The 60,948-nt window shown below is 47.8% G+C and overlaps 2 protein-coding genes and 1 long non-coding RNA gene across 5 annotated transcripts; 2 read left to right on the top strand and 1 right to left on the bottom strand.

The window, feature by feature from the left end:
• The first annotated feature begins 8,541 nt into the window (after positions 1 to 8,541).
• Positions 8,542 to 28,640, top strand: Ctsb (cathepsin B). Of its 2 annotated transcripts, none has more exons than XM_078030773.1 (10): positions 8,542 to 8,686; positions 19,412 to 19,562; positions 20,137 to 20,222; positions 21,700 to 21,814; positions 22,515 to 22,633; positions 24,096 to 24,181; positions 24,436 to 24,579; positions 24,938 to 25,054; positions 27,194 to 27,322; positions 27,682 to 28,640. In XM_078030773.1, exons 2-10 carry the CDS (start codon positions 19,437 to 19,439, stop codon positions 27,777 to 27,779), a joined length of 1,020 nt encoding a protein of 339 aa, XP_077886899.1. In that variant the 5' UTR covers positions 8,542 to 8,686; positions 19,412 to 19,436; the 3' UTR covers positions 27,780 to 28,640. The 2 variants fall into 2 exon arrangements, with proteins under 2 accessions (XP_077886899.1, XP_077886900.1); XM_078030774.1 differs by lacking the exon at positions 8,542 to 8,686 and adding an exon at positions 12,488 to 12,560.
• A 3,043-nt stretch (positions 28,641 to 31,683) lies between these two features.
• On the bottom strand, positions 31,684 to 60,324 carry Fdft1 (farnesyl-diphosphate farnesyltransferase 1). Of its 2 annotated transcripts, XM_078030772.1 has the most exons (8): positions 60,107 to 60,324; positions 50,070 to 50,167; positions 48,929 to 49,112; positions 44,315 to 44,443; positions 42,756 to 42,947; positions 39,182 to 39,358; positions 37,369 to 37,521; positions 31,684 to 32,228 (listed from the first exon to the last, which is right to left on the bottom strand). In XM_078030772.1, the coding sequence occupies exons 1-8, from the start codon at positions 60,203 to 60,205 to the stop codon at positions 32,007 to 32,009; spliced, it is 1,254 nt and encodes a 417-aa protein (XP_077886898.1). In that variant the 5' UTR covers positions 60,206 to 60,324; the 3' UTR covers positions 31,684 to 32,006. The 2 variants fall into 2 exon arrangements, with proteins under 2 accessions (XP_077886898.1, XP_077886897.1); XM_078030771.1 differs by lacking the exon at positions 60,107 to 60,324 and having other exon boundaries at positions 50,070 to 50,545.
• On the top strand, positions 50,512 to 55,210 carry LOC120892046 (uncharacterized). The gene is made up of 2 exons (XR_013430149.1): positions 50,512 to 50,711; positions 54,948 to 55,210. It is a non-coding gene; the product is annotated as an uncharacterized LOC120892046 (long non-coding RNA).
• Positions 60,325 to 60,948: the final 624 nt, after the last annotated feature.

Genomic DNA, 60,948 nt, shown 5'->3' on the forward strand with positions numbered 1-60,948 from the left:
CCTCACAGAACTCGGTCCATCTTGGACACTCAGACCTGTGTGCCCTTCCTGTCCCTGGTCCGGAGCGGAGACTGTTGCGCCATGGAGGCTGGCTCCATGTCTGGGCAGAGCTTGGCTTCCTGCCTGGATTCCAGCCCCACATCTGGCCCAGTGCCATGGGTAGTGTGCTGGAACCCTGCCTCCCAGGGTACCTGGCCTCTGCCCGCAGGAGACGGGCAGCCTTGATGGGTTCACTTGCCTGCAGCCTCAGCCAGCCTTCCAAGAAGTCCAGTCTGGCCCTGAAGGACACTTCCACTGATTGAAAGGCAGTAAATCCAAATGGAGATGAAAGATGCACCCGGTGCTTACCAACGTCCAAGCCCTCCCTAGCTCTTGTGGCAAGATTCACCAAATTGCCACGTGTTTCTGATGACTGATCTATGACTTACCGACACACACAAAGACGAGATGGTTAACAACATAAAAATGCTTTGTCTCTGCAGTCACAGACACAAGGCAATTAGCGGAAGTCATCTTGCCTACACGGAGCTCTAGATAAACAAACAAGGTTGGGAAGCTCAGGCAGGCAAACATCTGGGGAAACAAATGATTTCATGTCTCAACATGTACGCCTAAAAATCCAAAGACACCCTCATGCCGAAGCAGAATTCATGAATTAAAAAAAACACTTCTCCAAAGATCCATAGTTTGTTTTGTTTTAAGTGCTAGAGATCGAAGGAACCCAGGGAATTCCTGAAAATCATTTGCTGGTCAACTACAGCCGAACTACCAACGTTTCTGAAGTCAAGATGAACTCGGGTGGTTTTCCACGGCCATCTCACTGGTGCCCAGGTGAGCTGGATCAGTGCTGAAATGGACACCCTTTTCCTACCCCTGGGGACGGTTTGCTCTTTTCTTACCCTTAGTGAGAAGAAACTCAAGTCAACTCTTTCTGCCGTCCTTGGCTATAAAACTTGGACTGTCAGCTGGACCAAAAGTGCCTGAGAAACCCTCAACTGGGTACTCCCCACGTCACGGTCCCTGTCCCTGGAGGCTGCTGACGGCACAGAGCCATTTTTCACAGAGAGCAAGTCAAGACGTCCATCCCTAGGGGAAATTGAGTACCCAGGGCGAACCACTCTGGAACATTCCATGAGACCCCAAGTATAGGACCAAAGCAGCCAGCTCAGTCCTCCGTAACTCAGACCTTTCTTGCCAGCTTCTCAGCAGCCTGGGAGTGAGTCCAGGGCTTCTCAGGGCCATGACCATGACCTCAGCGAGACGGGAAAGGAGCTGGCCTGAGTCAGGAGGGCTGGCTGCCCGAGTGCCATGTGACCCTGGGAGTTCCCAGCCTCTCTCCATCTTCCCGCCTGTAAAGGCCTACCTCCCAGGGCTGCTTCAGTGGGAGCAGGCGGGGAGGTGAGAAGGCATGGTAGACTGCAAGGGGCCTATGAATGAAAGCCTCTCGGGGATTTTTGTATGCCTGGCCCTCCGCATCCACAGGGATCGAATGTGCAGATTCAACCGCCCATGGATCAAAAATATTTGAAAAATAAATTGCGTCTGTACTGACATACACATTCCTGTCATCACTCCCTGGACCATACAGAGTGATAACTATTTAATATTATTTACAATGTGTTATTCAGGAGACTGAGGAGGGAGGACCACAAGTTCAAGGCCAGCCTTAGCAAGTTAGTGAGACCCTTTCTTAAAATAAAACTTTAAAAAGGGCTGAGGATGTAGTTAGTGGTAGAGCACCCCTGGGTTCAATCCCCAGTACTGCAAACATAAATAAATAATAATATTTACATTGGATTAGGCATTGTAAGTAATCTAGAGAAGATTTAGATATCTGGCAGGCTATATGCAAACACTGCCTTCTTGTTGCCAGGCATAGTGGTGCACACCTGTAATCCAGTAGATTCGGGACGCTGAGGCAGGAGGATTGCAAGTTCAGGCCAGCCTGGGCAACTTAGTGAGACACTGTCTCAAAATAAAAGTAAAAAAAAAGAAAAGAAAAGAAAAAGGATTGGGGATTATAGCTCAGCGATAAAATGCCCCTGGGTTCAATCCCCGAGTACTACCAAAAAAAACAAAAACAAAATACAAAAAACAACAAGCACTGCCATTCTATGTAAGGGACTTGAAGGGACTTGAGCATTTGTGGGTTTGGGAATCCACAAGCTATCCTGGAATTAACCCCTTGGACATGGCAGGATGACTACACTGGGATTCAGAGTAGGCTGATGTCTCCTGAGCCTGCTCTGGGCGGACCCTGAGCGCACTGTGTGTATTAATTCCCCTGATCTGGGCTGGGGTGTAGCTAAGTGGCAGAGTTTCACACATGCAAGGCCCTGGGTTCAAGTTCCAGCACCACACACACACAAAATTCCCTTAATCTGACAACATTCCTATGAAAGGAGCCTAATCTTCACTCCATTGTGTAGGTAAGGAAAATGGACCTAGAGAACTTACTGAGCCCAAGGCACCAACTGGAAGGTTGGAAAACCAGGAAGGTGAGCCTGGGGCGCAGACCCGCTAGAGTTCACCGAAGCCATGTCTCTTTCCTGGACACACAGCTAAGCCACATTTCCCCGCCCTGTGGCAGCGAGACGGTTTTCCTCAGTGGAACATGCACTGAAGCATGTGTACCCCCGCGGGGTACGGCGGAGGACAGGGGAGATTTCCCCAGGCCCTCTCTTCCACTGAAGAGACCCTGGAGCGCACATGTAGGAGATGGCAGTGCCACCGATACTCAGGAAGCAGCCTCAAGTCTTCAGTGACATAACAAAGCAGGGGACCCTACCAGCCCTCACCATGTCCAACCTGAGTAAGAAATTAACCATTGTAGTTCTGGGGCTGTAGCTCAGTGGAAAATGCTTGCCTAGCTTTCAGGAGGTCCTGGGTTTTATCCACAACCCTGCAACAGGAGAAGGGGAAGGAGGAGGGGGAGGAGGAGGGGAAGGAGGAGGGGGAGGAGGAGGGGGGAGGAGGAGGGGGAGGAGGAGGGGGGAGGAGGAGGGGGAGGAGAGGGGGGAGGAGGAGGGGGAGGAGGAGGGGGAGGAGGAGGAGGAGGAGGAGGGGAAGGAGGAGGAGGAGGAGGAGTTCAGTTTTGTTGGGTTAGGTGTGTTTGTTGCAGAAGCTCTCATTACTTACCCTGAGCAATAGGTTTTTGACCAGTCTCCAAAAGTCTTTTTTTTTTTTTTTTTTGTTTTGGTACCAGGGACACATAACCACTGAGCCACATCCCCAGCCCTTTATTTTATTTATTTATTTATTTATTTTTTTTTTGAGACAGTCTTGCTAAGTTACTTAGGGCCTCACTAAATCGCTGAGGCTGGTATGGAATTTGTGATCCTCCTGCCTCAACCTCTGGAATCACTAGGATAACAGTGATTACCACTATGCTCCACAAGAGTCCTTCTTAACAGGAACTATTGAAGCCTCTCTTGACTAGCCATAGGAAAGAAACAGGTACTACCATCTACAATGGCTTAACAGTATAAAGTTAGTACTAAACAGGAAGTGTCAGGCAGCTAGATAGTATTCCATTTCAAAATGATGAAAATATTTGTTTGCGGTATAAAAACTCATGTGAATACTGCCTCAAATTATACCTTGGACCTAACACAAGGATGTTTTTAAATGACATAAGAAAGATCATTAGCTATTGCGCTTACCTTCAAAGAAGTTTCCTCTGATTACTAACCTGTATGCCTCATAATCACACAGGGCTTGCAGCAAAGTTCTTTTAACTACCAGTAACCAAGATGGTGCCTGTCCCATGAGAACTTTTCAGCTGGCATTTGTGGAGAAAACGACTGGCCTTTGCCCACATTCCTTTTGCCCACCACCCTATTGAGATATGTATGGCCAGGAATGTCCCGAGTTTTCCATCTGGGGTCTCCAAAGTCTGAAGCAGCACTCTTTCGTCCCACAGTGCTATGGTCTGAATTGTGAGTCCTCCCAAATCCAAATGGCCCAGTACTTCAGAATGTGGCTGTATGTGGAGACAGGGCCTTTCAAGAGGGATTAAGTTAAAATGACATCACACAATACGAAGAGGATATCTGGACGCATGGTGAGACAGCGGGGCTACACAATCGCCAAGGAAAGACCATGTGGAGGTGCCAGGAGCAGGCGCCACCTAGGAGCCAAGGAGAGAGGCCTTGGGAGAGGCCGACCCTGCCAGCCCCATGACCTGAGTTCCAGTCCCCAGAACTGCGAGAAAGTGCGTTTCTGGGGTGAGAGCCTGTGGTCTGCGCCACCTTGTCTTGGCAGCCCCAGGCGAACACAGCCAGACCCTTGCACCTGGCTCTCTTGCCAGGCCTGCTGGGCCCTATGTGCTCTTCAGTGGTGAGCTACGCACACAGCATTTCCCTGAGAAGCTCATTCTCAGAGTCCTGAACACGGTGTCCCCGAGCTGCTGCGCACATGTATGGAAGGGCACCTACCTAGTCCTGAGAGACCTGGATCCACAGTTCCCTTTGCCTCCAACTAGCTCCTTGGACTAGAACGTGCCACTGAACTTCTGAGCCTCAGTGGTGTGATTTACAAAGATAAATTTAAGATGGTGAGATATAAAAATGCTTACCACAGTTGCTTTCGCTCCCCATGGAGACATGCCTCACCCCACAAAAGTGAGTTACCCTCCTTCATTCCCTGGGCGGCATCTTTCTTTCCTGTGGTTTCGACGGGAATGGGTTTGAAAAGTCTGATCCCAGTGTTGGAGTTGCTCACATTTCCACCCAGATGAAGCAACGGGCTCTGTTGGGCATTTGGGGTCTCTAAGTTCCTCTGTCACTCTGCTGGAACCAACTGTCTAAAAGGGCTGGGAATGTAGCTCGGGGCTTGCCTATCATATGTGAGACCCTGGGTTCTTTGGGGCCCATGGAGGCTGTGGGAACTGCTTTTCTACAGTGACGAATGTGGTGATGTAGTTAGTTTAGGTTTCTACTTAGAGAGGAGCCCACCCGAGGCCCCTGGATGGGGGTGCTTGTCATGTTCTGTCCCAAATGCATACACCTGAATAGCCCAAACCCTTGTCAAGATATAAAGATCACTGCAGAAAGTTCCTTGGCCCTTCCTGGTCAACTCCCACCTTCACCATACCCAGGGGTAAGCGGTGTTATGATACTATTCCAGCAAAGATGAGTTTTTGCTGTTCCAGGAGGGAATCATGTGGGGGCTGGGGATGTGGCTTGGTGATAGAGTGCTGGCCTGGCAAGCTGGAGGCCCCGGGTTCAATCACCAGCACAGAAAGGAAGGAAGGAAGGAAAATGGGAAGAAAGGAAGGAAGAAAATTGGAAGAACAGAGGGGTTACGTTGCACAGTTCTATGTGGTGGATTCCAAGCTTCATCCTCCTTATGGGAAAGACTGACACGGGCTGAAGGATCGGACTTGGAGCTGGGGTATTCAGAGACTACTCCACCTAGCCCACACCAGACGTGAGAATCCAGGTCAAGGCTGCATTTCAGTCTGGCAACCCTGGTAGACTGTGCCTGCCCTGCGTCAAGATCACATCTTAGACGATGCCAAATCACATGGATCTGGAGGGCACAGGAGAGCCTTCCAAGCAGTCCTAGGACTGAGCCTGAAACAGGCAGGAAAAGACACTCCCCACCAGAGGACTCCTGGCTAATGCAGAGCCCCAGAAGAGGGACAGAGGAATTCCTAGATGTGACAGTGGGACTCTGGCTCTTCCAAGCTATGTATTTGCATTTTAACAGTTGTTTCCTGAGGGCAAAATATTAAGGCCAGAAAAAAAAATGACAGTCCTTTCCTAAAATCCCATGACACCAAGTCCCGAAGGTTCGTGCATGGTGGCCATCTCTCCTATTACCTGAAGAGCAGGACAGCTGCAGGGCTCCAGTGGCACATACCTATAATCCCAAGACTTGAGCGGCCGAGGCAGGAGAGAACGTTCCAGGCCCTCCTGGGCAAGGTAGGAGATCCTGTCTCTAAGTGAACGATAAAAAGGGCTGTGGAGGTAGCTAAGTGGTGGAGCAGCCCAGGGTTTAATCCTTAGTACCATAAACAAACAAAACAACAATGTCGTCAAGAGACCCTCCATAGAAACCATCCCCAGAGGCCGACTCTCTGTGATACAGAAACCGTGCAGAAAAGGCCAGGACACCAGATTTACAAAAGTTTGTGAAACAGAGGAGAACAAATCAGGCATTTTCTTTTTTTTTTTTTTTCCAGAAAAGGCACCCCTTAAGTGATGGAGTGAGGGTATTTCTAGCTCTATCCTTTCCCAAGACTTCCTTATTCAACTTTCTTTTTTTGAAACAGCTTCACTGAGATATAACCGACATAACCACAACCTTCGCCATTTAACATGTACCATTCAGTGATTTTCCGTAGTCACAGGGTTGTGCAATCGGCCGCACAATCAATTTCACAGCATTCTGACTACTTCATAACCCTTACTGTGGGCTCCCAAATCCCTCACCCCCTCTTCCCCGAGAACGCGGCAAGTACTCATCTACTTTCTATCTACAGAAGCCTTGTCTAGACACTTCCCTAAAATAGAATCATGTGATATGTGGTCCTTTTTCTTTCACTTAACATAGTATTTTCAAGGTTTATCCATGTGGTGGCATAGAGCAGTACTGCATTCCTTTCCGTGGCTACATATTCCATTTTGTGATTACGTGACATTTTGTTTATCCACGCGCCAGCTGATGAGCATGGGTTGCTTCCACCTTTAGGCCATGGTGAATAACGCTGCCTTGAACATGTGGTACAAGTTTATATGAGGACATCTGTTTTCATTTCTTTAGGGCATATACCCAGGCCTGTTCCATGAGTTCAGCAGGCACACAGCTTTTACATGTCCAGGTCAAGGCCCCTCTGTAAATTGTGAGAGCTGTCCCCTGAGTCCCTGAGCCCCATCTGGCAGAAAGTCAAGTTGTACTCCACTTCAAGGCCCACTTTACTCATGTGTGAACCCACTCTGCATACTTATTCATTCAGTAAAATACAGATATTACCTTCTCCTTAAAGCTTCCCAGGATACCCTGTCCCTCTACTCTGGTAACAGTTATTTGGTTTTCTTTCTTTTTTTGTTTTATTTTGTTTTCTTTTATTTCATAAGTGTTTTTTACCTCTATAGTGACGCATTGAGACAATGAAGATAAAACACATCTCCTAAGGAACTATAAAAATGAGGGTAGGGAGAGGGATTGATTTACCAGTTATATGTGTCCTCCCCCTTTGCACCACCTTTTGAGCTCCCTGCAGAGGTCTAAAATGATTTGACACAGGGAAGGTGATCAGAGCATTGATTTTGCAGCCTGGAGTCGAGACCCTCTGGACACGACAGTGCGGGCAGGCGGCTGGACCACCTTGGCTTGGAGCTGCGCTTCTCCACTGCTGTCTGAGCTCCTTGGCATTGCACTCAACTGCTGTTCAGCAGCCATGCCTAGACTCTAGAGATTTTTTTTTTTCTTTCCCCTCTTGCCTTAATTTGGTACTAACGAGTGGTACTGCCTGTGTCTAAGACAGCTCTCTGTGGTCCCTGGCAGGCTCAGGGACCATGGGACAGCTAATGGCCATCCATGTGCAGGCTTCAGTGGAGAGCCTGAGGGTCAGGACCCTGGGAGTTGGCCAGACCCACACCTTTCTTTTTTTTCCTTCCCCCTTCTCCTCTCTGCTTTTAAGAAGTGAGGTTTCACTGTGCTCCCAGGATGGCCCCAGAACACCTGCCCAGTCTACACTTTTCCTATGGTCTTTACAACCTGGATAGACTACAGACTTTCCTGAGCCTCCTGAATAAAACTGAGGTTATACCTACCTTGCAAGATTAGCCTGAGAAGGAGGTAAGTTCTGAGTCCCCTCACCATCCCCCATCAACCTCTCTGGGCACTCCCCCAAATGAATTGTGCTTGCTGGCTGTATGCCTCCCTGGCCTTTCCAGGTGGGTAGCATTCCTTCTTACCCTGAATGGGATAAGACCCCCGCGGAAGGAGAGTCGTATTTGGTAGGTCGGGGATTCACAGGAGGGGAGATTAGAGCATTATTTCTAGGTATGAGGGAAGCCTTGCAGGAGGCGAGTTCCAGTTTCTACCACCGCTTTGCGGAACAATCTAATTTCTATGTCTGCCTTGCGGGAAGAGGATCAGGAGAAAGGTCAGAAGGATTCTGCTTCTAAGCCGGATTCCTTCAGTTCAAAGTATCCGGCGCGTTCTGAGCCCCAACCATATCTTCTCAGAATATTCGGCTACAAGATGCAAGGGGTGCTCTAGGAAGCCGGCGTCTCCATCCCCAACCCCAGCAAGGAAGTAAGCACAGCCGCCGCGCCCCACCCAGCGCTCCGGCGGCTTTGAAAGCGCGGTGTGGGGCGCAGGGTCCCTGGAGAATTTCTCCAGGTGGGTGGAGACCTTGGGGACCACCTTCAGCCACTCAGCCGCAGACGGCTCCCGTGCGCAGGGGTTGGCATCCCGGGGGACCGCCAGGCGCAAAGTCCTCGTGGCCCGCAGGGTCTTAGGGAGCAGCGAACGGTGGGCGGCGCAGGCCAGGGCGCCGGGGCGGGGCGCGCCGGGGCGTCACGTGGCGAGCCAGCCGGGCGGGCGGGGCCGCGCAGGCTAAATAGGGGCGAGCGGCCGGGGCGGCCACCGCGGCTCGGGCTCCGGCTCCGCCTTCGTCCCCGCGGGCTCGCTGCTCCCCTACGGCAGGCCCCGGCTCTCGGCGTTGCGCTCGGTGAGTGCCCGGGCGTGGGGCGCCACAGACGTGACCTTGGCGGAGGATGGGGAGCCAGCTGCGCGCGGGCGCCGAGGCTGGGCCTCTCTGCGGTCCCAGCCGGGCCCAGGCGCCTTCCCGCGGGTCCTGGGGGACCGGCAGGGGTGGCGGTCGCGGCCGGCGGGAAGCGGGGCTGGACCTCCTGCGAGCCGGAGGCGCAGTGCACCCGGGCCGCGCTCCCCAGGGCTGGTCTCCCGGGGCGGTCTCCCTGGGCGGGCCGGAGGCGGCCCCGGGGCGCTGGGGAGTTTGCGGGGAGCCCCGGGGAGGAGCCTGCGGGGAAGCTGGGCCCGGATCCCGGCGACGGTGGCCGGCCTCTCTCTCCCTCGGCCTCAGCCCTGGCCTCGGGTCCTCGGCACAGATTGCTGAGATAATGGTATCGACCTGCATCTGTTTTCCTTTAGTGTCTGGATTTGTTTTCTTTCTAAAGAGTTTGCCCGGCGACTTTCAGCACCTAACCCCACACAATTCATGGGATCCCAGAAGACATAACCTGGGATCCCGTGATCCCGGGTGGCTGGGGCGAGCGGGCCAGAAGAGTTAGCCAACAAACAGGAAGAGTGGAGGTCAGGCTGGGTGGACTGTGTCGGGCTTGCTCTCGGGATCTGGGAAGAGGACGTGGTCAGTGCTTCACTGGGACTCCTGGAAGGGGGACCGACTCAGGCCAGGAGGGTTGGGGGCCAGGAGTACTTCGCGGCCTGGGGCACAGCCCCTCCTTCAGTCAGTGGCCTGGAGGGCGGGTAAGGGGGTAGTACCTGTGCAGCACTGTGGGGTGGCCCCCGCAGGGCAGGCCGGCGGGCAGGCCAGGATGAGGTGAATTCGACCTGGCCCTTAGGCGCCTGTATGAGTCCCCTGCCAGGCACCGAGGAAGCCCCAGCCCCACGACTCCCACACCAGTGAGTGGGCCAGGGAGAGAGGGGTCATTCCCTCTGCGAATGAATTACGCTCATCTTGGTGAATCTGCAGGAAGGTGAAGAGGCCTGGGGCGTTGTTCTGCTCTTTTCTTCCCCATCAGCCTTTTCTCAGTGGAGACTCGCTTCCCATTGGTCCTAGTGATGGTGACCTACGACCTTTGAACTTCCTAGAGAAAGAGCTTCCCAAAGAGAGTTGAAGGCACCCTGGAGAAGAGTGGCTTCTGCTCCTTTCAGGGTGCTGCCTGGTGCAAAAGTGCAGGTCCCTCGTCTGCCTGCCTTGAGGCCCACGCGGGACAGCCGCAGACCTGGCTCAAATGGACTTTCCTTGATGTCAACTCTGGACAACCCTGTTTCAGACTGGGCAGGCAGTGGGCCGCAAGCCCTTTGGCCCCAGGTTGAAAGCCCTGTGGTGCTGATTCAGCAGTTAGGGTTGAGGCCCTTCTGCAGTAGGGGTGGAAATACTTGGGAGGAGTCACAGGTCTGTCTACTTTTCATCATCTGGTGTGAGGAAATTGTTAGACGTGTGAGGCTGAACTATATGAAATGGAATATTTGAAGGTCAAGGGGGAAGAAACCAAACACTTGCATGATTCACCTGAAGGGCAATGGTGGGGCTGATGGGGTCTGTGGCAGCACTTGCTGCAGTTGGTAGTCCCTACACCTGCTCCCTTGAGGGCTTTTTGGTAGTGGTGTTTTGCTTGTTTGTTTGGGTACTGGGGATTAAATCCGGGAAGCTCAACCACAAAGCCCCTGCCCATCCATTTTTATTTTTTATTTTGAGATGGAGTCTCACTAAGTTGCTGAGGATGACTTTGAATCCTCCTTCCTCAACCTCCAGAGTTGCTGGGACTGCTGGTGTGCACTGCTGCTCCCAGCCCAGTTCTCTGCTTTTTAACTTAAAGCCTTAACTCCTCCTCTGCAGACCTGAGGCCTTCCAGGGTAAACCTAACCCTAACCCTCTGAGCGGCGGTTTCTGGGGGTCAGTTATTCTCCTGCACCTGCTTTCCTTCAGAGGAACATCGTTTCTGCTTCTGCAGGCCTCTTCTTACCCTTCTCCTGGGCTTCCTTGGAATTTCGTCTACTCTGTATCAATCCATAGCAATGTTGTTATAAAGTGTGTGTTGTTAACACATCTAATGTAGGTCATTCATCTTTTTTTTTTTTTTCCTTTTTGTGGTGGTAGGGATTGACCTAGGGCCTTACCGTGCTAGGCAAGTGCTCTACCACTGAGCCACATCCTCAGCCTCTAGTTCATTCACATTAAATACACATGGTATGTTACCCTATATGAGGGACAGTTAGATTCTTTTTTTTTTTTTTTTCTGTACCAGGGGAGATTGATGATGATGATGATGATGATTTTTTTTGTACCAGGGATTGAACCCAGGGGCACTTAACCCTGAGTCACATCCCCAGCCCTTTTTTATATTTTACTTTGAGATAGGGTCTTGCTGAGTTGCTTAGGGCCTCCCTAAATTGCTGAGGCTGGCTTTGAACCTGCTATCCTCCCAATCCACTGGGATAACAGGTGTATGCCACCACACCGGGCCCTTTTTATTTTTATTTAGAGACAGGGTCTTTCTAAGTTGCCTAGGCTGGTAGTCCTGCCTCACCTCCCAAATCGCTAGGATTATAGGCCTGCCTGAGCCTGGTTTTCCTACTTTTTCACTATTGCTCAAGTGCTACAGTAAATATCTTTTTGAATCTCCCAGTTACTTTCAAGAGTTTCTCTTGTGTAGAAGCAAAAGTGAAGCAGAATTAAAGGCTGGGTCACAAGGCAGGTGACTCATCACATATTCTATTGTGCTGGATATTGACATAGTGCCCTCTTGGGTGACTGTCTCAGTTTGGTGTTTGTTGTTGTTCTTGTTTTGTGGGTTTGTGGGGGTTTTTTGTTGTTGTTGTTGTTTGTTTGTTTATTTGTTTTTGGTACTGGGGATTGAACCCAGGGGCACTCAACCACAGAGCCCCATCCCCAGCCCTTTTTTGAATTTTATTTAGAGACAGGGTCTCACTGAGTTGCTCAATGTCTTGTGGTTGCTGAGGCTGGCTTTGAACTCCTGATTCTTGTGCCTCCGCCTCCCGAGCTGCTGGGATTACAGGCGTGCACCTGCACCTGGCTTGTCTAAGTTTCACTCCCAGCAGTGTGGAGGTTCCTGTTCCTCCTATTCACCAATACTAGCTCTTACCAGATTTCCATTTTTACCAATCTAGTAGGTTTGAAATGGTACCTGTTTTAATTTTCCTGACTAGAAATTCAAGTTTTATTTTTTTGCCCTAGAAAAGCATCAATAATAGTGAGGCTTTTCCTGTTTTGTTGTTGATCATTGGTAGCATTTGTGCATTTTTGTTTCCAAGACAGATTCTCACTAGGTTGCCTAGGCTGTCCTCAAACTCGAGCCCCTGCAGGCTCAGCCTCCCGGGTAGCTGGGATTACAGGTGTGTGCCACTGTGCCTGGCTCCCTTTGTGTATTTATTTACTTGTGGTTTGGGGATTAAACCCAGGGATGCTTTACTGCTGAGCCACATCCTCAGTCCTTATTTATTTATTTATTTATTTATTTAAAGTCAGAATCTTGCCTGAGTTGCTAGGGCATTACTAAGTTGCTGAGGCTGGCCTCAAATTTGTAATCCTCCTACCTCAGTCTCCTGAGTTGCTGGGATTACAGCCACCATGCCTGGCTCCTTTGTGTGTTTTGATGGGTTTGTGAACAGCTAACCCTCACAGAGTTCTTTAGGTCCTGACCTAGGTGTCTGAACTGTGTAGTTAGGTCACGTTTTCTCATTTATGTGTGAGGTTTAGGGTTGCAGTCTTACTCTTTACAGACAAGAAAGCTGGGCCACCCGCAGTCTGCAGCATGAGTGGCATCACTTAGAAGACTGTGGTGGAATTTCATCCCTGACAGTTAATCCGCCCTGCTCAGGTAGGTGCGCTCCTTCACAGTTTGCTCATGGTCTTCTCTCAAGCCTTAGTTTTTCCCACCTGCAAAGTAGAAGCCTTATACAAGACTGGGGTCCTTTTCTAGCACTGATGTTTTTATGAATGCTGGTGCTGAGAAGGACACGTGGATTTCAATTCTCACCCTTATCTCTCTTTACCAGGCCAGTAACTTCTTTGGTCTGGTCGAGATAATCTATCGTTGTCAGTAAGCAGGGCTGGCTGAGCATTGGTCTGGTACCACCTAGGTGGTGGAGCCCTAGAGAAGAGGCAGATATTCTGCCTCCAGCCTGGGTAGGGTCAGGCTGCTCCATGACCCTCTGACCTGCTGACCTGAACGTGGGCGGGGCCTGTCACAGAGGAGTCACGTGGCTTCCTGCTTACACAAGTCCTGGGGTGGGGGTAGAGGCTGCCAGCCAAGGCCTCCTTCAGTCAAGGGTGTGTCAGACCAAGTCAGAGTTCCAGAGCCCTCTGCCCCTCATTCTTGGTTTACTTGACTCCACTGGGGTTTGGGCAGTAAGGTGGTCAAGCACGTCAACACGTAGGGCCTCGTCACCAACAGTGGAAGAGTCATAATTTTTCACTCAAACTGGGATACTTTTGAAGATAATTGTTCCGGGGCAGCAGGTGTTCCCTGCCCTGCAAGCAGGAGATGCATATTCAGTGACCAGTGGAGAGCGGGTGAGGTTTCCCGTGCAGGGAGGCCCCTCCTTCCCTCTCAGGTCTGCCTCGCAAGAACCATCTGTTCCTACCCCTGTACTACTCCCCCCCCCCAGGGGACAGCAGGACCCAGCTGCGGGGCACACCTTTCTTTTGCTGGCTTTCATGTCCAGCAGTCCCAGCCCCCAGCCAGCCAGCAAGCTCAGTGTCGCCTGCCCCATCCTCAGGGAGCTGCCCTGTCCGGCCAGCTGAGAGGCATAGACACTAATCTCATTTAGGTCTCAGAGGCTCTCTAAAAGCTCTGCAAGATGCCCACTTTAGAAACAGGCCTGGGTAATGTATCGCCCCTGTCAGCATCTCAGAGCTGGGAGCAGAATCTTCCACAACTTAACCAGAACATTGTTCAGTAAGATTGTCTGGTTTCCCACCAACAATAAACATTTCTTTCAACTGCTGAGGGCCTTTGTGGTGTCCACTGTTCTGGTCCCAGGGTTGTGATTTTCTTCCTTGTGCAGGGTGTGGGTTTGCTATGGCTGATCTTCGGCGTCCCCCTTGTGGGCATCGTAGCCAGACGTTTCCAGGCGTGTGGGAGAGTGGCTTGAGCAGGCTGGCCCTGCTGCACCTGGTGAGAATGATTGACTTATTTTGGAAGTTGACTGGCAAGTGGGTGGCCTGTGAAGTGTCTTAATGGCCTGAAGGGTTCAGGTGACATATGGAACCTTCTTCCTGGTTCCCATGGAGTCTCCAGGACTAGATAGTGGCACTGCTGGTTCCTGGCTTGGATGCCTTTTCTGGGCCAGGCAGAAGTTAGCCACATCAAGCCTGGCTCCAAGGGACTGATAGGCCACTGCCTGCTCATAGGGAGAGAGATGAGGCCAAGGGCTGGGATCCATGTGTGCATGTAGGCGCGGCAAGGGCTGTACCACTGAGCTGCACCCCCAGCCTGTTTTTATATGATTTTAAACGTGATCAACCAAGAATTCCTTTAGGAGCAAAGACATAAAACACCAAAGACCACATCAAGGCTGTGATTCAGAGCGAAGAAGGAAGGCTGCTGGGCCTCCAGTGCGTCCTTGAGATTACCCTCTCCCCTGCCCCAGGCTGCTCCAGCTTTGAGGTATAAATAACTGGGTGAGTGAAGTGGAGGGGCAGTGAGGATCCGCGTGGTCTTGTTTTGTGGGTGTACTGAAGAGGTTGGAACTTGAACAGCTGCCTTTAATGATGGTGAGAACCAAGCCAAGTTTTTATGGAAGAGAAAGAAACGCATAATATTCTTTGTCCCGGTCCCACCAAGTCTTCACCCTCCTCCTCATTTCCCACCTTCCCCCGATGCAGTCGCTCCGCCATCTCCAGGCACAGTCCTGGGTTTGTGGTTACTTCAGAATGTAGGCACTGTCGGTGCATCTGTGTTTTCCCACCGTCCTGGGGAGCGAACCCAGGGCCCTCCACCACTGAGCTACATCCCAGCCCCTTTATTTTGAGACAGGGTCTTGCTAGGTTTCTGAGGCTGTCCTTGAACTTGTGATTATCCTACCTCAGCCTCTCGAGTTGCTGGAATGTAGACCTGAGCCACCACCACCCCTGGCTGAAGCCTGCGGACTCTTTAGAGACCCCTGGAAGAGGTCTACGGGATTCACAGCACCGCTGGGCAGAAGAGCAGGATATTAGGGAAAATCTGCTCTGGGTGTCCGTTCACTTTTTCTGATCTGGAAATTTCAGGGGGCTATGGCCTGTCCCCCTACGTCCTTCAACAGAGGGCTCTGTAACCGTGGAGGGGAGCTTTCTTCCTCAAGCTCGCGGGCAGCCCAACTCCACTCTTTTAGGATGGCAGGACATACATAAGGCTCCCTACGACTTGGCGTTAGCTCCTCTCCTGACGTCCATTCCATCTCCTTCCAGAGGCCCAAACTTCACATTTGTCCTGGGAAGTCATCAGGGTGTCTGGGGAACAGTTTTGCTGTGCGAGTGGATCACTTGACCACAAAGCCTTTCTTTACACACGACAGCATTCTTCAGGACACCAGTGGGATGTATGAACCATTGAGTGCCACATGGGCTTGGCCAGGGGAGGAAGGAGGGCCTGATCTTGTCACCAGAGACTGACTTGAAAAGGGTGGGGGGGTGCGGTGGATTCCAGATCTTGCTGGGAAGCCCATTGACCAGGACTAGAAATAACAGTAGCCCACAGCTTGCAAGTGTGTTCCTCCTGTTGGGGCCCCTCCCCTCCTGAAATAAGGACTTTGTATTCTTTTTGTGTCATTTTTTAAAAAATCACTGAATTGAGAAATAAGAGGAAAGCATTTGCCTGAACTAGGGGAAGTGAAAGTGGATTGCTGTTTTGGCAAAGACCTTGGAACCCATGACAGGGTGTCAGCAGCTGAGCTTGTCTTTCACACCCTTGCGCATTCCCAGAGGGATTGCCATTTGAGCAGCGTTGGGATAATGGAAGTTGGCTACTCACTAGAGAGAAACTGCGCCTGCTCTCAGGGTATCTGTCTCTTCCTCTAGGAGGGGACATTTGGCTTCAGAGATGGGCTCTCAGCAGTCTCAGAACCCTTAAAATGGAAGCCTCTTTGGACATTAGATGTGGAGGTTCGCTGAGGTTGGAACCGAGGGGCTTCTGTTCGTGTGTGATGGTTTTGGTGGGTTTTGTTGTTGTTGAGGTGGTTTTTTCTGTTTTGTTTTTTCGGTAGCACCAGGGATTGAACCCAGAGGTGCTCTGCCACTAAGCTACAGCCCCAGCTCTTTTTAAATTTTGAGACAGAGACTTGCTAATTGTGATCCTCCTTACACAGCCTACCAAGCAGCTGGGATCAGTGTGCGCCACTATGCCCGGTTTAGAAGCTTGTTTTAATGCAGATTCTTCTGGCAATGTGGAGGTATTTGGGGTAGGTTTGGGGTAAACTGGAGTCACCTGGCCCATGCTAGAGGTGGGGGAAAGGGGAGGAGTGAAGGGAAATGGAGCCTGTTGGAGTGAGCAGCACTGTACTCCTTTGTGTGTACACCCGGCACCACACAGGGGCTTCTGCCCTGCCTCGGTTCACATACAGCTGCCACCAGAGACATGGTACCTACTAATCCACTTCATAGGTGGAGAAAACGCGGCTCTGTAGAGGTTGGTGCCCCCAGTGCCAGTTAGTGGTGGAGCTGAGGCACAAATGCAGGTCTCCTGCCTCCACACCAGGGCTTGTCCTCACCACCAGGCGACAGCAGCTGGAAGTCCCCCGAAGTCTGTGCCACAGGTACAGGGTGGAAAGGAGTCTTCTTCCAAGTGCTTATCCTGCTGTGAGTGGGCAGGGCGCTGGGTGGTCCCTGCTGAGCTGTGGCTCCAGCTCTCAGGAGCATGGGGAGGAGCAGTGGGACCACAGGAAGAGGAGTGAGCACAGGGTCTCCCTGCTGGCGCAGTGCCAGGGGGCTGCAGGAACTGGGGGCCACCCGGGAAATGGGAGTGCTGTGTTCTCTGCCACCATGGAAACCAAAGAAATCCCATTTTAAAATTTAGGTTGTCATGGAAATGCTCCCAGCCTTCTCTTGGCTTATGGTTTCCCATCTCGGCAGATGCCGAGCCTCCCGGGGGCACCTGGGGACACTCGTTCTCCATATAGAAGAGATGAGAGAACAAGCCTGGCGACCTGTCCTCTGTTCATCCAGACTCCCACTTTCAAGGAGTGGACCCTCTGGTGTTTCTGCACCAGTGCCCACTGTCTTGAGAAAAGATTAAAATGCCAGTGCAAGTCAGAGGGGCCCGACTTTTGCTGGACACATTTACCTCAATTTGCAGGCCATGTGGCCGGCTGGCACATGATCACATGAGAAGGGAGCCTCCCCATGAGTCACTGGACATGGGGACATTAAGGGCATTGAGCAGGCAGTCTTTAGGGAGGAAGCCTCATTGGTGGCAGAGGATGATTGAGAATGCATTTGGAGATTATTACAGAATTGATCGTTTACCGATTTGGTGACTCAGGGTCTTTGGCAGCATTACTAGGATTCTTCCTAAAAGAAAAAGAGTTTGAAATACAAGAACATGTTCATTTGAAAAAAAAAAAAAAAAAAAAGGGGGGGGTGGTTATTTAGCTCACAGTTTTGGAGGCTGAAAGTTCAAGACCAGGCAGCCCCATGGAGTTGGCCTCTGGCGAGGACCCTGTTGGCCTGGGCTACCCCACAGCAGATGGCATCATGGTGGCATCGTGTATCATAGGGAGAGGTTACATGGCTAGAGGAGAAACCAGAGACTGGAGCAGAGCCCACTAAGGCCTCCCACGTGCCCCACCTCTTGTGTGTCACACTACCTCCTCACATGGCCACACTGAGGCCAAGCTCCTGCAACATGGCCCTTCGGAGGACACACTCAGACCGTAGCAGTATGGTCTCCTGGTGCAGTTACTGATTTTGTATATTTTCTTTGACTTTTTCCCCCCCATACTGGGGCTTGAACCCAGGGCTCCAAGCACCCACCACTGGGCTGCACCCCCAGCTGTCACTGCCATCAGCATCATCTTCATCATCGATGTTTTATTTTGAAACAGGATCGTGCTCATTGCCAGGCTGGCAGCTTTTGTGCTACTCCTGCCTGGGCTTCCCGAGTAGCTGAGAGGGAGCTGGCATTGTATGCTGTGCCACCAGGCCTGGCTGCGCCCCTCACATCTTGCCCGAAGCTGCAGGACGGCACCTACCCATGCTCCTTGCTTAACAGGCTCACCTTACTAATGGTCTGCAACTCACTTTTCCACATAACAGTAGGACCTGGGCGCTTTTGCTCTATCGGTACGATATGATTCAGCTAGTTCACTTTTCAGCGACTGCTTTGTCATCGTAATCTACCTGGCCATTCACCACGATTTAACAATTACCTGTTATTAGACATTGACTGTGTTTCTCGTCTTACCAAGAGAGTTATTTAGTGAGCAGCTGTGTGTGTGCCTGTGTCTTTTCACTTGGACGCCAGTGTATCTGTATAGTAACTTTCTAAATGTCAACCTGTGTGAGTCACAGCACACAGGTTTAAAAGTTGGCAGGCAGCCATCGTGGTGGCACATGCCTGTGATCCCAGCTACTTGAGAGGCTGAGCAGGAGGCTTACGAGTTCCAGGCCAGTCGGGGCAACTTAGCAAGACCCTGTCTCAAAATAAAAGATAAAAGGTCTAGGGTGTGCTCAGTGGAAGAGCACTCCTGGATTCAGTGCTCAGTGCCACACACGCGTGTGATCCATGTGAGGGCCTCCACAGAGCTCTTTCCAGAGCATCTCTCTCTCCTCACATGTGTATTCTTCCAGAAGAATCCTTCTTGAACTTGTTGGACTGTTAGTTATTCACATGTTCACAGTCAGAACCCTGAGCGTGGCCCGCCCTTTCTGCCAGCTGACACAGTGGGCTTGAGTTGAGCCATGGTCAAGTTTGACTCTTCCCTCATACGGGCCTCCTTGTGAGGCGCGTGTTGCACTGACACTAAGTCACAGGCCCTTCGGGCCTGATCTTGAGGAGGTAGAGCCTGCTCTCAGGAGCCCACGCTCCCCGCCCTGGCCCTCGCCAGGCCGCAGGTGTCGGCCAGGAAACACTTGCTTCTGTTGGCTCCTTGCCTGAGAGGGTGATTCATGTTGAGCTGGAAGTCGCCGGCCTCCTGACTCAGGCGGGCGTCCTCGGATGAAGGGCTGAGGTGGAGGTGTGGTTTCTCAGAAGGCCCGTCTCCGAGGCTGGAAGCGGAACCCTTGGCTGACCGGGCAAACCAGCTGGGCTCGCGGGAGCCAGGTGGCTGGCGGAAGCTGCTTTTCTGTCATCTCCACTGTGACTGGCAAGGGCCAAGCTTGTGTCTGCCTGCCCCGTTGGCCCTTCCCTCAGGACATGGTCACACATGCATCTTTCGGATCACTCGCTTTGGGAAGGCCTCTTGAACAGATCCCTGCAGTTCAGACGTAGCAGAGAGGGCCCTGGGCCCAGTTCAGTCACGGCACAGCCCCCGGACTGTCTGTGTCCTCATGTCAGCCATCAGGCATGGCGGGAGCATGGGCACAGTGGAGGATGCTGTGGACACCGTAGACCCCTGAGGTCCATCTGCCGTCACCCCAGGCTTCACGAAGGGGCCCCTGGCAGACCAGGATGAGAGCCTCGCTGTCTGCCCGAGCAGCGCCCTGGTGTGTGGCGTGGGACCCATCATAACTCCCCCGTCCTGTCCTTTCCAGGTGGGTTCAGGATCCAGTTTCCAGAATGTGGTGGCCTTTGGCCTTTCTCTGCTACCTACTGGTGCTGACCAGAGCCCAGGGCAGGACTTCTTTCCACCCGCTGTCAGACGAACTGATCACCTACATCAACAAGCAGAACACCACATGGCAGGTGGGCTGCGGGGCTGCTTCCTGTGTCTGTCCTTATGTCACCTTGGGGGTTGGCCTGGGCACTCGGATGGCTCCTAGTGGGGCCACAGCACCTTCTGTGTGAGAAAGTTAAAGCTTAGGATCATGGTCGCTTCCTCCCTCCCTGTGCACCGTGGGCCTGGGAACAGGCATGAGCGAGTGTCCCCAGGTAGGCCGAGGCATGGAGGAGAGGTTGATGTCCCAGCCCTCCACAGCCAGGGAGCCCAAGAAGCCCGCAGTGGAGGCCCCTGTGCTCCATCAGCGCCCTCTCCCACCACTGCTGGTTTCTGCTGATCCCTGAAGACGGTGGGAACCAAGAAATGAGGAGTGAGCCGTGTGCAGGGCGGAGGGTGGGGCAGGGGGTCTCTTGTCAGCAGATGGAGAAGGCACCTGGTCTGGAGCTGCACTCTGCCCATGGGCTGCTCTGGTCCTTCTCCAGTTCTTTTGCTCCCTGGCCTTCCCTGAGGAGGACCCTGTGTGTGGCAGCGTGCCCGCCTACCCCATGCCAGCAACCTCTGGGTTGGCAGGTGACAGTCACAGGCATGGCTCTCTTCCAGGCGGGACGCAATTTCCACAATGTGGACGTGAGCTACCTGAAGAGGCTGTGTGGCACTTTCCTGGGTGGGCCCCGGCTGCCCGAGAGGTGAGTGCTGTGCCCGGAGAAGCCCTGACTCTCAGTCCGTGGGCCACAGGCAGCCATGAGGGACCGTCGAGGGGGAAAGGGAGCCGCCCTCGGTGCCCCTCAGAGCTGCCGGCCAGGATGGGCATCTCCAAGGTGTCCTGGAGCCTAGACCAGGCTCCAGGATGGCAGATGGGTCTCAATGAGCTCCGCTTTGAAAAATCTAAGGGAAATCTTAAGAGGAGCCATGGGATCTGCCCTTGGGTTTGCTTTTCCAGAACACGGCCTAGGGCATCTTCATGGAGCTTTTCGTTAGAGGCGGCTGCCTGAGGGTGGGGCGGCTGAGTGCCCTGACTCTACTCTTTACAGGAAGGTGATGAAATTCATCATTTCTCTTCCAGCCCAGCTCTTAGGGCTGTAAGAAGAGCACAGTTTTCATTTTTAGCCATTCCAAGTCGGAAAGTGGGAAGTGGGCTGCATCGATTTGGAGGATCGCAGCGAGATAGAGGAAAAGTGAAGTTGTAGGACCCCTCGGGGCTGAGGATGTTGGCAGTGACAGGATGTGTTCCCCACATCTGCCGTGTGATTGGAGAACTTTAATGTGTTTTTTTGTTTTTTTGTTTTTTTTTTTTTTGTGGGCGAGTACCAGGGATTGAACTCGGGGCCACTCAACCACTGAGCCACATCCCCAGCTCTATTTTGTATTTTATTTAGAAACAGGGTCTCACTGAGTTGCTTAGCGCCTTGCCATTGCTGAGGCTGGCAAAAGCGTGATCCTCCTGTCTCAGCCTCCCAAGCTGCTGGGATTACAGGTGTGTGCGCCACGCCTGGTGAGAACTTGAGTGATTTTCACAGACTGTGAAACCTAGGGTGGGGCACATCTATCTTGGCATACAGATAAATGACTCTTTAAGGAAAAGAGAAAACAGAAAGAATCCCAGATACTTTTCTACTCACAGCCAGTGTCGTCTTGTTCCAGTACACCTTTTATATGAAATGAGAACCCAGGAAAAAAAATCACGAAAATAAATTTTAAAAATGATTTAAAGCATCTAGATAGATGTTTAGGATTAAAGGTGGATAGAGGAAGCAAGAGACATAGAACTGTTGAAAAATATCAAATGGATCTAGAAAGAAGCGTACAGAATGCCAGATTGCATTGAGCCACGGGATCAAGTCCTGTGTTACAAGATTCCTAGCGCACCTCCGCAATCCCAGGGACCCGGAAGGCTGAGGCAGGGGCATAGCAAGTTTGAGGGCAGCCTCAGCAACTTAGGGAGACCCTGGCTCAAAGGGAAAAAGTAAAAATGGCTGGGGATGCAGCTCAGTGGCAAAATGCCCCGTGTTCGGTTCCCACTACCAAAAAACCAGACCATGAGGGACTTCTGCACATCTCGGCCCTCACTTGCTCTCTTGGTGCAGCCCTTAACCAAGAAGCCTTTGCATCTTGGGGGGTGAATTGCAAGGTGACAGTTTGTAATGAAGACCTTCCTTTGTCCAGAGTTCGGTTCGCTGAGGACATCAATCTGCCTGAAAGCTTCGATGCTCGGGAACAGTGGCCCGACTGTCCAACCATCAAAGAGATCAGAGACCAGGGTTCCTGTGGCTCTTGCTGGGTAAGACCCAGTTGGCTAGGATGGCTGCAGGAGCAGAACGGGTGGGGGAATGGTCAACAGTCTGGGGAGGGACCCACTGTGACCAGGCAAGTGACGTTAACTTTCAGAGTCAGTTCCCATCAGTCTGGTGATGGTGTCGTGGTCAGGAGTTGTGGCAAGGATTGGGTGGAGGAATGAATGGGCTGTGGGCCCTGCAGATGGCGAGTCCCTGTACACACTGGCAGCGCTGGCCACTGCTCTGCTTCCTGAGTGTCCCATCTCTGTCAATGAGCTGTCCTTGTTTTTGAGTTGTGGTAAAATACAGATAGCAGAAATTGCCACCATCTTAACATTTGTTGTGTGCCGTTCAGTGGCGTCAGTACGCGGGCACTGCTGCGCAGCCACCACCCTCTCCCAGAGCTCCTTCCACCTTGGTGTCGGGGGCTGCCGCCAACACCGCCTCCTGCTGCTCTCCAAGTGCCTCCTCTAGGTGAACCCAGGCAGTGTTTGAGCTGTGTGTTTGTGTTTGCTTCAGGAGTGAGCCGAGTCCCCAGGTAGAGGCCCAGGAGGATTGGTCTCTGCTTGGAAGCTGAGTTAGAGCCACACGTGGCTTTGAGACAGACTGGCCCTCCACGGGGTCTGCAGACCTCTCTGGAGATGGCGGGACACGCCCCAGGTCAGGCGTGGCGGCGGCCTCACTGGGCAGGGCTTGTTCCCGCAGGCCTTTGGGGCTGTGGAGGCCATGTCGGATCGGATCTGCATCCACACCAACGGGCACGTCAATGTGGAGGTGTCTGCAGAGGACATGCTCACCTGCTGTGGCGGCCAGTGTGGGGACGGGTGAGTCCTGGGAACCTGTACACAGAGGCCTTAGTGCAGAATGAACTGAGGACTTCGTAGGGGAGGGAAGGTGTTTCTTGGCTGAGACAGAGGAGTGGAAGCAGGCCCGGGAGTGGCTGCCACTGTCTGGCCTACAGAGCTGGGCGAGGGGAGGGTCCTGGCCAACATGGTCTCAGAAGATGCCGTTAAATTTCTGAACCTGGGACTGGTGTTTCCTCACTTGTTCCTTCTTCCTGTCCATGGAAATGTACTTGCCTTGGGGTTGTTTTCTTATTTTGAATCAAGACAGTGGGCCCCAGGTGGATCGCACTGAGCTGTATCCCTAACTCAGGGGCTCACCAGTGCTAATGTCCGGCCTCAGGCCCACACCAGTGGTGCACATCCATGGCTGCACATAGAAAGACCCGAGTTACAGAAACGGGCCTGGGCCTCACTGCACACCAGTGAATCGCTCTCTGGCACTGGTGGGTTTTCCTAGTACATTCGTCCCTGCTTTCCCACAGGGGATACGCTCCAGTACCCCTCATGGATGCCCAAAACCCAGGCTATGACTGAACCCTGTATGTGCTGTTTTTTCCTATACATAAATTTAATGCTTTTTCTACCTTAACCAAGCACTTAGCACTTGCTATGCCCATAAGTTTTGCAGAGACAAAACCAACACCAATTTCTTTTTCTTTCGTTATAATTTCAGGGATAAGAGACTTGGGAATCTCAGCATCTGATTTTTTTCTTATTAAGTTCAGAACTTTTCACCTTTTCACTTAAATAAAGCACTTTATGGCTTCTCTTTGGCCTACTGGAATTGTCAGCATTGTCACTCTTGTGCTCTGGGGCCACTGTTAAGTAAAATAACTTGAACACAAGCACTGTAAAAAGACCTGTGAATCTGATGACCAAGGCAGCTACTAAGTGCCTGATGGGCAGGTAGTGTATACAGCACAGATACTCCAGACAAGGGCATGATTCTCGTTCCGTGCCAACTGGAGTGGCATGGTGTGAGATTTCATCACGCTGGTCAGAACAGTTTATAATTTAAAACTTGGGAAATGCAGGAACTCTCCATTGAACATTTTAGAGCACAGTTGGTGGCACAGGTAACTGAAACCTCAAAAATCAAAAACTGTACAGTTGAGGAGGTTGGAACTCCTCTACCTTGGGGAATTATAATATCCTGCATGGTTGAGAATCACCATTCCAGAAAGAAGGAAGCCTAGAGTCTAGTTTGTAGAGTCCTGTCTTCTTGGGGGAGGGGGGGTATGGGAAGGGATGGGAGCCTGGTTGGATGCCTGAAGAAGTAAGTTGAGGGAGGGTGACTGGGGGTTGGTGGGCTCTGGGAGGACAGTCATGCCAGTGCTAGGGCATGTGGACCCAGCAGTGACCTTAATGTGTGACCAGGCAGTGGTCTGTGCACAGCCGGAACTTCTCTTACACTGAATTTAACACAAGGCTCTTTTTCTAGCTGTAATGGAGGCTATCCGTCTGGAGCTTGGAACTTCTGGACAAAAAAAGGCCTGGTTTCTGGTGGCCTGTATGACTCCCACATAGGTGAGTGTGCATTTCTGTCTGCCAGAGGATTCCATAAGCCCTGCCTCAGGATGGCTTTTGTTTCTGTTATGAAGGACCGTGGAGGGCAGAGGGCTGGGTGGGAAGACGGACACAGATAAGGCAGCCCTCCAGACAGGGTCAGCCCCAGGTCAGGGCTGCAGGCCTGGGCTGGCCTGTGTCCAGTCCTTCCTCCTGGCCTGAGGGCCTTTCCGTGGTGGTTGTAGCTGACCCCCCTCGTCCACTCTGTCCATCAGGCTGCAGACCCTACTCCATTCCTCCCTGTGAGCACCACGTCAACGGTTCCCGGCCCCAGTGCACAGGGGAGGGGGACACTCCCAGATGCAGCAAGAGCTGTGAGCCCGGCTACGCCCCGTCCTACAAGGAGGACAAGCACTACGGTAAGGTGGACTGGGATCCGCTGGGATCTGCCGCAAGCCAAAGGGAGGCAGAGACCAGGGCCGCTGGATCCTAGGGTCCAGGAACACTGGGAAGGAGAAAGGAACAGAAGTTCCTTGCCCCACACCCCCACACTCTGCCTTGCTCCACCCCAAATCCAGCTTCGGCCTTTTGAGCTGCGAGGGACCGAATTCCTTCTTGTGTGAGCTGGTAGCCAATCCTGGAGCACTGGGGTCCTCAGCCCCCTCCCATGTCACTCTGCCCAGCTCACTCCTCAGGAAGCCTTTCTTGGCCTCCTGCTGTAAATCAGCAGATAACTGAGGTGGCACCCTCACCCAGCTGGTGTGCTTCCCTCTCCAGGGTACAGTTCCTACAGCGTCTCCAGTAACGAGAAGGAGATCATGGCAGAGATCTACAAAAACGGCCCGGTGGAGGGCGCCTTCACCGTCTTCTCAGACTTCCTGACCTACAAATCAGGTGTGTGGGCAGCGGGTGGAGGGTTCAGCCGGCAGGTGCTCAAGTGGGTCAGCAGGACTCACCCAGAGGAAGACCTGGGGCTCCTGAGGAGGAGGGCTGCCGGACCTCCCTTCGCCCACCCTCCTTCCTGCCAGCCACCTGTGGCTCCCGGCAGTCCTGTGGCCACTGCTTTCCACCTGTGCTGTCCTGGTTTCCTTCATCTCTGCACATAGTATCCCACTTCCCTCTCCAGGAACTTGTCTGGCTAATTCCTCTTCATCCCTCCAAGCCCAGCTCAGCTCTCCTCTGGGACCTTCCCTCTTCCTGGCAGTGGTCCCTCCTGCCTTGGCCCGTGTCCTTCATCAGTCTCCACATTTGAACAGTGGGGACTGAGTGGCCTATTTCAATCATTTTTATTTTTGTCTTTGCAAAGACCTAGTGTCACACCTGACATCCAGAGATGAATAAAGGAAATACCTTGCTCTGGGTGGTGCCGAATGCTTCCCATTCCTGACCCTGTCCCTGTCAGCTCCTTAGAAGCAGGTGAACTGCCTTTGCTCCTACTTTTCTCTTATTTACATTCAACCAGATGTAATACCAGTGCTCTCAATTTGGAACAAAGGAACATGAGTTGGGCAAGAAAAATAAGTATTGTCATGAGGGCAATAGTTACACAGTCCTCTGCATCTTACTAAAGATGTTTCTGATTTGACAGATGATTCATCTGCCAGGGAAGGCCTGACTAACCAGATCTCTGAGCTCCTTGGCCAGCATCTTTCCCATCAGCCAACACCAGTGACCCATCCTCCTCCCACCTCACCTCTCCAATGCACCCCAGAGCAGCAATTTAAAAACTCTTCAAGCTGTGTAAAACTCTTGACAGACAAACCCATAATTATACAGAATCCCAGGATGTAAAACAGATAATTGGTCACTTAGCAGTAAATTTCTTTTGTAAGTTAGTCATTAGAGAAAGCCCCATGTGGTGGCACATGCCTGTGATCCTGATGGCTCCAGAGGTTGAGGCAGGAGGATTGCAAATTCAAAGACAGCCTCAGCAATTTAGCAAGGCCCTAAGCAGCTTATCAACACCCTGTCTCAAAATAAAAAGAAAAGGGGTGGAGATATGGCTCAGTGGTGGAGCATCGCTGAGTTCAATTCCCAGTACCAAAAGAAACACACAAAAAAAACTTAATGATTAGACCTTTTGTTTTTAAAAATCAACCAACAAATCTTTTTGTCGGATTCCATTTCAATATTTCACATAGTTGAGTGTGTTGGGCTTTTAAAAATGTATTTGGTACTGGGCACATGCTTGTAATCCCAGTTACTCGGGAGCCTGAGGCAGAAGGATCACAAGTTTAAGGCCAGCCTGGGATGGTAAAATAATTTTTAAAAGTGCTGGAGGACCACTTTATGCTTTAAATATAGCCCTTGATGCTCTGCTACTGCAGCTTATTTTCTAAATGGACACTTTCTTTCTTTTCCTCTCTGCTCCTCCCTAATCTCTCCCCCTCCCTAATCTCTGGGAAATGGGGAATTACCTTTCTTCCCCATTTTAGGCAGATTTATCTTTCCCTGAGTATGCACTCACCATAGAAAGGAAGTAATCCAGACTTTGGGAACGGTACCAGAAGCTCTCAGAAATGACTGTCTCACAAAATAACAAGTGAATCACAAATCCAAAGGAGAACACATGGAATTGGCCTTTGAATCACCTCTTTAAAAGCCCCCTGTTCCTGCTGATGGGCAGAATCACAGCCTCTGGGACAGGACAGGAGTCTCCTGTGTTTCTCCTTTGCTAGCAAAGCAATAAATTTTTTTTTTTTTCCTTTTTCTCAAAAAAAAAATAGTGCTGGAAAGGTAGCACTTTTTAGCTCATTGGTGGAGAACTTGCCTAGCATGCATGAGGCCCTGGGTTCCATCCTCTACTGCAAGACAAAACAAAACCCCAACCACGTGTGGATTATCTCCCTATATCACGGGAGCCCTGGAGTCTTCTGATGGAGCCGTGGTGTTCTGCCCTTTGTTTGTATTTGTTTGAATCCAGGGTCTGGCTGGGAGGCCTGTCTCTGCTGCTGGGGGTGGCTAGCTGAGTCGGGGCGCTGTGGAGCGGGATGGTGGCCTGGACTTGGTCTGAACTGGCTTTCTCTTCCTCAGGAGTGTACCAGCATGTTGCTGGAGAGATGATGGGAGGCCACGCCATCCGCGTCCTTGGCTGGGGGGTAGAGAATGGCATCCCTTACTGGCTGGTGGCCAACTCCTGGAACACTGACTGGGGTGACAATGGTGAGTGGCAGCCCCCTTCCTGCTGCAGATAGGGAGTCATGAGCCAGAACAGACTGGGTGCTGGTGGGCTGGGACTTCCCCACGTAGGTAGACAGCCTCAGAGCCTGAGAGGAGGTGTGCACCGGGCCGTGGCTCCAGGAAGCTCTGCACAGCAGCTCCCACTGGACCAGGCTGTGAAGGTGACCTGGGGTTGGTAAAAGAGCCTGGAGAGGGGAGGGCCCGGCTGCTGGGCCAGAAGCTGAGAGCACCGTGGTCCTGCAGGGGCAGGTGACTCACTCAGTCCTTGGAGTGAGTCTGAATTATTGACAAGGATCAGAAATTAAGGCATACATTCAACGCACCTTTCTTTCTGTTTCCAGGGTTCTTTAAAATCCTCAGAGGAGAGGATCACTGTGGAATTGAATCAGAAATTGTGGCTGGAATCCCACGCACTGACCAATACTGGGCAAAGATCTAGTCTGCTGCAGGCCTGGCTGGCCAGTCCTGGGGGTTTCCCTAAACATAGCCAACTGGTCTGGGGGTGAGATGCGGGCAAGAATATCTTTTATTCTTTGAGTTCACATAAGGTACAAGAAATTGTAGACAGGGTCTAAAGAACTGGATCAGGCCAGACTCACGCTTCCCGGTAGAACTATCTTCCAAGGAAACGTGTCCATTCCTGCTCCCTCCCAGCCTGTTCAGTGGACAATGGCCACAGTGCACCCCGAGTCTTCCCCGTAGACTAGTGCTGTTTGTAGTGCCTGCTGCTCCGGCTCTGGCTGCAACACCCTCCCACCCCTCGTCCAAGCATCTTCAGCAGCGACAGACCCACCAGCTTTGGCTGCAGGCTTTCCAAAGGAAGGGTCTGTGGAGTCCCAACAGGACAAATGCCCGTGCAGAGCAGTACCTCTAAGCAAGTAGCCTTCTAGATGCCACAGGTCCGTAGCAGGCATGGCGTGCAATCCTCTGGAGAAAGCCGCGTCGACGCAGGGCGCCTGCATCCATGGCCCTTGGTAGTGCTGTAAGCCCTCTCTGGTTCTGTCCTTGGCTGATTCTTTTTTAATAGAAGTTTTATTTTTTGTGCACCTCCGCTGATCATGTGAATGAACAAATCTAATAGCTGGAAGAGCTATATGCGTTTTTACAGATTGTCTCCCAATGGTCTGGCTTAAAACAAATCAAGTGGTCATGATTTGCTGGCTGACCTACTGACCTTGACTACTACATTGAAACTAGTTTGGGAGAAATCAGCTTTTACTGTTTTTGAAAAATTACATCTTCACCCTGTCAATTTAACAAGGAATGACTGTGCCAATAAAAGTTTTCTCCTTTAGTGAAATGTGCTGATGGTGCCTCAGTATACTCCAGACGGGGCCCTGTGGTCCTGGCCTGTGCACTTGTGGTCTTTAGGCTTCTGGAAACTGCTTGCTTCCCAGCCGTGTTTTCAATTCAGGGCATCTGTCTCTCCCTGGTTCCCTGTCATCCTCATCAACCCTTCCTTGACAAGCTTGTCCCTGCTCAAAGGTAAGGACATAGTTGTATTCCACTGTTCACCCACAAGCCCCACAATCTGCTGAGGTTTCAAGGTGCAGCACCATGTTGGTCTTCCAGGTCAGGTTGTCTGTTTCCCAGGAGACACATCTCCCAAGGTGGAGCCAGAACCTGCGTGTGGTGTTTTGAGTTCCCTTTTGTCACTAGTTTATATTGCTGGGACAAACGTCCCGTGAAGTATCATAACCAAGTGCACCAGTTCTTGAGGGAACCAGAAACTACAATAATCAACACTCATTCACCTGCCTGCCCATAGTTATTTCCCTTCCCCACCTGGGAAGCTTGTCTCCTAGTAAGGTAGGAATCCAAGGCTACATCAAATAAGCTCTTAAAAACCTGGTTTGAGAGGGTGGGTCAGTGGAAGAACTACCAGTGCGTGAGGCCCTGGATTGATCCACACTGCAACAGCAACCTGGTGAAGGTTACAGAATAGTTCGTGGTACTCCTTATAGTACTTAGAAAGTGTTTCACAGGGTTATTCAAGCCACAAATTCCTAGTCACTTTACTCCTGCAATTTCAAATATATTCCTGACCTCAGTGAGTTGCCAACAGTTCTGCTGCTCCCACGCTTCCGCTCCCGTTCTTCCACCATGTACCCACCTGCAACTCCATTCCCACCCGTGGAGCCAGCCAGGGTGTGCTTCATGAAGCACCAGAAGGCACTGGGACAGCATCACATGTGAAGGCTTTACCAGAAGAACCTGCTTTGCAGTATTTGGGATGGATCTCAAGGCTTTAGTCAGCCAGAAATGACCCCCTGGATCACGTCTGCTCCAGAGGTCCTCCTGGACGCCTGTCCACATGGGAGGACAGGCGGGACAGGGCTTTTTCAGTCTTCCCTGCAGGTCAGTCTGGGAGAGTTCCACCTTTCCTCTCCTAGACCTCAGAGCACTGTCCTCTGGGAGCCTTGCCACTATAATGGGCTGCAGCCCAGCTTCACTGCCCATTAGCCAGCGCTAGAATGAGCACTGCACTTAAGTCAGCGTGCAGCCTGACCAGACACGCTCATTCCTAAGGAGGTTGAAGTTTGAGGAGCAATGCCTTTGAGCAGTGTTCTTTAGCCTGATCTCTCCACCAGCCTGGTTCCTGTCACCTGAGAACTTAGGTTAGCAAATTCTTGGGCACCACACCAAGCTACTAGGTCAGAAAGTCTGTGGCCCCGGTGATGGGGTAATTGTGATTCACACTGATGTTTCAAAACCACAAACTTAAGAGCTCAAGTTTCCAAAACTGCCAAAAATGACTACCTCTCCCCCTATGCACACCAGCGCCCCTGGGAAATGGCACAGTAGTCAACCATAGAGGTCAGGCTCCCACTCCCAGCTGTTGTTCATTTTAAATTCCTAGATTCTGATGGGCTGGGTGGAATAATCTACTGTGAACAGGAAACAGACCGTGTGGAATGCTGTAAATGATACTGAAAGTGGGGAGCAGGATGCCCAATTGTTTGAATTTTAGATGAATATTTATGTACAGTTATACTAAAAAAATAAAACCGAGCAGGACATGTGGCACATGCTGTAATTCCAGTGGCTCCAGAGGCAATCTTCATGGACCCAAACTTAAGCCAGGTGTCTCTAGTGGTCACAGAAAACCCGTTTCTGTAACAGTGCTAACCCAACATTACTTAGGAAAAACCCAATTCAGTCGTTAAGTCACCTTACACGCAGTAGACTGGGACAAGAGGCTGTGCACACTGCAGTGCCCCGAGTGTCCTCCAGAGGTCTGTGTGCAGGAGGCTTGGACCTCAGGGTAGTGACATGGAGGTGGTGGGGACTCACCTTCAGAAGGGGTGACTGCTGACCCTCTAGAGTGAGTCTGTTATAAAAGAGCCCGCTGGGCCCTGACTCCCCCTCGCTCCCAGTCTCCCACCACTGTGATGCCGTCCTCCGGGGGCCTGGACCCAGGCTGGACAGGCAGGGCCACCCAACCTTCACTTCCAGTCTCCCTAACTGTGAGCATTTATAAAGAAGCCTTTCCCCTCCTCCCCTTGTGTTGCTGGGGCTCAGACCCGTGCTGGGCGAGCTCCCCACCACGGGTCACATCTCCAGTCCCGAACTCCTTTTCCCACAGACGGTACCCAGCCTCAGGCATTTTGATAATGTGACAAGAGCGAGCTATGCCTCACAGCAGTGCCGGCCACGCCGACTCTCCCAAGGGCTTTTCTGGACAGACCCTTGGCAGGGAACCAGGACTTCCTTGCCCAGGCAGAGATGCACTGAGCCACCGCAGGAGGGAGTTTACCCCAGCCCCGGCTGTGCTGGGGTTAAGGAGGGCAAACCCTCTGAGGGGGAACGAGGCTGGGTGCCACTTGACCTTCATCTGAAAATAGCTCTCCCTTTCTTGAGACATTGGTGTGTAGACTGGAAATTTAAGGAAAAAAAGCTAGGAGGAAAAGTCTTCATGTGTCTGAATGCAGCTGAGATGACCAGCCTCACAGGGAGGCAGCCAGGGAGCAGCTACCCTGTCGCTTGCTTGGCCACTGCTACCCAGGGCAGCCAAGCTTGTCCCTCCTGGTACTTGCTAACTGGCTTCACAGTGGCAACAGATGCCCTCGTCCTCTGATCACTAACTCCATCTATCCCATGGTCAAGTGGGCTCAGGTGAACTGCACTAGACAGAGAGCAATTGCACCTATTACTGTAAATATCCAGAAACAGCTCTACTGAAGGGCCCTTTCAAATGAGAAAATAATGCCAAGACTTTATTCCCTGCATCCTTGTGTAGAGGCAAGTCTGCACTCTTAGGAAACAACTAGAACTCTGCATTCACATCTACCACGTTCAGCCCAACTAGAGGGAACAGAATGAGGGGAAAACCAGGCACCAGACACAAGGAAAAGTCACTTCATTTTCTACTGACAGTATTCAAAGGTTGCTTCAAATTAAACATAAACACATTTAATCATTCTTGCAGCCAGGCCTCGCTGAGGGAGATCCCTGCCGTCCCCCGGTGCAGCAGGGTGACCGGGACTTGCAAGCACAGCCTGCTGAGGGCAAGGCCCATATTCTTTTAAACTCTGTATTTCAGTCTGTGAAGGTCCAAGTAGTTCTTTGAGGGATTAAAGTAGGAATAAAAAACATAAAGGGAAGCCAACATCCACCCCTGAGAACGGTGACTCCGTCGCAGACGGCGGCTCCCAACAGCTCCCAGTCAGTGCTCTCCCGTCTGAACATAGTCTTCTGTGACCTGGGTCAGGGTGCTCAGGTACTGCCAGCTCAGGGCAGCCAAGAGCATGACAAAGGACAGGTACAGCGGGGAGTAGTGGCTTCGGGAGATCAGCTGGCAGTTGGGAAGATTCTGCGTCCTGATGGTGGAGATGATGTGCCTGGTTTTACTGGAGGACGGGTCCGAGCTGGGGATTCTGTGATAAATCTGTTGAAGAGGAAAAGCTGTGAGTGCCATGGAAGGCGTCCAGTGCTTTAGCATTTCCTGTGGTCACCTCTTACAGCAGTCCTCAACAGGCAGGCACGTTCCGCCCGCTCAGCGACCTGGAAACAGGCCCAGAGGACGTGGAAGTAACCTGGCCCCCTCACTGCCGTGTCTGAAGCACTGCAGTGTCCACCCCCCCACACACTGCCCTCCATTACTGCTCAAGGCCAGGCCTTGGTCAGTCACCTCAGCTGTCCCATGCTGAGTTCCTGCCTCTCTGCTTGAGCCCAGTCTGTTCACAGAGAGACTGAAACCTTTCCATACCCTCACCTCTGGAAGAGTCTGAGCTCCTTCAGTGAACATGAGGCACCACAGCCAGGGCACACACCTTCCAAGCGGAGGCCACTGTGCTCCTCTGCTTCATGAATGCAAGGCACACTTTTTTTTTTTTTTGCTGATGCTGCTTTGAACTTGTGATCCTCCTATCTCAGCCTCCCGAGCTGCTGGGATTACAGGCATGCGCCACGACCGGCTCTACTGGAGACTCCTGCTGCCTTCTCCCCTCCCACACCCTCTCTCAGATGCACCTCCACATCCTAGCTCCCGTACTATCCCTCCCCGCACCTGCAGGCTGGGCTAAGAGTCACTCTCCTAGACAAACTCTGACCTTATCACTTTCGTGGAAACAGTACACTGGTACAGGTCTCCCCTACTAGACTGATTCTCTCATTCACCTTCTGATCTCTAGCTCTGTACTGTGCCTGTCACACAGTAGGCCCTCAGCAAATACTGAATGGAACTGAGAAGCCAGGTAGAAGGTTATGAGTGGAAGTCATAATGTTCTGACCCAGGTCTGCACACAGTGGAGAAGACACAACAGGTGCGTTTTAAATAAAATCATTACCCCAAATTTTCTTTATATGATGGGTATTTTTTACAAAGATGTCTTCTATTCTTGCCACCCTTATCCTCCAAAAACACAGTGGGAATTTAATACAATGAGGAAATAAAAGAATATGCCTGCAGCAACAAGCTAATGATAGCTATTGTCAGGTATTGTGATATGAAAGATAACTAGAGAGAAAATCAGGTGAGGGAAGACACTAACATTAATTTCTATAAAATAAAATTGAGACAATGAAATTCTGCTTGTGATAGCAGCACAAAAGAAAAAGTTGGGAGCCAGCTGTGGTGGCACACACCTGTAATCCCAGCAACTCAGGAGGCTGAGTTAGGAGGATCATGAGTTCAAAGCCAGCCTCAGCAACTTAGCGAGGCACTTACAATTCAGTGAGACCCTATCTCTGGATAAAACATTAAAAAGAGCTGGGGATGTGGCTCATGTGTTAAGCACCCCTGGGTTCAATTCCCAGTGCCGAAAAAAAGTCAAAGCCCCCAGTCTTCCTCATCCACCGGCTGACATATACATTATGGCCTGCAAGCCTACTGATAAACCCATAAGTCATCACGTATAAAAATACATCATCTAGAGTTATGTATAAATGTGAATGCATATCATACTCATGAAATTACATATGTAATTTAAAAACTAGGGTCAACACTTTTCTATAATTTGATTTTTTCACTCCATTTTACAAAATGCCTTTTTTTTTAATCACAATCTTCTCAACATGAATGTGTCACGTATAATAAATTCTCTACTGCCTACTTTGAATATCTAAAGTCCCCAAAGGCCTGTGTGTTAAGTTGGACCTATTGGAGCTGGGGCCTACTGAGGTTCTTAGGTCACTGAGGGTGTGCCCCCTAAGGGGACTGTGGGACCTAGTCTAGTCTTCTTCTTTTGTTCCCTGGCTCTGGATATAAAAGAGGTGCTTTATCCCACCATACTCCTGCCATGATGTGTGGCCTTGCCACGGGCCTGAGATAATGAGGCCAAACATGGACTGGAATCTCCAAAACAGAGCCAGAGTGAACCTTTATGATTTAATTAAATAATTACCTCAGGTATTTTATTATAGTGAGGGAGAGCTAACACACCTGCCAATTAGAACTGACTCAAGTCAAAGGCTGCACACAGACATTCTTCAACACTGTCTGCAGGTTTCTGTAGAATAAAGGCTAGGTCCGAGGGTAAAGCACACAACCTTCTGACTGATATGAAAGCATAAAGACAGATAAGGCTAGACCTAGGGACTGCTTACATATAGGACTAGGGAGAAAAGAACTCTAGGATGCCCCCAGGATTCTAAAATTGGGTGTACTGCAATGTCATTCACCAAAACAACCAACCAAAAACCTTAAAGCTCTAGCCCAGGTCTGAACTGAGTAACTGACAAAAAAGATAAAAATGGCCCAGAAAGCTATATTTTGGGGCCCTTTAAGAGAAAGCTGGCTGACCTCTGATCTAGGACATCAGCTATTTTGTTTGAAGTTGTCCTAGGGACTCAAGGCATTCTGAAGGAAATGCTAACACTTCAGCTGATTTGACAGAGAAATAGCTCTGAAGGTTCGTGAGTCTCGAGCAGCAGAATCTGATGGTGGTTTCTTGGCAGGAGTGAGCTGCACTCAGTGCGGGGAGCTGCCACAGCAGCCAGAGAGCATCTGTCAGTAAGGAAAGAGGGAGATCAGGCTGGAACTCTGGCAGCACCGCAGATGGAAGAGAAGCCAGAGAGGCCGGGAGCAGGCAGAGGCAAAGGCTGAAGAGGAGACGGTGATAGAAGCAGGAGAGCAAAAGGGTTTCCAGGAGAGAAACCATCATCATGTCACGTGCCACTGTGCCAAGCACCAGTTTCTAGTCAACGAGGGCTCTAGAGCCTGTGATGCCCTCGTGTACCCACAGGGCACAGGGGCAGCAAGCTTCCATGAGAAGACTAAGGCTCCCTGGCCAAGAAATTCACCTGGCCAAGAGGGGAACGAGCACTTCTGGCTGCTTGCCAGCACATTTTCTGCTAACCCAAAACACAGGCTGACCTTCTCCCCGCCTCCTGGGCTGACAGTGCGCAGGCCGGCTTGAAGCAAGGGCCGGACGAGGGCCTGGAAGCAGTGTCCATCCACCTGCTCAGGAGCCCCTGGGTCCTCACTCCACCTCCTCAGGCAAGTTCAGAGGTGTGCAAGGAGAAGCTCTGAGGAGCCTCTTCCAGGTGCACACCCGCTATGGCCAAGCACAGAGTCCACAGAGCAGAAGCGTGTCCTTTCATACTGCAGAGGGCAGACTCAGTGAAGAGAAACAGGATCAGTGAACATCTGGACACCAGCAAAGGTGGACTTCACACAAGTCTTCATGTCAAACTTCATTTGAAAATGTCCCAAATGCTGACACTAAAACCATTATCAGATTCTACACTTCAGACTCACACATCTTCACAGATATTTCTCTATCAAATCAACTTAAGTATTAGCATTTCCTTCAAATTACCCTGAGTTTCTCAAGGGCAGTTTCAAACAGAACGACTAATGCCCTAGATCAGAGGTCAGTCAACTTTCTCCTAAAGGGCCAGATCTATTTTTTAGCTTTGTGGGCCACCCTGTTACAGCTATTCAACTGTGTCCTTAAATTGCAAAAGCAGCTGAATTCCTGTGAGACCGAACTTACAAATCAGGAGGTCAGCCAATCACAATCCGTCCACCTTGGCCTCCAAGCCATGAGTCACAAACTGCATTGCTAACAGTAAAGGGCAACCCAAGTGAAATATGAACTTTAACACAGGAGTGCAACTGCCTTTTTTAAAAAAACTTTTTTAGAGATTCTGGGGATCAAAACCAGGACTTGGTACATACTAGCTCCCATAAAATTTTTAAAAATTGTTTTCTAAAATTAGTGATCAGATTACAAAAAGAATCTCTGAACTGCATACTACTTAACATGTTTCTAATTTATATAAAATGAAGAAATAGTGCTTAAAATGGAACAATTCTGTTGAGAAAGGGTAAATGAACCCCTGGGAACTGTAGTCCAGATCACCCAATCTCTAATCAGACCTGGATCCAAATTATGGCTCTAGCTCCATTTCCTTGATATCAATAAGCACCCACTTATTAGGAAGCTCAAAATAAATGAGACATAATATGGTGAACCACACAGTGATTGTAGCAATTTTTGGTTACTTCAGGAATTTTAATATTTTTTTAAAAATATATTTGGTCTTCTCTTAGCACTCCTACAGAGGAACTCCCGGGAGAAATGCTGGGAAACATGAGGAGGAGGAAATACAAAAGCACGTGCGACCTGTAAAGAAATCCGAGCAAAGAGCAGAGCTGCCCAGCACCTGTAGGGCACCGGTGACAGCTGCTGAGAGCAGCCCTGGGGGCCAGCGCAGCAGGGGAGGAAGGAGCAGGGCCTTCACTTGCACCTCAGTAAGATCATATCCAGGGACCACGGCTTCCACCCCATTCCAGTAGCACCTCCCCCAACACACACACACACACACAGCAGGCATGACAATAAGAACCATCCCCAGAAGTTTCCCATCATCCCTGGTGAAAGGCGGGCAGATCACTGCCACCGAGAACCAGTAATCTCAGGGCTACAGTCCAGCTATGAGCAACTGACCAAGAGAGCCCCAGATCCAGCCTCCTAGAAAACCGTTGTGAAGCTCGTCAAACCCTCCACAGTCAAAGATTTGTCTTGAATGGGTATGCTTTATCTAATAGGTTGGTTGTGGCATTTGAAAACAAGACTTGCAAAAGAAACTTAGGAAAGACTGCAACTTGATGGTTCTGTTTTGGCTGAATTCTCTTCCGTGGTTTCCAGTTGAGCCCTGTGATGTGACGGAACAACCTAGACTAGAGCACGGGATCCACTCAGCCACGTGCTCCATTAGCTTACACAAGCATCACCTTCACGTTACCCTTGAAACAGGAAGTCTGATTTGTCTAAACCTCACCTCCCAGCTCTTGGGGCTGGGGGCGTAGCTCGGTGGTAGAGCACTACCCAGTATGCAAATTCTACCCAGAAGCTCCATCTTATGTCTTGCTTCATGGACCTCTTCTCACCAGGGTCCTGTGCTGCCCAGAACCAGCAGCTCAGCTCCTGTACATAAAGGATACCAACTCCTGTCTCTTCATGCCATAGCAGAGCGAGGTGTTAGGATCATCTAATTTCCAAACATGGTATGTGTGAACAGTGACATTATCTAAATCATAAAGTAGCTACAAATTATCCAGGGAGCTAAACAAAACCCACCTCTTCCATATACTGGTATATTATGGCCTTGACAGCTGGCATGTTGGTGGCATCCATCATCAGGGTCACTGCTTGCCCCTTCCGAATCTTCACCACCCCTTTGAACACCTGCTGATTATTGTAGCAGGCCGCCAAGGTAGCAATGGCCATCACCTAGAGACAGCAGGACAAGGTGAGAAGGCCAAGTGAGAGCTGTGAGCAACTGACCAAGAGAGCGCCCCAGATTTCTGCCTTCCCACGCCTCCTTTCTCAACCACACACAAGATCAAGCACTTCTGTAGTTTCAGATTATTCTGTAATTCAGCACCAAAAGTTATCATTTTATTTGGAAAAAATGTTAATCTGTCATACTCCATGCTAGAGCAATGGGTCACTAGATCTGAAATACGGTCAAAATAATATCTGGAAAGAATTTTACATTTTTTACTACAATGAATATAATTATTAAATATTAAAAATTATGGGCTGGGGATATGGCTCAAGCGGTGGCACGCTTGCCTGGCATGCATGCGGCCTGGGTTCGATCCTCAGCACCACATACAAAGATGTTGTGTCCGCTGAAAACTAGAGAATAAATATTGAAGGATTCTCTCTCTCTCTCTTCTCTTCTCTATCTCTCTCTTCTCTTCTCTTTCTTTCTCTCTCTCTCTCTTTAAAAAAAGAAAAAATTTTTAAAAAAAATTACTATGAGGCTGGGGATGTGGCTCAAGCGGTAGCGCGCTCGCCTGGCATGCGTGCGGCCCGGGTTCGATCCTCAGTACCACATACCAACAAAGATGTTATGTCCGCCGAGAACTAAAAAATAAATATTAAAAATTCTCTCTCTCACTCTCTCTCTCTCTCTCTCCTCTCTCACTCTCTCTTTAAAAAAAAAAAAAAAAAAAATTACTATGAGGTGCCAGGGTATGGTGGGTACCTGCCCCTTCCGAATCTTCACAGTCCTAGTTACTTAGGAGGTTGAGGCAGGAAGACCACAAGTTTAAGGACAGCTAAGCAACTGGTAAGACACTGTCTCAAAATAAAAAATAGAAAGGGCTGAGGATGTGGGTTCAGTGACAGAGCACCCTGGGTTCAATGCTCTACACCACACAAAATAATGAATAGGAAGAAAAACAATAAGAGGGTACAATTTCCTATTCTGAACAGCAAATTTTATTTTAGGATAATGGGGCAGATTTAGACAGACATGCAGATTTTAGTTCCAACTACCATTTGAAAGTAGTCAGAGTAGAACAAAATCAAACCAAATTTCTAAACTAGTTAGATCTTTTCACTTTCTTCAGTTAAACTTGAGTCAATAACTGAAATAACTGGTGAAGGCAATTAACAGGAGCAAACTCCTAGAACATCAAGGGGCCAGATCGACAGATCAGGATTTGTTATCCTAAGTCTAGAAAAATACAGAAATATTAGGTGTTTAATAAAGATTTTTAAAAATAATAACAGCTTCACTTAAGTTTTACCCTGAATTCTCAATAAATCTACACTAAAGCCCTTGATTAAACTGTTGACCATAAGAATCTAGCTAGTTTAGAATAGTTAAGGGGCAAAAAGTGAATTCAAAAGGTTGGTTCTGGAAATGAGCAGACTTAACCTTGAGTTTGAGCTGAATGTAGTGCCGGGAGGCAAAGGGGTACTGTGAGTCACTGCAAGTCACTGCCTGCTCTCCAGCAAGAGGAGACACACTGGAGTCACCCGCTAAGGAATACTGTCCCCGAGTACAGAAGAGTCGGTTGCACTCCACCCCCTTACCAATGCTCCACTCCCTTCAGACCCCACTTCTACACACACCAAGAGGAGCCCCAACCCATACCTGTGGAATAGCGCAGAAGTTAAACACACTCTGGTTCCGGAGTCTTGACAGGTAGGTGATGACATCAGGGATGTGGTGCAGGGCATTAGTTATCAGTTCATTCAGGCACTGCACCGCCAAGTCAATGTTTTCTGGCTTAGCAAAATCCCCCAGCTTCTTAACATACCTGCTCCAAACCTACCAGATACGGAGATTAAAGAACAAGTCAACGCGTGCACGGGAGAATTTACAGATGACATTAAGAGATAAAAAAAAAAAGTGGCTTTGTGAATCGGCTCTGTGATCAGGTCTCTTCACTACTGACTCATTTCTCATACAGATGGAGCCTGATCTAAGACATCTGATAGCAGTCAAGGCCAATCACAGTGCACACTGGGAAGGTGTCCCTTAGAGACACCCAGGACTCAGGCACTAAGCAACGCCTTAGACTCACTTAAAGAGCCTCCTGCAGCTGGAAGATGTCAACTGAGTCCCGAACAAGCCCAGCTATGTACACAATCAGCTATGGCAGCACTACAAACTACATGTTACCATTCAGGACAACCAGGCCTCAAAATAATGAAAGATTAACACTCCATTCCTGATCTCGTAAGAATGCTATTGAGCAAGCACAAATAGGACAAACGGAAGGGTCTGCACTCCAGGAACATTACCTCTCTGCATCTTACAAACTTGAAAGTCAAAAAATATCAATTCCAGTGAGACTGGTTTGATGAATTTTAAATTAATTAATTTATTTTGGTTTGATGATCTTTAGTGACACTATCTAGGATTCTTTGGAGAGTAACTTTTATTCTTAGGTAATTCTTTAACTTCCTCAAAATAAATGACTAGGCCTAAAAAGACTAGAAGATTCTACTAAAAGTCAAATTTGCTATACATTCTTAATTTGCACTTAAATAATGAAGAAGATTGATGGTAGTAAACTGTTCTGTGGAACATGGAAAAAACTGCTTAATGAAACCTCATTTTACCCATCATCCAGGCTCAACAATGGACATGTGACCAATTTTGTTCTATCTATACCCCCAACTCCTGAATTATTTTAAAGTAAAACCATAATGTATCATTTCATAAGTACATTATTATGAATTCCCAAAAGATAAGGAAACTTTATTGTATATTTAAAATATAATATTAATATTTAACAAACAATAGTATTCAAATTCCCCGATTCTCTAACTTCCCCTCCCCTTGTTTGTTCAAATGAGGATGTAAACAAGACCCACCACTGGCTACGGTGGGTGTCATAAGTCTCAACCTTCAGGGTCTCTCTCGTTCTTTTTCTTGCCCCGTGGCCTGACAGATTTCCTACACTCTGGATTTTGCTGTTTGCATCCCTGGCATTCTTATAAACTGAAAGGCCCCACAGGAACACATCCCAGGTGACCTGTGTCCCTCCCTCAGAACCAACCTCCCCAGAAACACAGTTCCAGAAGGCTTCCAACTTCACACCAACTGGGTGTCCTGTATTGGAGTCAGTTCTAACCATCTCTACCCAGAGAGGGCTTCAGATCCCACAGGTCACTTCAAAAGACTGCCCCCTAGACTTGTGACCAACTGGTTATGAAATGGGGTTCCCACAATACCCTCCTTAGGTGTAGTTTAGTGGAGTGGTTCACAGAGCTCGGGGAAGCACTATGTTTCATGGTTTAGTATTATGAAGGACACAGATGAACAGCCAGGTGTCAGAAATGCATTTGGAGACATGTGGGAGAAGGGGTTTGCATGACCTCTAGGGTGCCACCTATAGCTAAGGAGCTATCTGATCCCAGTCCTGTGGGTTTTTAGGGAAGCTCCTTATACAGGATGATGGATTAAATCATTAGCCACTGGGATCAATTCAACCTACAACCTTCTAATCACATGTTGCATCCCTTGGCAAATGGCCCCTCCATTCAGTCTCATTAGCATATTAAGAAAACTTATCTCTTGGGAGATTCCATAGGTTTTAGGAGCAGTGTGCCAGAAAACTGACATAGACCAAATATTTATTTTCTTTCTTTTCAGTAAAAGGGATTGAACCAGGAACACTCTATCACTGAGCCATACCCTATCCTTCTTATTTTTTATTTTGAGACAAGATCTTGTTAAGTTGCTGAGGGTCTCACCAAGTTCCCCAGGCCAGCCCTGAACTTACAATCCTTCTGCCTTAGTCCAAATGTACATCTCTCATAAATCACAGTATCATACTGATGACTTAAATATAATGATCAACTTTATGATTCAAAATTTATATAACATTGTGAGCTGGGCACAGGGCACACATCTGTAATCTCAGTGACTTAGGAGACTGACAGATCATAAATTCAAGCCCAGCCTCAGTAACTTACTGAGATTTTTGTCTCAAAATAAAAAATAAAAAGGGCTGAGGATGTAGATCAGTGGTAAACCACCCTCAGGGATTAAATCCCCAATACAAAAATAAATAAATGGAAAGCAGATGGCATTATTGAGTTACTCCATCATGTACGGAACAGCAATTTCCAAAGCTGTGCCTAAACCTGAGTTACTCCACTTTGTAAAGCAGTAAACTGTAATAAGTACTCCATTTTGAGTTGAAGTGCTGAGGCAGAAAGACTCTACATACACTTTGTTTGAACAAGTCAACCACCACCATCTGCCTGGTACAACTATAAGGTTTAAACTGATAAATTATGCCAATAAAAATGACCATCTGCAGACTTACCAAATTAATAAGAAGCACATGGATGCATGGGCATATCAAATTCAGATCATAAAGACCTGGCCACAAGCTTATTAAAACACCAGAAGAGGTCTGTGGCAAGAAGAGGGAGAGGGCCAAGTGCGGTCGTGCAGGCCTGTAGTCCCAACTGCTTGGAAGGCTGAGGCAGGGGGAGTGCAAGTTCAAGGCCAGACTGAGTAACTAATCAGGATCCTGACTCAAAATATAAAATGGACTGAGGATGCAGCTCACTGATAGAATGCCCCTAGTTTCAATCCCCAGTATTGCAAAAACAAAAGACAAAAAACAAAAAGTAGGAAAATATTGGTAGCTTATACTATAGATGATACATTTATATACCTAATATAAAAAGAACTTCTAAAAGTTAAGGCCAGCCACCTTATAGAAAAATGGGCAAGGAGATAAGAACAGATAGTTCACAGGTAAATGCTCAGTCTTCCACCTAATAAAAATTTATGTTTAAACCACCCTGAACTCAGACTGAGTATGTAAAAGACCATGTGACTGGGAAGACCTCTTCAGTATGTCAACTAGAGGACTCAACCCTCTGGCTATAGGAACAGATTTAGAAGAAGCCCAAGAGCCAAGTCCTTCCTAAGAAATCTGTGGCTAAGCTAGTGTACCTATGCTACATCCACCACTGGGAGCCAGTTCACTGAGAGAAAGAGGGGAGTCGGCCAATGACACAGGCTAGTCCTGGCTCCTGCCACTCACTGAACAAACTGAACCCTGACCTCTTCCTCACCAGCTCCAATGATGCCTGAAGCAGCAGGTCTCTTGTTTCTGCCATTTGTAAACACAGGGCTTCATGATTTGTTTTCAGAGTGTTTAAAATAGTCTTCCCCCCAAATACCCAGAATCTGTTACCTCCTGAGGCCAAAACTCTCTTCCTTCTCGCTGGTCTTCCAGATAATCACGAATGATGTTTGTTTTCTGCAGAAATAGTCCCATAGAGTTTGCAAGGTTTACGTCTTCACCAACTACAGGGTCTTCAAACTCTGAGGCCGAGAACAGACGAGAAAGGCCAATTCCCACCAGCCCAGCAACATAGTGACAGTACTGCAAAAGATGATTTTTGAAGTCTTTTAATATGAAATTTTCACTGAAATGGAAATGCTGGATATCGTTGGCTACAAAAAAAAAAAAGCCTGTTCCAAATATTGTACAAGCTCTTACTTTGATTAAAAAACACAAACATATACACATGTACATGTAAGAACTGTGCACTAAAGATTTAATACCAACCCTGTATCTCTGGCTAATGGGAATGAATGTTTAAGAACAAAATACCTCCACCATGTGCTAACACTGCTAACATGAGCACCCTGCATGAGCAATCTTCATAAACACCTCATGTAGTGCCTACTCTTGCTACCTTGGCTTCACAGATGAAGAAACTGAGGCAGGTAGAGTCCATTGATAAGATCACTCATCCGTGCAGCAGAGGGCCAGGGATTCAAAAGCAAGTCTCTTGGCTTAAGAGTCAGGCTTTAGCATCACTAAAACTTAGCACATGTAATTCTTAACTGTCAAAAGAATTTTCTTCCTGAAACCAGGTTATCAAAGCTATCCTCCCTTGAAAAGGGTGTTTCAAGACATCTAAATGCAATACCTTTATGTGAAATGAATATCTATTAGGCAATTTTAAAAGAGTAGTTAAAGAAGGTACACTCTCTGGGCAGTCAACAGGAAGAGAAAAAGGCCAGAGACGAATCAAGGACACAACAAAATGAGGAGAAAGCAATTGAGATGTGTTTTCAGACAAGAAGAACCTAGAAGGAGTAAAGATTGGCTGAAGTAGTAGATGGATTAAAAAAAATGTGATATATATACACAATGGAATATTACTCAGCAATAAAAGAGAATAAAGTCATGGCATTTGCAGGTAAATGGATGGAGTTGGAGAAGATAATGCTAAGTGAAGTCAGCCAATTCCAAAAAACAAATGTTGAATGTTTTCTCTGATATAAGGAGACTGATTCATAGTGGGGTAGGGTGGGAGAGCATAGGAGGATTAGACGAACTCTAGATAGGGCAGAGTTTTTAAACCTTTATTTTTAAAATTTGAAAACTACTCATATTTCCATATTACATGACATAATTTGGCCATTTACCTAATCTTCACACCAAATCAGATACAATTTTCTAAGCTCAAGGGTACTTTTCTAAGTACCCTTGAAGACAAGTTAAATCTACTTTGGCCTCATTTAGTAGTAAGCTCTCTAGAGCTTGGATAATTTCATAGACAGAACATTAAACTTTAAGCCCCTTTTAAGTGTTTACGAGGAGTCATTCAAATTAAACAGATGAAATCAGAAAACTTGGAACTGGTGGACAACTTTGTCCTCATTCTGAGCTTAACCATAAAAGACAGCCAGTTCCATTTCAGGTACCACCCACAGACCCTATTTCACAGAGACACTGACCTTGTCCCACTCCATTTCGGAGGTCACGTTCTTATCCAAAAACTCTGCCATTCCAGTTCCCATTCTCTGGCAGATGTCAGCAATCACTGTTTGATATTTCTTAGCCAGATTTCTAAACTCCAAGGAGATCTGAAATGGAAATCGTAAAACATAGAAAACAAAAATTCTGTACTTTCATGTACCAAACAGAAAGCTGTGCTCTCGTAAAAAGCTGGGCTCTAGTGAGGAGCAGGACCCACTTCCCATCATCAGTTCTCAATTTATACCATGAAGCTGCAGTGCCTTCCTCACTCTAAGGCCACACTTTGAATTCCTTGAACAACTCCATTAATAGCAAGTCTGCCGCCCAGTAATTTTTCCCAAGCCCAGACTCTAACATAGAAAAGTAGTGCTGATATTTCTTTCTTTTAAAAAATATTTTATTTATTTATTTTTATGTGGTGCTGAGGATCAAACCCAATGCTTCACATGTGCTGGGCAAGTGCCCTACCACTGAGTCACAACCCCAGCCCGTGTTGTTTCTTTTAAAATTATTTCTACTGCACAAATTCTTTTTTCTTTTCTTTTTTTTTTTTTTTTTTGCAGTACCAGGGATACTCTACCAAGTTATATCCCCAATCCCTAGCCCTTTCCACTTTTTATTTTGAGACAGGGTCTTGCTACTTTCCCCGGCTGGCCTTAAACTTGATCTTCTCCTGCCTCAGCCTCCTGAGTCAATGGGACTACCTGCCACTAAACCTGGCTATTACACAAATATTTTATTTAAGTTTAAAGTTCAAAGAACTGTTTAGTGGTTATCAAAATACAATCTAAAAGCACCATGAACTTCTTAAATAAAATGCTAAGAAACATTAACTGAGCTGACACAACACGGCCAACAATGAATAGATGCTCTTAAAGAGCACAAGTATGAGATTTATTTGGCCTGTGTTCACAGAAAGGTTAGAAAAACTTCCTCAGGAAGCACCTAAACTTAAGGGCTTAAGGAAGCACCAGCTGGCCTAAGGGACACAGCGATTGAGAAGCCTGAGGTCCTATTAGATTTCCCTGAGGAATATCAATTGTTAAACCCAAAAGACCCACTAAACCAATCTGGGTGCTCCAGAGGCTAATGCAGGTTTGTGCCAACCTGGGCATTCAGCAAGACCCTGTTCAAAATAAAAAACAAAAAGGGCTAGGGGTTTAGCTCAGTCCTAAAGCACACCTGACTTCAATCCCCAGCACACACCCCCACCATCCCCTCGCCTCCCAACACTGCCACAAGGAAAAATCCCTTCTTTTCAGAACAGCTGCTCCAAGTCAAAGCCAAAAGGTACTTCCTAGGGTGAAGGGAAACAAACTAGCAACTCTACCCAGGGTTATGTGAATCCCTGACTCTCCATAGCTCCTGGCCAGGGCATTTCTATTTATAAGAGGGCAGGCCAGGAGCTTAAATTCCAAAACACAAACACTGTACACACTTCCACTTCTAAATCTGACCTATTCCCTTCAGCAACATTTTTGTATTTATTACATATTATGTAACTCAAAAAATGAAAAAAAAAATCCAGGAAAAAGGGACCAGGAAGAGCTCTGATTTCCTTGCAGCCTGAAGGAAGAAGCACAGCCTGCAAGCAACTCAGCCACCCCACCCCCACCCCCAACGCCCAGCCACCCTGCTGCCCTGGGAAGAGGCTGGGAGCCCCATGCACCCAACAGGGAGCTCTGTCCAACAATTACAGCAGATACCCAGGTCTTGGGTCACTTCCAGCTGTTCCAAGGACAGAAACACAGGAGTCAGCAGTGAGTCCTTGGATAGTGGACAAAGGACAAATCCCAAGGTGTGGGCAAGGAGAGCATGGAGCTTCTATTAACTCCTAAATACAAATTTCCCTAATTATAAGCCTTAGGAGCTTTGTGACTGAAACACTGGGCACGTCTACTTTCACCTATATTTTTAAAAAAGTGTTTTTTGTTTCATCGAACTTTTAAAAGAGGCAGTAAAATGTGCCATGTAAATACAAGGGCTCTGGGGTCAACCTTCTGGATTCAAATTCCAATTCTGCATCTTAACTTCACAAGTGATCTTAGGCAGATGCTTAAGTTCTTTGTTCTTTTTTTCTTTTTTATATATTTTTAGTTGTTGTTGGACACATGCCTTTATTTTATTTATTTTTATGTGGTGCTGAGGATCAAACCCAGCGCCTTGCACATGCTAGGCCATCACTCTACCACTGAGCCACCACCCCAGCCCAATGCTTAATTTCTTTATGCTTGCTTCTGCTTCCTCAACTATGCAACTGTGGATGTTAATGGTACATCACATACTAGGGAGCCTGCCTATCAAAACTATTATAGATAAAATAACAAACAGTAAATTAACAATGAAATATTTTTAGGTACAGATTCCTAGTAAGTTACTCAATAAATGTATGATAGTATTGCTATTATAATTTAAAAACCACCCAGTGCTATTCCTTGAGCTACATTTAAAGGTAGAGTTCTACGACTCTGAGCTTGCTACTTATTCCATGTGAGAAAGGTAAACCTGAATCCATAATATATAAAGAGTTCTAGAAAGCCCAGCTTGAAATGATACCAGCTAACATTCACTAAGGCAAAAAGCAGCAAGTCCAAACTCCAGACACCAACCGTGCATCAAGCAGAGTTCCCTTGGTCAGAATGCTCAATTTAGGATTACTCTTAGAACCTGCGGAGCCTGGGAGAAGAGTACAAATAGAGGCCCACACATCATGGGTGGCAAAAAAATAAAACAAAAATTACCTCTTGAGCTAATAACTTGTTCATTAAAACACATTCTACCTGCCCTGTCTTGACAAATACATCTTCATAACAACCTGGAGTACTCAAGTTTGAATGATGTGTGTACATATTTTGATACTAGGGATTAAACCCTAAGGCATTTACCACTGAGCTATACCCCCAGGCTTTTTTATTTTGAGACAACATCTCTCTTTAAGTTGTCAGGCTGGCCTCTGCCTTGCAATCCTCTGATCATCATGCCCCAGCCTCTCAAGTCACTGGAATTGCTGTCCTGTGCCACTAGGCTCAGTTACTTCATGTTCAAATATGAAACTTTCAAAAACAGAGTGTTATTTTTCCATGGAATGCTGCAGGCAAAAGAAGATACTTACATTTACAAACATTGAAACAGTATCTGAAAATTTACTAGGTATCTCCCGCAAATGATTTTCACATTTACATTTTTGTGCCTTCTATTTTTATAATACCTAAGACATTTACCTCATGATCAGAAATCAATTACTATAAATCTACTCTACTCAAAAGTAGTTTGGGAGGTTGTTTTTCTGTTTTGGAGGCCAGCTCTAGCAATATTATTTTTTAAAGGGTGAACACTCTTTGATTATAAATGGGGTGCAACCACTGCTTACAGCACATCTGCCTTAGCAGAATTCAAAGGTCTTCAGTGAATCGCTATAATTTCCAAGGCCAGTCAGAGGGAACCCATCCTCTGAGCACCAAGCACCAATACTTTCCCTCACCCCGTCCTTCTCCATAGACTCTTTTCTTTCTTCCTTTCTCTACATTATACTATGATATATTTTGGGCTCTGGCACTGAAGATATGAACAATCTGAAGTAACCCCTGCCCAAAGGAGTCTTTCTCAAACTAAGGGATAGACTCTCCTGTTCAGCCTACTCCCTTTCCCACTCAGATATGTAGATTTATTTCCTTAGCAAAAGCAACACAAGGTCTGCCTTTCATTAAAACTCTGGCAACTTTGGGGGCTGCTGTGAGCAATTAGGAAACATGTGACTTTGTTAAGTCAAACCTTTGCTCACAGGAAATGAAAAGTCACTTATTATATTTACGTGATGACATGTGCAACACTAAAAGAGTAGGACCTAGTCACCTGTATAAAATAAACCTGAGGAATCCTCAAAGCTCAAGGCTTTAATTATGTTCCAGGAGAACAAACCAAAAAATAAATATGTCCCAGGCACTAAATTCTTTGTATGTATGAAATTCCTCAACCTCACAGCTCTATCCTCAAAAATGAGGACACTGAGTCGAAAGCAATTAAGGAATTTGCCAGGATCATAAAACTTTAAGTGGCAGAGGATCACCCTTCTGGCTGCTCAATCCTCATCCCAGCTGCACTTCCCACCTCACAGGTGCTACCAGCGCTGAGCACCAACCCCAAGCAACCAGGCTCAGGGAAGTCAGGTGACATGATAACAGTAGGTGAGACTGTGAAAGCCTGCCTAACAATCTACCTTTTCAACACAAAAACTGAATCCAGTTTTCCATGAGAATAAACATTGACTTCAAAACAATATACATGTAATAAGGATAGTAGCCAATGCTATTCAAGAGCTTTACCTACTCCAACTCTTCTAAAGCTCAACACCATGAGGTAGATAATATTATTGTCCCCTATTTACAGATGAAGAAACTGAGGCACAGAGAAGTTATGCGCCAGTGAATGAGCTGGAATTCCAATCCAGACAACCTGGCTCCAGGGTTCTCCTCCATCACATCCTGCTACCCTTAGACTGCTTACTTTACCTTCCTCTACAGCTACATGGGACAGCTGACACTACATTGCCAGGGTAATGACGTGTACACAGAAGAGACTCGTAATTCTGCTACCGTGGGGAAGTCCTCCAGCACTTGTCGGTCCTTCTCCTTGCTCTCCATGAACCGCCAGTCTGGATCGTAAAGGAAAGTGTGAAAGTTGTGCAGCAGTGGAACCTTTTTTTCCACACTGATGGTCATATCATCTTCCAGGGTGTCCAGAGCTCGGAGAACCAGATAAAAGATGCATACTGCGTGGCTGCAGAAAAGGGAAGGCTATTAACGTATTAGAACAAGAAGCCAAAGGTATCTGTTTAAAGATAACATGTCATTTGTACCAGGCCATTTTCTAAATCCACCTACACCCTTAACTATACAGAACTATGAAAGGAGCCCAAGCCCTTTCATACTTAACAAACTTATTTATTTTCCTTTCTCAAATGAGAGTAATATACTTTTATAGCTATTTATAAGGCACAAAATTTAAAACCTACTAGGTAGATGTTGCTTCTGCTCCCAGAGTCAACTACATTTAATGTAGGCCATTAGGCAAAATGGGCAGTTAGGGAATGTCGGCAATGAGGGTTGAATAGGTCCACACATACAAAGGGTGACTCTTTCATATCCTATGAGCAAAGGTTTGATCTAACAAAGTTACATGTTTCCTAATGTTTAGGCATTAGTGCCAACAGATCAAATGTTTAGAACCAACTAATATTTTGGAGGTAAAAAAGAAAGCAAAAAAACCATAGTAACTTCTCATAGATAAAGGCAACTGGTATAAATTCACGTGTGTCATCTGCTTCTGATTGTTTGGAAGGGCAGCTAGAATACAAAGTAGCCTAAGGGGAACCCAGAAAAATGCTTAAGCCGCTCTGGGGCAGGTTCAGCTGCCAGGACTAAAAAAAGTTAATAAACATCACCATCCCCCACTGCTTCTCTGAAAGGGCGGGCCTGCAGGGACACTAGTAGATGGCCAGGTGCCTGTGAGGGCATTCTAAAGTAAACATGCACGCTTCCATCTCTCTCCTCCACTCCAGACATTTCCTCCACTCAGGATGGGCTACTTCTGGCTAAGCCAGGGCAAGAAGACTGCACTGCTAAGTGCTGAGTTAAAGAAAAAAATAAAAAACAAAACAAAACCCTGCTGGAATGACTCAAAGGCCCCTGGAAAAGCTCTCTTCTCCCGATTCAGAGCGCAGCCTCTGCCACTCACCGCATTTCCCCATCCAGTGCCTGGATAACAGCTGCGAAACTGCGACTGGTCTGGTTCAGATACTTGTAGCAAGTTTTCAAGCTGCTGCTGAGAGAGTCCTGCGGACAGAGAAGGCACACCGCGGTCGGAGACGTGGAGGAGCAGGAGTGAGAGTGGGACTGGGGAAGGAGGGCGGCCGCTGGGCACCGCAGCCGAGGCCCATCTTTGGGAGGCCAGGGGGCTGGAGGTAAGGGGCAGCTGCGAGAGATGCCAGCGCCAGGGCCCCTGGGCGCCGCGGCAGGGCTCAGCACCAAGGTGCGCTTGAAGAGGGACATAGCCTTGGTGCTGCAGGCGGCTGCGGCCATTGGAAATGCGGGTGCACGGGAGTCTTCCCTCCATAGGCCCCAACGGAGCTGGGAGGCGCCCACCAAGGGGCGCGGGAGGCGCTCCCTGCACCCCAACCCCAGTTGCGCAGGCGGAGCAGGGCTCCAGCGGGCCACCCCGCCCCGCACGTGGCGCCCCGCCCCGTCCCCGCCCCGGAGCCGCAAGTGGCGCCGCGGCCCCGCCCCCAGCCCCAACCCCGTCCGGGTCCTGCCAGCCTCCAGCTCTCTCCGGAACCCACAGTGCGGTGGTCCCCCTCGGACAGGCCTGCTCTTACTCCCGGTGAGTCTCACTTGGACCGAGCTTCACTCAGGCCCCGCCGAATCCGCTTCCCGACCAGACCTGGCCTTTCTGACGTGTCTGTCTTGGCATCGCTCCTTTTAGCCAGAACCCCCCAACCGACACACCTGGTCGCCCCGGCCCGCCTTCAGCACATGTCGGGTCTGCCCACTTTGGCCAGAATCTCCCCACCCGGCCCACTATTCTGTCGGTCGTTTGCGCACCACTTTTTCTTGTGCGTAATTGGAACTGCGCTGGGTTGTCTCCTCCCCCCACTGCAATCGTTTTTCTGAAAAAAGTCCTCCTCTACCACTTCAACCACTAAGTCCGCTCCCGAGCTCCATTAACACCTGTTACGCCTCTGCTGGCCTCTGGAAAGCTGGCTGTGCCTTTTAAGATTTCTTGCTCTTCTCTTTGAAATGAGTAAAATGAAGAAAGCTGTTTCCCGAGCGTTACACACTCCCTTAAGAAGAGCAAGGACTGCTTTTTTGAAGGGGAGAGCATTTACAATGCAAGTATATCAGAAAGAATTGCAGTTTGTGCACATTTTTTATATAAACTTTTTCTTTTAGCAGTTTTAGGTTCACAAAGAACTGAGCAGAAAGTCCAGAATTCCCATAACCCACCCCCACCCCGCACACAGTCTCCCCACTCTTCTTGAGAAATGGGAAACATCTGAAATATCTAATAGCAAGAAAGTGGGTTTTGGTTTATTTTATTTTATTTAAATACAGCGTACCTACTAGTAGGAAATCCCATAAAGTCACTCTGGGATGTTAGTGAAACTTGGAATTTGGTGGGGTCCAGGTGAACTACATTCTTTTTTATTTGTGTATATTTCCTAACATGGTTACATACTATTTTTGTCTAAAGAGTAAAGCTTTAAAAAATTACATAATCTTGAGAATTTGGTTTTATGGCCATTTCCAGTAAAAAATTATTAATAAAAGCTAATGTTTAGTGGTGACCATATGTAAGTACAGTACAAGTACAGTGTGTGGCACATAAAAATACCCAGGAATGGTCAGATGAATAAATAATACAATCCTAGACTATTTTAAAACAATTCACAATTCCTTCCCTTTCATAATGGGGAAAAACAGAGTTCATAAAAAGAAACCCTATAATGGCTCTGTGAGGACAGCCAGGCCAGTTCTTCACATGACTCACTGTCATCAAGCCACAGGAACTCCCTGCACTGCGCTGTGCTGCCCAATGTTTTCATCTTCAGGTCAAACAAGTGGCTTGGAGGCTGATGTCTCACCAGGCATTTCAGTGAATGCAAAGGTGCATCAATAGGGACCTGAAGAGCAGCCATCTCAGAGAACACACTGCCCCTTTCCCAACACAATAATAGGCATGCAATAGTAATAAGCATACATTTTTTGTGCCCCTATATAAAAGGGGCAAGCTACAGAATTTCCTTCCCTGGCTCCTTCACACATCACTTTTCCTGTCACCCATTTAAGTACCTCACCTTGAACAACAGTTCCTTCAAATTAAGGAATACTACTACACAGGAAGGTAAGGCACATGTGGAAAACAGCTTCCACAGCTTGAGTCCCATGAGCCTGTCCCTAGGGTGTCCGCTGTTTTCTACAGCTGTCTGAGATGAAGTGCACATCCCAGGTGACAAAACAGGGTTCAAATGAGAAAACAAGGCTCACTGACAATGAGAGGAAGGGTGTAGAGTGGCTCCAAGTACAAGACTGAACTCCCAGAACTGTAGGACAACTACCAGCCCACCCTGCAGCCTTCCTGGTTTTTATTAAAACAGGTTTGCTCAGGAGGGAAAAACACAAAAAGCACAAAACTCACACACTTAAAAACTGGATTTAGACACAAAAGCAATGACCACCATTCATTATACACACACTGCACTCCAACCACAATATGTACCATAGTCTTTACTAAACCTTCAGGAATATATTACAGACCTCAATCCACATGAAACCTCCATGGCCAGATAACTAGCAGAATTCAGAATTTTTCATGTCCAGAAAACAGACAATAAGGTACATATAGAGCCCTAACAGTGGGATGTACTGATCTGTTGATGGATCATTAGTATTTCTTTAGCAAAACATTAGAATATTTAAACCAAGAGGGTTTCAACTTAGAGTCAAATCAGGTTTTGTTCCAAGTGATTTGAGAAAAACCTGGAATTGAGAAACTTTGATGAAGATGTTTTGACTGTGATCTGTCTTATAGATGGAACTGTGGCCCAGAGGTTAGCTTACTAAAGGTTGTCCAGCTAACAGTACTATTGAGCCAGGAACTAGACCTAATCAAGAGACTTCAGATACTGGTCCAGGGCTGGGGGTGTAGCTCAGTGATGGAGCACTCCACTAGCAGTGTGAGGCTCTGGGTTTGACTCTCCCCAAACAAGATGTTAGTCTAAATAATATGCTTTAGACTTGATAGAAGTCAGATCTCTGGTTACAAAAGCCCTGCTTATACATTTGGTGATGTCTCCACAATGCTGAAGTGACCCACAATGCATTTCTCAGAACACATGCCCATTATTAAGCTATATACATGCTGTATTTTGAGGAAAGTCAGATAGTATTCAGAACATCCACTCAGAAACTTCTAGAAAACTTGAATGGAGTGTCAACCCATGCACTGACTATACCCAAATGAGAGGATACAGAAAGAGTGAAAATGATTTTCCAACTTTATGCTTTTGCCTAGAATTGCCTAAAATCATATGATCCTTAAGTGGAAGTATGAATTATACATTGTGCATAGTGAAAGGGAGGGAAATCCTGCTTATTCCATTTTGTGACCTCTGAATAATGCCACACAACTTACATGTGGCAGAATGTCCCTAGATTTACTGATATGTTCATAAAAATATAAGCCAAATTTGCTGATCCCTGAATTTCTTCTTCTTTTGTGTGTGGGGGTGGGGTGGGGTGGGGTGGGGGTGAGGGGTACTGGGGATTGAAAGCAGTACCTTTCACATACTAGGCTACTACTGAGCTACACCCTCAGGTCCCTGTACCCTGAATTTCTATGACAGAAATAATAAGCATTCAATGTCAACTAAGCATACATTCCCACCCCCCCTCAGCTTTTGTGTTACTTAAGAATTAAGAATATCAAGTGAAGGGAAATGTATTTCCCTACTAGTTCCCTCTAGTTAAACACTTGATTATTTCTTTAAAAAAAAAAAAAAAAAAAGGCTTGCAGGGGTATATAAAAAAGTGCTCAGAAAACAACAAAACAAATACTGTACCATATTAATTTGAATGTTAGAGCTAGAAGGAGGAACCCCACCAAAGTGACCCTCCTGATAATTCCTCAGGTGCCCGCCTCATCTGTCCTACATCAGGAATAGCGCAAGTCTCACTGTTTAAAAAATTCGAAGGTCAGGCTGTGAAGTCTTTCTCCATCCCTTTACCATGATGGGGTTGGTTACCTCCCATCCCCAGAGGTAACCAACACTACCATTTTCTCCAGTAGCCTCAATTTATAAAGAGAAGAGTCCCTGGCCCCTAATCACAGCCCTACAGGTTTACCTTTACCAGACCTCACTCAGACACTCAGATCCCTTGCCCTGCTATTAATTTCTTTATAGAATTTCCTTCTACCTGAAATAGTGTGCATTGGCTTTACTTGTCTCTCTCCCCCACAAAAGTCAGGTCTTCTGCTACCTTGTCCACTGTTTAATCTTCAGCACCAGAACAACATCTGGTATGCAGCTGGTGGTCCAAGTATTTGTTAAATGAATGGATGGCAGACTTGTATGAAGGTGCAGAAAGGGAAGAAAGAAACTATGTGTTGCAGATCACCTTTGATGTGTCATAGTTGCATGCAACAAAATGGACATCTGATCACACAATGTCTGGGATCACACAGTGCTTGAGCTCTTTAATCTGAGCCACCTCCAGGCTGGAAGTGCAGATGTGTTCAGACAAGCCTGGCCAGGCATCCTTGAACACCATTTAGAAGCTGTGGGCCCCTGGAAAAACCACTGAATTAATTTCTGCCATGTTTTTTAATGTGTAAAAGGCAGTGATAATAGTATTTCTTTCTTAGAAGTTGTTGTCAAGATTGACTAAGTATAGTAAGTTAGAAAAATGGCTATAAAAATGTGTGGCTCTTTCCATCAGGAGATGAATCTCTACTTCCTTGAATCTGGGTACCCATTGTGACTTCTTTGGACTAAATGGACAGTAACAAATATGACTCAAACATAGTCCTGTGTGAGCACTGGGATCTGCTCTCTTGCAGTGTCCACGTGGAGGTTCCAGGACGAGCCTGCTAGATGATGAGATTCGATCCCCTGACACTCTGGATACAGCCTGCTAGCCACCCAACCACCCAGCCACAAGCTGACCGGTCAGTTGGGACGCTCTGGGGAAAACAGCCAATCTGGTCCAGGCCAGAAGAATCCCAGCTGGCCAAGAGATCTGTGAACTAAAAAACAACTATTACTTTATGTCACTAAGTTTGGATATCTTATATTGGGGCAAATATACATAACATAAAATTTACCATTTCTCAAGAGTTCATTCGTACCAACTAAACTCACAGGAGGGCATCCCTGTAATCCCAGCTATGCAAGGGGCTAAGGCAAGAGAATCACAAACTCAAGACCAGCCTGGGCAACGTAGTAAGACTGTGACTCAAAATAAAATGGGCTGGGGATGTAGCTCAGTGGTACAGTGCTTTCCTAGCTTATATAAGGCCCTGAGTTGAATCCCTAGCACCAAAAAGAAAAAGAAAAAAAAAAAAAAGGACAAGAAGAACAATTGCAAAAAAAAAAAAAAAAATAGACTCACAGGTTGAATAACCAAACTCCCGGAGTTCAGGTCACTAAGTTTTGGAATGGTTTCTAATACTCAATACAAACTGAAACGCTGAGACGGTGATTTAAAGAGCTTAGCACAGCCTCTGGCAAACAATAAGAAGTCAATTGATACCTAGTATTATTAGTAATTTGGCTACTCTAACACCCAATATTATCTCCTCTCCCTCCCTGTTAAATAGTATTCTAAAAATATCGCTTTGGTCAAGTCACAGCTGTGCTTCTGACCACCCCCTACTGAATATGGCCCAGCTTCTGGCCAGCACCTACCCTGGCTGACTGTTCTTGTCATTCCACACACAAGTCCTGGCTTTTATCTTTTCCCCTCTGAAGGTTCTCCCCACTAATCCAAATCTGCCCTTAGAAAACATCATACCTTACAAACCACTTTTCCCTTCTTTTCTGAAAACCCTTCTTTCAAAAAACACTTCCACATCACTAAATACCCAAAATTTACTTGGGATTACTTGACAGACTCTGGGTTGTCTGTCTTTAGTGCACCTGCTCTCCACTAGACTGAATGTGTTCAGCGGGATAGGCATTTCCACTGTGCATCCATCACACGACAGTGGGTTAGTTCACCTTTCAGCTGGATCCAGACAACCTGTGCTTAGTACACCTTTGTGGTCCACTACCTTAAGGATAAGTAACACAGCAGGGTTAAAACCCAGCTCTGCCACCTAATAACTACTGGAGGTTAGGCAATTAGCTACCTTCTCTGGGCTTCTGTTTCTTCATCCATAAAACAGAAAAGACAACATTGGCTTCCTTAAAGGGCTATTGGATATTTAATAGATATTAGAATAAAATTTGTGTGGCACATAGTAACAGCTCAATAAACATTAGCCAATTATTATTATAACACTCTCTAGCTAACCAGTAAATATCTAGGTTTCAAGTCTTCTAGCAGGGCACCCTGATGGGAGAGTGGGTCTTTAACAGGTACAAGTAAGAGATTCTGGAATGACCATAATTTCAAGTCCACAGTATGAGAGGACTGCCTGAAAAAGTCAATAAACACAGATATGAAGGGTGGGGAAAGTCTTGAGAGGCAGTAAATGGCTTTACATGTTCTGGATATTTTCTTTCTTTCTTTCTTTTCTTTCTTTGTGGTGCTGGGGATGGAACACAAGCCCTTGCACATACTAGACAAGAACTGGGCCACATCCCCAATTTGTTCTTTGTCTTTGGTACTGGGGATTGAACCCAGGGATACTTTACCATTGAACTTCATCCTCAGCCCTTTTTTTTTTTTTTTTAATTTATTTTCAGACAGGGTCTCACTAAGTTGCTTAGGGTCTTTATAAATTGCTGAGGTTAGCCTCAAAATTGTGATCCTCCAGCCTCAGCCTCTCTACTACCTGGGATTATAAGCATGTGCCATCACAACAGATCCTAGCACTAATTTCTTAAGTAAAAAGAAAGAAGTAAATATGACAAAAAGTTAATACTTAATCTCAAAGATAGACACCAGGCAATGTCTAATATTATTTTCAGAATTTTCCTATTTGTTTGAAATATTTTGTAATTAAAATGCATTTTTAAGTTAATGAAATCTTAAGGCATGTTAATTAGCAATAACAGCATATATAAGAAAGAAATTAAAAGTTCTGGGGATGTGGCTCAAATGGTAACGTGCTCACCTGGCATGCACAGGGCGCTGGTTCGATCCTCAGCACCACATAAAAATAAAATAAAGATGTTGTGCCACCGAAAACCAAAAAATAAATACTAAAAAAAAAAAAATTATCTCTCTCTCTCTCTCTCTCTCTCTCTCTAACAAAAAAAAAAGTTCTAAACTGGCAGATTCGGTAACAAACACTCACAATCCTAGAGACTTGCCTAGTCATAATTCTGGGGACTGAGGCAGGAGGATCAAAGTTTGAAGGTCAGTCTGGGCAATTTAGCAAGACCCTGTGTCAAAATAAAAACAAAAAGGGGTGGGGGTGTGGTTCAATGGTAGAGCATTCCTGGGTTCAATCCCCAGGACTGCAAAATAATTTTTAAAAAAATACATAAATAAATAAAGTTCTAAAGTGGCCAGACCATATTAAAAGTACAGTGGGACACTATACTTTAAAGAGAAAGACCTGGTTAATACATGACCTGGAAGAGTAACATATGAGGAATAAAGAACACAGAACATCTGACTTTTATGTCAGTATTCCTAAATAATTTGAGAGTTCTCTAGCACACTTCAAGTATTTGTACTCAAAACAAGGATTAGCCTCCCTGCTGTGGTTCTAGAGGTAGAACAAAGGGTGAGAGTTCACCTCACTCTAAGGTAACTCTTCCTGAAAACTAGGTGATGTCCCTAAAGGGAATAAATTACCTGTTACTGGAGTTCAGGAGCCTGAACAATTTGAATTGTAAAAGAGATTCTTTGTTTTAAGTCACAGATCTCTGGAAGAATCTGACAATAGTGGAACTTCCCCCAATGCACAAATATATAATAACAAATACAGATTAAGTATCCCTTTTCTAAAATGCCTGGGAACAAAATATTTGCATATAAATAATGGGATCTCTTGAGAATGGGATCCAAACATGAAATTTATTTGTTTCACATACACCTTCTACACATAGCCTGAAGTTAATCTTATACAATAGTTTTAGTGCAACTGTTTTTTATCACACCTGTTGTGTAAGATCAGATGTGGAATTTTCCACTTGTGATCATCATGTCAACACTCAAAAGGTTTCAGATTTTGGAGCAATTTGGATTTAGATTGGGTATATTCAACCTGTATTTACAAATAATCTCAAGAGAGTCCCAAATAAGAAATCCTAATAAGAATCTCAGGTTAAATATTTATTCAACATGGCACAGAAGCAATTTAAAGCTGTATTTTCTTTAGTCCTCAAAAGATTAAATCCCTATCCCAGCCAGTAGTGGTTTTTTTCCCTTCTGTAAATTATCTTATGACATTTATATAAGTTTATCATGTTTAAAAAGCTAGAGTCGTCTTGATGACAACTTTGTTCACGTGCATTGAAAAGCTATTTTGTTTACTATGGATAAAGAACATCAAAAAGATTCCTATTTTCAAATAGCTTAAAATCCAAAGTCAAATACAGAATCTTGAATCTGAAAGAGACATTGGGAGTATAAAACCAATACACAAATAGCAACAATCCATAACTAGGGGACTGCTACAGGGTAAAACAGCATTGGAGCAGGCAAGTTCACAAGTAGTAAGAAGACACCTGGTGGGGTGGGCAGCAAAAGAAGTTCAGTGGATTAGACAAAGGGGAATGGGGGAATGGGAACAGGAAAGACAGTAGAATGAATCTGACCTAACCTTCCTATATTCATCATATGAACACACCACCAGTGAAACTCCACATCATATACAACCACAAGAATAGGATCCTAATTAGAAGTCAAAATATACTCTACAGTCACGTATATATAAACAGAAAAAAAGAAAGGACATCTTCTTACCTATCAATAATTTAATTTTGTGGTTCTGGGGATGAACCCAGGGCCTCACACATGCTAAGCAAGCCTATATCAAGGAGCTATGCCCCCAGCCTTGTTTTGTTTTGTTCTGAGACAGGATCTCCCTTACTTGCCCCAGCTGGCCTTGAACTTGTGATCCTCCTGCCTTAGTCTTTAAATAGCTGAAACTGCAATTGTGCACCACCACACCTGGCTCTATGAACAATTTTGTATCACTTTATTGCCCCAATAAGAGGTGAGCTTCTTATTTGCCTACACTGCATATCATTCTGCCATCCATACTGCATGCAATATAAAATCTAGCATTGAAACAGGTGTTCAGTGAGTGTCTGCAGAATGGTCCACAAGAGGGTGGCAGTCCCTAGAACTAGACCTTAAAGGATGAGAAACATTCTAAGATAAAGGATAAAACGTTCTTTTCTGATAAGAGAACATTTTAATACAGTATCTGACTGTGATGTTTTCACTGGGGAAAATAAAAGCTTTTCATGTAACCCACTAATTTGATTTCAATAATTATGCAAGCATAATCTTATTGGAATGGCATCACAACCATTCAGTTAATAAAGGGTACAGGCATGAGGAAGACGAAATATAAATAAAACCAAGCAGTCAATGTCTGTCCAGCCAATCAACAGGCACATAGCTAATAAGAACGTGGAGGAGTAGGTATGAAGCACAGAGGAAGGAGCTAGTGACTGCAGGAAGGCGGGGAAGCTCCTGGAGGAGGTGATATGACTGGGAAAAGGAGTAAGATTTCATTCCAGAAAAATGTATTCACATGATAATATCTGCGCAGTTCATCATGTTGACAAAAAAATTCTCTGACCTGTCGTCTCCTACTTAACCTACCCCTCACCTATTAGAGCACAGATCAACATCAGGGCTCAAGGAGAAGGAAATGCGCACCTAAGCTCCCTGACAACCCACGGCCTGGACCAGCGGGCTGGAGCGCCAAGGCCGTCAGGAGGACAGTCCACCGCGCTGGCTGAGGACAGGGAGCCGGGGCGGGCGCCCCGGCGTCGGGCAGCCGCTCGCCGCGCGCCTCGCCTGGATTCCGGGAGGCCGCCGCGGCGCACGGCCCCCCGCCCGGCGGGGATGCAAAGATGCTCGGCCCACCTGGTCCATCTTGGGTATCACTTTCCACCTGCCCCCCATCCGGAAGCGCAGCAGGTTGTAGAACTCCTCGGGGTGGCCCAGGCACTTCACGAACTCCATGCTGCGGGATGGCGGCGACCGGCTATCAGACCTCGGGGATCACTTCTCAGGATCTCTGGCTCGCAATTGACGGCAACCCGCGGAGGTGAGCGCAGGAGGCGCAGCCCGGAAGGCGGGCGCGGAGGCGGGCCCAGCGCGGCGGAGCCCCGCCCAGGTCCCGCCCACTTCAACCGGCCTCGGGCGCTCGCGCCGCTACCCGGAGCTCGCGGGGTGGACTGACGGGCGCTGATTGGGCAGAGCCTCTCGCACCAGGAAGACGCCGACCAATCGGCGGCAAGACGAACCTGGCGTGACGACCACGCCCTAGAGGCTCATTGGAGGATTGAAAGAAGCCTGAGAGCGGGATTGGTGTCCTAGAGAAGGCCTTTGTTTTCCTTTGCTTACCGGTGCCCGGGAGCGAGCGCCGCGGCAACGCCGGAGTTAAAGTGCGCTCCGCGAGAGTTGTTCGGAGTCGACCCTCGGCGCAAGCTGCCCATGACTCCAGCTTGTACCGGTCTGTGTCAGGCTCGCGGGCGTGGAATTCACCGAGGCCTAAGTAGAAAGCCTTTAGAGGCGGCCGGCTACCAAGCCGTTGGGCGTGCGCTGCCCGCTGCAGGTCGTGGAGAAAGCCGCCGGGGCCGCTCGCGCACGTGCACTCCCAGCCCGGCTCCCGCTGCCGCTTCTGCAGCCCGGGGTCGGGCGCGCGCCGCCTCGGGTGCACTTCGCAGCTGATCCCACTAAGCCCCAGAAAAATGCAAGCAAAG

Source organism: Ictidomys tridecemlineatus, chromosome 14 (assembly GCF_052094955.1).
Source record: "Ictidomys tridecemlineatus isolate mIctTri1 chromosome 14, mIctTri1.hap1, whole genome shotgun sequence".
NCBI classification, from domain to species: domain Eukaryota; kingdom Metazoa; phylum Chordata; class Mammalia; order Rodentia; family Sciuridae; genus Ictidomys; species Ictidomys tridecemlineatus.

Excerpts from the sequence above, each read along its gene's own strand:
- Fdft1 (XM_078030771.1), bottom strand. The coding sequence starts at position 50,413 with ATGGCCGCAGCCGCCTGCAGCACCAAGGCTATGTCCCTCTTCAAGCGC. Across the intron at positions 44,444-48,928 it reads TGCTGGAGGACTTCCCCACG|ATCTCCTTGGAGTTTAGAAA; the intron begins GTAGCAGAATTA and ends TTTCCATTTCAG. Across the intron at positions 42,948-44,314 it reads CCGAAATGGAGTGGGACAAG|TACTGTCACTATGTTGCTGG; the intron begins GTCAGTGTCTCT and ends CATCTTTTGCAG.
- Ctsb (XM_078030773.1), top strand. The coding sequence starts at position 19,437 with ATGTGGTGGCCTTTGGCCTTTCTCTGCTACCTACTGGTGCTGACCAGA. Across the intron at positions 19,563-20,136 it reads AGCAGAACACCACATGGCAG|GCGGGACGCAATTTCCACAA; the intron begins GTGGGCTGCGGG and ends GCTCTCTTCCAG. Across the intron at positions 24,580-24,937 it reads CAAGGAGGACAAGCACTACG|GGTACAGTTCCTACAGCGTC; the intron begins GTAAGGTGGACT and ends TTCCCTCTCCAG.